The sequence below is a fragment of the Ylistrum balloti genome, unplaced genomic scaffold (assembly GCF_031769215.1).
Source record: "Ylistrum balloti isolate Yb309-2 unplaced genomic scaffold, AGI_CSIRO_Ybal_v1 Utg370466, whole genome shotgun sequence".
Lineage (NCBI taxonomy): Eukaryota > Metazoa > Mollusca > Bivalvia > Pectinida > Pectinidae > Ylistrum > Ylistrum balloti.
The window spans coordinates 284,230-356,318 of record NW_026782307.1 but is presented as its reverse complement, the minus strand read 5'-3'; the positions used below and the strand labels follow the sequence as shown (position 1 = coordinate 356,318).

Genomic DNA, 72,089 nt, shown 5'->3' with positions numbered 1-72,089 from the left:
ACTTTATTGTCTCTATCTGTAACTGTTGATTAAGTATTAGTTAACAACCCGGAAGCGATAAGACTACTGTGTATATGTTTAATGATTCGCATATCCATGGAACCGCCACCTCATTGGTGAAAATGGAATTGCATTACTTCCCGAAGTCATTTATTTGACCATTTCATTCTCTCTCAATTTTTTTCCGAAGTACATTTTTCCTGGTTTTAATCATGCGTGACAAAAATAGGCAAAACGACTTACAGAACAATCTTTACAATATAATATATCTATTAGTTGATCCATTGATAATTTCAAATGTTTTTATCCGTTCTTTCTGGTTCGATCCCCTGGAAACATCCAATAAACACAGACGACAAATAGCTGAATATCACAACTTGATGCAATCTTGATTTAGATGCAATGTAATTGTACCCTCATGATAAATAAACAGCATCATACAGCACGTTCAAAGAAAAATAATATATTGTAGATACTATAATGAAAACATATATAAATGACATTCAAAGAAAAATAATCTATTGTAGATACTATAATGAAAACATATATAAATGAATGAGAACCATTGTGTAAAAATAAATATTTACATAAAAGTCAGAATAAATCATTCGGAGTTAAGTCTAGCAGACAATATCAAGTTTGTAGACTACCATACAATTAGGTAACCAAATACAACAATCAGTTCAATAACGACAGATCAGTTAATTTGTCTGTACAAATATTTTGATAGTGAATATAAAATGATGTTATCAATCATTTTCTGTTATATAACAACGAAGCATTTTCAGTAAGTTAAAGTCTCTGTTGATACAAGTACGAGAACCGATAATATACGTCAAACATTACTTCCATTCACAAAAATCCTTGGCACCAAAATCTTCAGATACAATAAAACTACTTACAGCATGTTATTTCACGCTCATTCCTGAGTGACTAAAACGTGTGATATAGAGAGGCACGGAGAACTCAGTTAGACGTCCACTGATCAAATTTGCCGAAGAGATTGAAAGCAATCAGTTGTAATATACTACAGACTAAGGCAGGGATCTTTAAGTCTATTATGTTGTGGTTTTCTACAAACTCCGTGTTTAAGGGATGAAAGAAATGTGAATTGTTTATATAATCCATATCATTAAGGGATAATAGATGTAATTGTCTTAATATCGTAAAATCAGTGCTTTCTTGTGTCTCTTTTCCTCTGTGCAACTTGAAGAAGAATGTTATGTTTCTGTATATACTGCTTGAGATTTCAACACGTGCAATAAATTATAATATTATGTATTAACGCAAATTATAAAGATAAAAACCTTGTAAATAGCATCATAGTTAAGGTCAGTACACTCTGCATTATGTCTTGTTATCAAGAATTAATTGTCTGATTTTAGGATAACGAACGACACATTAGAATGTAGTTATTCAATTTGTGAAAATATTTTTTCTAGTTCTCCATCAATTATGTCAATCTACTTCATCATAATGCTTTACAAGTATACAGAATTAACTGGCGCTGTTCAAGACTGCACGCCATGTGTCAATTAACGCCGTACGTTGAAGCGTTTTCACTGGGGAAACATCTTTGGCTCGTTTGTAGAATAATTTTACAGATAATGGTGGGAACGTGAAATCAATGATTAAAAAGGCCGTGATGTAATGATATGAAATCCAAACGTTATAGATATATTTCTTCCTTAATAAAAACATCTCTTGATACATGCAAAGCATGACTTTGTACGTTATAGTATAGGATTGTCTCTACAACATCTAGTCTTATTATCCTTATACGTTTCCATTTAATTATTTCTTTTATTCATATTTTGCATAGTTTTATCAGATTTGAGTTCCACTTCTGACTTTGTTGATATTTTCTTTTCTGTTTCTGTTTTGAAAGGTTTTTTATTCAATCTTAAACAAAATATTTCTGGGTTGATTCTGCAGGGAGTAGACTATATCCAGGAATCGTTTGACACAAAGTCGACACATTAACATCGACTCATCTCTTGGCATAATTATGACCAATTACGTCATGTGACTTAGTTTTAGACAATTCCTGTCATTTTGACTCATTATTTTTTCACAGAACATAAGCACCAAATACTCAGCTGAAATGAGGGGTAAATGTTAAGCTGCGTTAAATGACCCCAATGAAAATGAAAATGTCAAGTTCGGATAGTGTTACAGTGCTAAGTGGCAAACCCAATGTATAGCATTTGTAATTCCCAAATCGATGCTATTAAGAAGATTCATGATATGTAACATTTCCAAATTTCTGTCTTCCAATCACCTATCTTTTAATGCGGACAACAATAGATTTAACATCACATGATAGGTCGGCTTACCTTCTGTAATACTGTATAAAAAGAAATATTGTCCTAGATTGTAAAACCACAAGTTCTAATCCTCGATTTTTATGTAATATCATCGAGATACCATCAAATATAAGAAATATCTATATAAATATATATATGATTAGCAGATTTTGGGATCGAAACAACCCATGATAGTCAAACACCGCGATTTAAAACAGTAATAGTGCGATAACAGTCTGTTTTGCAAACATGTATTACTACAATTTTTTTTGATGCGAAAAAGAAGCAAAACAAATGCATATTGTTGCGAATATTGGTTAATAAAGCTAGCATTGCCTTAAATGGTAGGTTTTATTTTCCTGACAACACGGTGGTTGTCGCGACAGAGATGACAGTGGTTGATCGAATATATCCGCTTTACTGTATGCAAAAGCGTTAATATTGGAAACTTTTGAAATGCGTCTGTTTTTGCTTATGTACATGATTATATTACTTATAGGCAGATAATGTCCCTGACATTTCCGTGTCTGTAAATATACTATATATAATATAATGTATCTATTCAGGAAAAATGTCTGTGTACTTTATGATAACAGATTATTGTAGACCTGCTATATTAGCTCTAAGACTTCTTGGTGAAATTGCTTTCAACGCCCATTAATTGAAAAATACCGAGTAATATATTAAACGGCGTCATTACTAATATTGTCAAAACTTCAGCGCAGCTAACGTAAACAATAATTTATCTAAGCCATCTTCTTCTTTCAAGAACAAAGCGAGATGTTGTCAAGGTCATGCTGATAAAAGAATGAATGAGGGGATATGTTATTTAACTTAAAGGCATTTCTAAAAGGACATATCTAAGACAATAGATTTATAAGATATATTTAAACTAACCTTATACTTCCATCTAATAAGATATACAGCACATGTAAACATGAACGTCTGTTTATAGTCCTTCATTAATTACCTCCACTCAGATTAACCAGGGGATGGTCGAGTGGGTATCTTGATAAGGATTTGAATTCCCTATTCGATCATGTATTGGTCATCTTTTCCGACTGGACGGTTTTTCAACTGATTTCTAAAGAACATCGGGTACATGTGTACTGCACAAGGCATTGTTTCTATTGATTAAATTGTTACAATATTGTCTTAATGATATTGCACTGAAGGAATCTCTCTATTTCAATTGATCCCTTGTTACAACGTGAATCATGTTGATATGGGCTCAGATTCTCTCGGTGACAATATGCCTATTATGTAGCTTCACAAAGATGCACAGATAAAGGGAAAAGGCCACACATGTATAGTACTGATACAGCTAATGGCACGCACAACAGACATATATTGTATAGATTAATGTCACGCTATATACTTTTGGTATCCGTCAATATGTATTAACAGGGTACCTGGAAGTTGAGAAACCTACAATTGCGTTGTGCCCATGAGCAAAACACTTGAAACCTTATTGCTTAGGATGGCAAGCGAAGGGTCTCCTGTATGTTGTTCAATGACGTAATCACCAGTCACGGCAAGGATATCCTGCCTCTAAATGACTGGTAGTTAAAACCAGTAAACATGTTATCGAGGGGACGGGAAATGAATGGCAACTACTTAATGCATGTGACATTCGAAAGGCAGAGTATAAGGAGAAGTCATGATTGGCAGGATGCTTAATATCTTCTTTAACTTGATTGGTTGAAAAAAAGTCATTCCTAAAATTTGCAGATGGCATTCCGCAATAATTGGCTTAGTGCACATAAACATAAAACATCTGACAATTAGTTCAGACATTGAAGTTTTCAGTCGCCTGCCATGTTACAGATTTAGGTCCTTAGCATTACTGACGAGTCTTAAAATGTCCAAACAGCCGAACGATGCAATCTATTTCAATATTTGACTCTGTTGTTTCTTATTTTGAATTTGTATGAAATGTCATTTACCCGAGTGTCTTGTATATGTATATACACCTATATCAAACCTGTTGTTATTGCTGTCGTTGTTTTAATGCGTTGCTGTAATAAAATACAAAGATATTGTTCAAAAGACACACAAATGAATAGTATATATTTTATACAAATTTAGAGTTAGATACATTTGAGCTAAACAATGATTTAAACTGCATTATACAGCTATTTCAGGTAAATTAAATATGTACAGTAACAACTGGGTTTTCCATCAGGGTTTTGATTGTCAGATGAACAATTGTTGATGTAATAGAATTAATTCAACTGATTGAATTAGGAAAAAGGGAACACAAACTACATTATAACCCTGTATACTGTTCTAATTAATTTTAAAGTTTTAATTCATTTTCTTTCTTTTTCCCTAAATGTAAGTAAATTCGTTTTTCAGTCTCAAACGAAATAGTACACTGCGAAGATCGGATTCGTATTGATCTGCAATCTAGAAAACCAGTCTAAATGTCCTCAAACGTCTCATCGATATATGGTTATTCGTTTTAATGGATATACGACTCCTGATATTTAAGACGAATACCGTCCCAAAATATCTTGTATATTTGTTAAAGTACGGTGATGTTTAAGGAACAGAAATAAGAAACCGCTCTAAATAAAATACTCCGATATTTTTTCATGTTCTAATCCACTGTTTAATTTACAAGAAATAAATTAATTCTTTATTCCTGATGTCTTTCTACTTCCTGAAGTGGAGGACTCGTTTGTCTTTTGTCTTCTCAGATTGAGAGAAGGGGAGAAGAGATATTAGGGCAAAGAAGCAGGTTATAAGAAGAGAATGAATCAATTTGACACACGACATAGAATGAAAGACAGACAGACAGCAGAGAATGAGAGATAGACAGTCGATAGAGACTGAAAGACAGACAGACGACATTGAATGAAAGACAGACAGACAATAGAGAATGAAAGACAAACAGGCGACAGAGAATAAAAAAGACAGACAGACAGACGATAAAGAATAAGAGAAAGGCAGACGACAGAAAATGAAAAAACAGACTGACGACAGAGAATGAAAAAAGACAAACGACATTGAATGAAAGACAAGACAGACGACAGAGAATGAGAGACAGACAGACGACAAAGAATGAGACAGACAGATGACAGAGATTGAGAGACAGACAGAGGACAGAGAATGAAACATACATACGAAAGAAGAGAATACAGGAAATGAGAAAATTCACATAAATTAGAAAAAATTATTCTGTTTCAAGAGACTACTAGATCTTATAAACAATTAAATGTTGTCTCTCGATTGATCTATTATCTAGTACCCACTTCCTGAATAATTAACGAGTTTTAACCAATGCCTTGCTATAGCTAGGATGTTGTTTTTTATACACAAGCTTGCAGTAAACAATGACATTTATTGATAGTTTTCAGTGAATTACTGACGGTTAAGTCTACTTATGCAGGGTACTATTCAAAATATGTTGGTAAATACTGATCAACGCCACTAACATCGGAGAGAGTGGGGTAAATATGACCGACCTAAGCTGTTGATAAATTACGTAACGATCGTTTCACTGAATTACTATGTAAACAGTGGCAACAGGCATCGAATATATGGATATGTAATTGGTAGCCCAGTGTGTCACGCCGGGTTTTCGACCCATAAGTACAAATTAAATAAGTTTCATTTTGTACAATCTCATTCGTCTCAATACTCAGCCAAAAACGCCACAAGGTCCGTCTGGATCCGCGCAACATTCATCACGTATCTGCAGTTCCAGTCTGACAAGGATGTGTTTGTGTCCGTTATCGTACATTAGATTCCCGAGTGGCACAGTGTTACTTTCATGCACTTGCTCCTTCACTTTAGCTACTTTGAAAAAAAGAAGAGGATCACCTAACCGACAAGATAGACTTTCCTCAGGTACTCACACTCTTATAGTGAACATGAAGCCCATTTTGTCTAGACAAAGAAGTTTTGTAGAAGACATTTATCATTATAACTGTATTGCTACACCGTTTTTATTTTTTTTTCTCTCTATGTGAAGGACCTCTATGAAACTGCGGCTCTTCGACAAACGTAGTGATGTTTTTGCGCCTGATATTACAACCAGTATTATAAGTTTAGCTGTAGATTTTCAGTCCGCCATGTTATGGCATGTTTTATGTAATCTGGGGTACAAGTGAATAGAATTACAACTTATTTGTCTTTCTGATTGCATACATATTGACAATAAATATTGTCGGATATAATTTCAAAATATTAACTTGTCTATGAATAAAATTTGAAAGTTTTAATATCCCATGTATATTTACTGGAATATATGTAGTTTCCTGACCAATCATCTGAATTATTGATAACGTGCAGAACACTGACGTACTGTATGCTAATATGGCGCAATTTTATTGTACTGTATATTGATTTTGAATGTGTCTACATTTCTGTGAATGCCAAAAAGCAAATTACTGAAATAACTAAAGACTACATTGGGAAAGAGTAAATATTTTTGAAAAATCATGAAAATAAGCATGTCCCAAAAAGTGTTGAAAGTGTATTTAAGTTAGGGGAGTTTCAATCGAAGGCCGATGACAGACCTAATCAGAAACATACATGCTGTCAATGACGAAAAGAGCTTTAGGAATTTGTATTGCTGTAAGTTTCTAATTCCTATAATGACTGCCTAAAGCAGATCCACAAAAAACATTAGACGGATATATATGCTATGGGTAACGGAGGGATACACTGAATGTATGTAGGTTAATACAACCTTCGCGCACTCTCTAACAAACTTTCTTTCAATGTTTTAACCATCGTATAATAATATCATAATAATAATACCGTCTGGTTGCTTCAAGGCATCAATATATATAGATGTATGTGAAGATAAATAGAAAGATTGAAAGATATACTGTTATCATAGGTATAAGCAACATTTTCTGTTAGTGCTATCATGATGTAGTCAGTTGCGGTCACAGACCTAAGTTTGTATAATGCCTAAGATGTCTACAGAGAAAGGTCAATGACAAGGAAGAATTCATCCCAATATTGTTGTACCAGAGACGTATATTTTATTCTTACATTTATAAAGAGATGTTTTTCATTTGTGTTTGACCAAGATATTTGTGACCGGTGTCGTCGATGAAGTAAAAGACGCTTACTCTTCCTGACCACCCGGGCTTGTTCTCCTTGTATTGTTTCATTAGTCTCCGAATAAATCTTTCTTTTGTTCATATTTTGCCCTAGTTTTATTAACTTTGAGTTAAGATTATGTTGACTTGGCACTATTTTCTGTTCTTTTTTTTTATTAATCATCCCCCAGTTGGAAAGTTTTGCATATGATGTGCACTACAAAATTCACCACAGGGTTTAAGATAGCAAAACGAAAGTATTCCCTGCCTGAGGAGTATGCATTTAATTGCTGTGAATGTTTCATAAAAACTGCCATAAACTACCACCCACCGATATCATTTGATACACAGGAGATGTAACAATAAACCTAAGCAATTTACAATTAAAAAGTTGATCAGATAGTTGTGATTTACTTGATAACGATGTACACAGCGCAAAAAAATGCAATAAATAATAGATAAAAGTAAACACTCCCTTGACCTAAATTAAATATTGTTATTAGCAAATGTCAAATGCGTTATTTATAACCTTTTTTGTTATGAATACTACTGTCTTGAATTTCTATTCCCAAAACGAATCATGTATCTGTCAGGATATTGGTCATAACATTAGTGCTTGTGTTGAAGTAAAGTTCCGTAGCCAAATCTTCTTTTTCCAGGCATCACTAACCATATTTCTCGCGAGAACGAAAAGATTTGTTGAGATCAAAGGGTAGAGACGAGAGGTTTGAGTCGATGGTGTTTTTTTTTAAATCTTTGATCTGACGTTTAAAAACATTACTTGATAACCATGTCAAAGATCAGAGACGATAATAAAACAAGTAAGGTCACGTTATCCGGTCGATTCCTTACCAATGGACAAACACCCTACTTCACTTCACGAAACATTGTTAAGAAAAAAGCTGGAATTACGAAGCGATAACTGAGTATATAAACGTTCATTGGTGTAAAAGATTTTCACAAGATGTCGTCGACGGTCAATATCATGACGTGTTGGAGCTTTGTCAATTATGACATATTTATTAGTTTTAATAAACATTTATTAGATACGTAGAAGAAAACAAAAAAGTTAAATTCTGTTGAATTCACGCCACAATTAAGAACCAATTATGATGCCAAACCGCCTTTTCAAAAAACGGACTCTACGGCAGTATCATGTTTTTAATTGACAATGATTTCAATGATTGGAAACCGCAATTAAGGACGCGTTTCTAAATAAAATAGCATTAAAAATCATAAAAAGGAAACGTTCAATCTAGACATTTAAAGAAATAAATTTTGTTCATGAACATTTAACTGTGACGTATGCAATGTCCTCCCGCACGAGCAACCTGAAAGTTTTTTTTTCTTTTTTTGTTTTTGTCTTTTTTTATTACTTAGGAGTTTTTTAAGCCAATGGTATTATTTTGCTGCGTAGAATGACATGTGCCGATTTATTGATCTGAAATTACTTTTGCTCTACCCTGGTGAAATTCCCTAATCCCCACCCTGGACCTCTTACCCTTGTCTCCGATATACGATTGTCGTAGTTCTTGCACCCGATTTTCTATACGCAGTCTGCGACGTTATCTTTAAGTGGTTTGTACTTATGTTGGTCTATTATGTTTTCGAGAGTCATGTGAGGTTTCATAACTCTTTCCTTATCATGACCACAGTGAATCATTAAATGGTCTCAGAATGGCCTTTAATGCAAGGGCTGGCTGCATGTTCTTTCATTTTGTTTTTCATTGTTGTTTCGTCTCTGGGTATTTTCCTTGTTTCGTACACGCCCAACTTTTCAAGGAAGGGGAAGTGTGATCTGAAGACGATGTAGAGGTTCGTGTGTGTCTTTTTCATATATACCATAACTTAGATAGAACCGTCATCTTTACTGAAAGGGTGTCAAGGAACGACATAGTGCCCCGATTTCTTCCTGATTGGCGGAATTGATGATATTTGTGTTTTCTGAAGTAATGATAAGCGCAGTCAAATCCTTCTGCGACTATTTCCCATATGGCATCAGCGTATCGTATCCACAGACAAGACTGATATAAACCGGGGAAAGTGGTTGTGGCTTTCGCTAATCTTTTGCCAATTTCGTCACACTATTTTCGACCTTAATGTAAATAGGATTATAGTACGCTTTACCCTTTACAACCGTGTTCAGTGATAAACAGTTGAAGAGATTGTATATAACAGCTTAAACACAAAATTCTAAGAAAAATGCACCATAGTCGGTATATCGTCTCTCATTTGTGTTTATTGTCATCAGATTATTGTCTGTTCCGCTCAGTTGAGAAACTGAAAGGTCTCTACACTACAGACGGACTCCTCGCCAGCATACGTGCTTCTGTCACTAAATTATCGTTTTAGACATTTTTGAATCAATGAAAATACCAATAATGATGTTTTTAAAGCATAAATAGATCGTATTTTGTTGAATGTAAATATCCATGAGTCTAAATCTGCTGGCGAGACAGCTATAAATACATTAGATGTAATGTTTGATGAAGTTCGGCATTCAATATTGTTTGCATATATTTTAGTCGTTGAAAACGTGTATATTGTGTGACGGATATGACGTGTATACAGTATTCAGGTCATCGGAATCTCGGAAAGGAACGTTGTCAGTGTCATTTCGATGCTCAATACGGCCCACAGGGAATGCGCTACATTAAAAACGATCAATCAACCGAGACAAGCAACACTCTGAGGTGCTGATAGTTATATATACAAAGACGCTATGTTTTGTTGACAAGATAACTCAAACCCGTAGAGACTTCTCCGACTAACAGAGCCACAATGCTAAATCCCTGTCAACAGATAAGTTCAACTTTTCTATCTCTTGGTATTCTGGCTGGCTTGAAATCTTATCTCTGCATTGGCTACGTTTTCGGAATGCTGACGTTCGCAGGAGAAATATACATGTATACCCTTCTACCATCAATTATCATTCCCTTGTCACATGAAACCATAACAGATTCCCTTTATTCTGTTGGCTGTAATCAATGATGGTAGCGATATTAACATTGATATCTTCTGAGATCAACGTTACTTTCAATGATCTCATTTTCTCTTATTTGTGTCTCACTTAATCTCTAGTGTTTTATATTGTTATCCAGGTGTTTACAGAACATCGTTATTTCTATGTAATTCTGTGACATCCCTTTATATATTTTGATCTTCTTTATTTCCCCCATACACCGTAAGAAACCCTTATTTCAATCCCCCTTCTCCCTGTAATTCTAGCAAACAGTATATACCCTCTGACACTGCTTGTAGACATATATATTTCTTCGCCTGATTGTTAGCCTACCGGTCTAAACAGGACGTATTCATGAAACACTATTCTCCCGATTGTATCAGAATTCTGAATTGGGACATTTAAACTGTATCACGTAAGGTATCTGTTAATTGCATGCACATTTAGTGGAACACTTGTGTCTTAATTGTGATTATGATTTTTTTACTTCCAAATGTACTCCAAAAGTCACGGTGGTCAAGGTCACATGATGACACCACAGGAATAGTCTTGCCACAAGGAACACATATGACAAATATAAAAGTCCTTCCTCTTAATGTGCAATAAGTATGGGCAATTTTAAAGTTGACAACAGACGCACAAAAACAATTTGCCGCCTACCTTTCGAAAAACACCAGGTGAACATTATCACCCATTCTCAGTATTGAAGTTCGCTTTTATTTAGCTATCTTGTAATTTGTAAGTCACTATAAATCGACAGACAATGTATGCTTCCACAACATCGGAAATAGTCGAAAACGTTATTTGAGTTGATTTCTGAATCAATAACCATTGCTCCATTATCTAAAAATGTCTTTCCTGAATAAATATCCCCCTCCTCTCGATAACTTAATGGCTGTCTTGACGAGTCTGTCTCGATTGTATTTCAGCGAACCGGAAATCATGTCCCATTGCGTTTGCAATGCACCAGACATACGCTAACTTGACCGGAATCTTTTCATCAGCCCGATTTGTTTTCTCGTTAGGACATCCGGGTCACTTATTCATTAAATTATTAGCGACCCTGGTTGTCTATCAGAAGATTTCCATGATATTGATAAAACAATTACATTAGCTTTACATTTAATCACTATGGAATTAGAAGGTCAAAGAAGGCTTTGCACCTTGATACAGACATTTAAAAAATTTTTTTACACAAGTGGAAGGACCTGCTCCCGTGCCCATCACAATCACATCATCATAAGAGGCTCTCTCTCTCTCTCTCTCTCTCTCTCTCTCTCTCTCTCTCTCTCTCTCTCTCTCTCTCTCTCTCTCTCTCTCTCTCTCAATACAAATGCAATTTACAGCAGTTAATAAAAAAAAAAAAAGACAAACGTATTTGAAGACGGGCACTGTTGGAATCGCTCATCTCATATAGTTTAACCTGATGCGTAGAATATTACGGAAATTCCTTAACAAAAACCAAAATATAAGGACACGGCCATCCCGCGTGCACAAGGATCTCCAATTGTGTATAAAAACTCCGTAACGCACACAGCGCAGTCACTTACATAAAAGAGATTAAGAAAAAGGGATTAACAGAACACTACTTCAGGTAGCTTTGTTCGTGTGACAGCCCATGCGTGTCAGGAAAATCACACTTGTCTTCTATTGATCTCGCTTTTGTTTTCTATATATATAACAGGAAAAATCTTATTCGCGGTGTTTCAAATTTGTTCATTTCAAAATACACCAATTTCAGAATATATAACGAAATCAGACAGCGGCCTAATGTTGGATATTACATTACGTAAATTGTGAAATTAAATATCGCTCTTTACCTCCGTTTAACTAATTGTGATTAATTGTTTTTACATGATATCATTGTGTATCACGGGATAGATAACGTATATTGAACGTATGTAAAACAGATCTGCAACACCAGTACCCAATATCTTCAAAATATCACCATATTTAACTTTTTTTCGCGAAACTATTGCTACGTAATTTGTTGTTTTAAGCATGAATACCTCTCGATAGGTTGGTTTCATTCGTTGCATTGCATTTTAAGTGAAACTGTGTACTATGTATGCTAATGAGCGTACACCCATACAGACGACTCTGTGAGTCCTATATTAGAAGTACACCAAAGGGAGGATGGTGGGCGTGTCTTTCCCTCAAAAGGAGGCATTCAAGCGCCACTCAGTTCGAAAGAATGGTAAGGCGATGATGCCTTTTAGTCTCAGTGACTCTGCCTTTTGCCGGGCATTGTCCAATCGACTAAAGTCGATTCTCTGGCGACGTGAGGGGAGTTCTCCCCTGATCTAGTGTTGCACTTCCGGAGGGGGGGTCCTTGTCTTCTATGTCCAGCCCAATCCCCAGACTGTCCTTCTATGATTTCTAACTTTCAGATAAGGAGAAATTTTGAAGTCCTTTCCTAATAGTATATGTAATTATATTTATGTTGGGCTCCTGGGCAGCGCTAAGGCTTACTATTATTATCGATAATAACAGGAGGTCACTGAATAGCTATTAAAAATACTAAAGGTTCAATAGCATGTTATGATTTTTTTTAAGCAAAGAGAGAACCGTCAAAATTTAAGAGCAAAAAAAAAAAGAATGGAGAACTTTCTTATTTTAAAGATGAGAACTGGTTAAACCTTTGCAAATCCCTTAGAATGATACACATTACTTTAAGTACAATTTTTTTTATTAAAGCGAAACGAAAAGATTGTCCTCTCTGCAAGCTCTGTAACACTGGAAAGGAAACAACTGTATGTTGTTTTTAATGTGATCAATTCCAAAATCTTATTCAAAGTCAAGAAACCGTGTCGAAGTATTCATATTTTTTTTTTATCAAGTTGATGGTAAATAACCACGACTTAACGAGTCGGAAAGTGGATTTGACGGCGTAATATTGCTGCAGGTTTAATTATATTTGTGTCATTGTATTTATGATTTATTAGACTGTCTAAGTAATCATTAGCTGGTAGTAATGAAGTTTATTTATAGGAGATCATGAACAACATCAGAAAACGTCACGAAATTTGGCCTATCTTCCATGAAAATCACGTTACTTGACAAGGACGATAACTCTCTATACCTTTCAAAGGACAAGTATTCTCCGCTCTGATTGATACATTTTTCTTTAAATAAAGTTGACTTTATTTATTCGTCAATGGCCTTTCAGCACACGAGATTAAGTTGACAATCAGGTCATTCCGTATATAAAAACATATTTATACACAACTTACTTAAACTAAATGCTCAATCCTTGTTCAGCATAAAGCCCAAACTTGTAATAAAGGGGAAATGCTTTCTGTTAAATATGTGATCGAATGGAAATTATTGAAAAAGGTCAATAAAGATAACAGAATAATGTCTCTTATTTATGTAAATTGTAACATATATCGCCTGCAGTATACAATGATAAAATACAACATAATTCATGAATTGGTATTTATCATTACATCAGTTTCCAGTCTCTTACATGATCGTCGTGCATAAGTTTCCAGTATCACAGCTACCAGCCAATACAACCTTCCATCCATCCTGTTCTTAGATATTTACCTCCCTATTACCACACCCCCACCCCTCAAAATCCCTTTTTAATTTTGTAGCCCATTGTTTTTGTATACTAGCTCCACACCTCTCTCTCTCTCTCTCTCTCTCTCTCTCTCTCTCTCTCTCTCTCTCTCTCTCTCTCTCTCTCTCTCTCTCTCTCTCTCTCTCTCTCTCTCTCTCTCTCTCCCTCTCCCCCTCTCTCCCTCTCTCTCTCTCTCTCTCTCTCTCTCTCTCTCTCTCTCTCTCTCTCTCTCTCTCTCTCTCTCTCTCTCTCTCTCTCTCTCTCTCTCTCTTTTTCTGCCTCTCTTTTTTTCGCTCTCCCTCTCTCTGTCTGTCTCTCTCCCTCCCCCTAATTCTTATTCAGTTCTGTTTTCATTCGTACAAGTGAAAGATACTCTGTGAACTCTCTCTAACGTATGCATTTTATCACATTTCAGTGTGACTGCGCTATAGTACGTACGATTCCGTCAGTAATCTCGTTATACATGGACATTGTCTTCTTAAGGACCTTAATGTTGTGAGGACGCACAACACTAAAGTAACTATACATATATTACCCCAATTACATTTACAAAGTCACTAATGAGTGCATAAGATGTCAGTTGGCACCGCTTAATTTGTATGTCCTCTTGGGCTCCTGAGTTCAGAAGGTACATATTGCATTCTCAATTACATTAAATATTTATTACATCCAGACGGACTCGTACATGTTTACTAGTTTAGAAAGTAAAGTCCTTCATTAGTATAAAAAAATTGGCCTCGTAGTAGATCTACAACTACATGACGTTATAAAGAAATGGTGGCAATATTCAATTCTGGATCAAGGTCATCAGGTACGTAAGAAAGCTAAAAAGGAGAAAAGGTTTTTTTCTCTCTCTCGTAGGAGCGAGCATTCCACAGTTTAATTTCTCATCTTTCAGAATGATTACCATACAGTATAAGTCCTTCTCTTGGAAAAAAAACTAGTCTAATTTATCAACATTTAGATCACTGCTGGAAAATGGTGTAAATCCTTATCTAATATTCTGCTTTTTAAATCTTAATCACAGGTCACAACGGCCTCAACTTAAATATCACTTAATCCGCATTTGAACCTCTGACATTTTCCATTTTTAAATGGGCCGTTTGATGATTGTATCGCCCGGCTAAAAAAGCCACTACTTTTTTTCCTTACACGTTGCTTTCAGATTTTCTTTTCTGTGTTTACTCAAGCTAAGGCTTAGATCTGTTGTTACTGGGAAGAAAGCATAACGATACATATGCTTACAATTCATTCGAGTAGAGAGAAAGACAGTTTGAATTTTGAAAAGTCTATTAAATTAAAAAAACATCACAGATAATAATTGTAGTTAAACAAGCTCCATGTTACTCATATCAGCGTAGAAAAAAATTCATGAAAGCTCCCATCCCCCCCCCCCCCCCCAAAAAAAAAAAAAAAAAAAAAAAAAAAAAAAAACAAAACAAAAAAAAAGCGATTTGACTGTTAATGACTTTGAATAATAATCCTGTCCATGAACAAGCAATGCGACGTCCACTGTGGCGGGAAAACGGGATTTAGTTCAGAATGGTCAAGTATCTGACAATAATGACAAATCTGCGTGATCAGGGTAGAATTCTATCATTCTGATAATTTGTGATATTTTTCATAGTTTAGTCTGACAATTCTGTCGTGCGCTTCAATTTATCAATATTATCCCGAGGGTCGGGAATACCGTTCATAATACACACAGGTAAATGCTGATTTATCTCCACAATTTTTTATCGCAAAATACCAAAAGTAAAGCTTTCTTGCATATTTTTTTTTCAAGAGAAAGACACACTCATCTCATCCGTGCAACACCGGGAATAAAGATGACTTGTGAAGTGTTCCTATTTTGAAGTTAATCTACTGGAGCTAAGAAAGCATACTGAATACAGTTGCTAAAAGCCTAATATAACATTCAGCGTCGAGTGGAAATGTTCAAATACAAGTTAAACAAAGCTGGGAATATATATTTCTTCAAAAATTTCATACTGTAGTTTACAAGTTGGACTGGTCATTTTCAAAGTTTAATTTTGCTTTAAAAGACATTGTTTTCCAATGAAAATAATTTAAACCTTTTGATAAGCACTGGAAAACTTCACGGAAATGTTACAAGTATAGAGTTTGTCTTGGCAGACTCGCTGATAGCATTATTTGTATGACATAGAGCATAAGACATGCAAATTACCGAGAAATCAAAGCCTTTATCAACTTTGGGGATTCAAGGAAATATACAGATTCCCTTATGTCATCAAATACGATAACTAACAGATCGTGTATCCTACATTCCTTACACAGTCAGATTTCAACACTGTAGGCCGACGAGTCCTCCAAGGACGAAACAGACATATTCATTCATTTATCTTTACTCCATTATATCTAATTTTTCATTCTTATTGAGAGGTGTTGTTTACCTGTGTGGTCTCTTGTGCAATATTTTGTTTATTAAAGATGTCAATTACCTGTGTGTCTCTTGTACAATATGTTGTTTATTAAAGGTGTCAATTACCTATGGTCTCTTGTACATTATGTTGTTTAATAAAGGTGTCATTTACCTGTATGCCTCTTGTACAATATGTTGTTTATTAAAGGTGTCATTTACCTGTGTGTATCTTGTACAATATGTTGTTAATCAAAGGTGTCAATTACCTGTGGTCTCTTGTACAATATGTTGTTTATTAAAGGTGTGAATTACCTGAGTGTATCTTGTACAATATGTTGTTTATTAAAGGTGTCATTTACCTGTGTGTATCTTGTACAATATGTTGTTTAATAAAGGTGTCATTTACCTGTGTGCCTCTTGTACAATATGTTGTTTATTAAAGGTGTCAATTACCTGAGTGTCTCTTGTACAATATGTTGTTTATTAAAGGTGTCATTTACCTGTGTGTCTCTTGTACAATATGTTGTTTATTAAAGGTGTGATTTACCTGTGTGTGTCTTGTACAATATGTTGTTTATTAAAGGTGTCATTTACCTGTGTGTCTCTTGTACAATATGTTGTTTATTAAAGGTATCATTTACCTGTGGTCTCTTGTACAATATGTTTTTTATTAAAGGTGTCACTTACCTGTGTGTATCTTGTACAATATGTTGTTTATCAAAGGTGTCATTTACCTGTGTGTGTCTTGTACAATATGTTGTTTATTAAAGGCATCATTTACCTGTGAACCTCTTGTACAATATGTTGTTTATTAAATGTATCATTTATCTTGTATCATCCTTCGTATTTGAAAGTGTCATTTACCTATGTGTCCTTTGTACCATCTTGGTATTTGAAGGTGTTATTTACCTATGTGTCCTTTGTACCATCTGTGTATTTGAAGGTGTTATTTACCTATGTGTCCTTTGTACCATCTGTGTATTTGAAGGTGTTATTTACCTATGTGTCCTTTGTATCATCTTTGTATTTGAAGGTGTTTTTTTACCTATGTGTTCTTTGTACCATCTTTGTATTTGAAGGTGTTATTTACCTGTGTGTCCTTTGTACCATCTTTGTATTTGAAGGTGTTCTTTACCTATGTGTCCTTTGCACCATCTTTGTATTTGAATGTGTTATTTACCTATGTGTCCTTTGTACCATCTTTGTATTTGAAGGTGTTATTTACCTATGTGTCCTTTGTACCATCTTTGTATTTGAAGGTGTTATTTACCTATGTGTCCTTTGTACCATCTTGGTATTTAAAGGTGTTATTTACCTGTGTGTCCTTTGTACCATCTTTGTATTTGAAGGTGTTATTTACCTATGTGTCCTTTGTACCATCTATGTATTTGAAGGTGTTATTTACCTATGTGTCCTTTGTACCATCTTTGTATTTGAAGGTGTTATTTACCTATGTGTCCTTTGTACCATCTATGTATTTGAAGGTGTTATTTACCTATGTGTCCTTTGTACCATCTTTGTATTTGAAGGTGTTATTTACCTATGTGTCCTTTGTACCATCTATGTATTTGAAGGTGTTATTTACCTATGTGTCCTTTGTACCTTCTTGGTATTTGAAGGTGTTATTTACCTGTGTGTCTCTCGTGCTATTAATTGTATTTAAAAGTGCTATTTTCCTACGTGTCTATTGTTCAGTTTTTCGGATTGAAACTGATTTGTCATGTGTGTTTTGGTTTGACTGGGGCGGGTGGCGAGAAGGGGTAATCATATATGTATTTTGTTTTGTTTTGTTTGTTCGTTTGTGATTTCTATCGTTTGCTAATTACCTTGACATAACAAAATGAGGTCATGATCATATTATAAAGAAACTATGGAGTGATCATATCGCAAATTAAGATTTTGATGTTTGTCTTATAACTCAATATTAGCAAGAACGCTGTAAAAGTATATTAGTTGTGTGATAAACCAAATCTCGTCACGAAATTCTCACTCTAACCAATATATGATAGAATTAACAATGATAAAACTCGTTTCATTTATCTCATAGGAATATCCTCCTTATCAAATACTGGTGAACCTTCCTAGCGAGAGTATGATACTTCTTTCGATCTGCATTATTTTCCTATACCCGCAGCCAAGATTTCTAGAATTAGACACTTTCCATCACTGACGAGTCCTAGGAGGACACAACACTTATATGACGTAGTGTAATCCATTATATAACACTATGTAAACTCATTCTAAATTTGTATTAAAACATTTAATTCACATTAGTGTCTTTTGTACAATGGCAATTTATCAGAAAATAACTTGATGTTCTCGATATATACGCTTCCGTCTACAGTTTACCAGACAATAAACTGAACAAATACATTGTTCGAGTTAATACAATAATTGTGATTTGTTTCAGTTCCATCTCAGCACTCTTCGTGACTTAAGGAAACATTAACCTAGCATACTGGAGTGAAATAATGCACCATATCTATCTAAACCCCGTTTTACATTCATGGACAGGTCCTAATTTTCCGCGTGAGACAGGAGCTATTCCAGAAATAAATTGGCAGGCTGTTTTCTGTGTATGCAGGAACTGTTTTCGGCGATGGGGTAGTTATTTGTCGAATGAATGAATATGTTTTTGTTATCGGTTTTGAGTTTTTAATTTACACAACGATTTCTTAAGTCTTTATCAGGTTTCCTATCGTTTTCACATCTTTAAATGAAATCCAAATATTTTTTGATCGATCCATTACTAGGTGTGATTTTGAACGTTTTCAAAATCATTATTCATAAGTCATAATAAGAGTATACACGAGAGATTGTGTATGTATATATATTATAGAAATTATAGAGACACCTACGTTAACATTAGCGCTTTCGATTTAGATTTATAACTTTGTATTTGTTTCTATGGATGTAATGTAATATCTGTGTCTTGATAAAGGGGCAGGTTGCCTCGAAAATTCGACAATTCGCTTGTCCGTACTGTCGCTATCACTTCATTGATCATATATCTATCCCAGTAATACGCATCCAACGATCATTTGTTTGTAAGGATCCAGTACCAATATTGGACCACGCCGTCGATATTACTTACTAGATTCTATACTATTTCTGTATCGGTAAACGAGAGCTAAATTGTAAACGTTAAGTGCAGATTATATAGCAACCATTACTGCAGAAACTTCGATGGAGTTCGAATAGCGATGATTAAGGTCTGGAAATTTCAAGGATTTTTAGTGTTGCACTCTGGAACGGTTTCCGAAGAGCTATAAATATGACTTCGGTAAATGTCAATTATGAAGTTTTATTAACATAGCTTTGTTTGTCTTTTAGCACGTAAAACTATCAACGGAGCTGCTCGAATAGAGAAATGAGAAAATAACAGTAGTTTGATGGCATTGCTTCGTTTCCATTACCTCTGTAATACCAATGCAACAACGAGGGATCTTTAGAATTTTTGATAGTCTACATTTACACGCAATTTTAACGCCAGTTAGCAGGTTCTGTGCCTATGTTTATTTTCGAAACATGCACAATAAGCATCTTATGAAACTGCGACGATTGGCCAGTGTTAAGCAGTTTATGGTCAAATTCACCATTCCTTACTTCCATTCGTCCGTTCGTCAATATTTCGTCTCTATAATCTGACAGTTTTTACTTTGTTACGTGGGAGTTAAAATACCTTTACTGTCGTCATAGAGATGTCATTGTGCAATTTGAAGTTGAACATGTTTGATGCTCATTAGTTTGCCTGTTGGTTCTGTTGTTGTAACTTTGCTCTCTTTGATTTACCAAAATTTACAAGGAGGGTTTCGTCGAATAAGTAGCAGACGCTTACTCTTCCGAAACGCCTAGTTTTATTTCCCTTGTATCTTCTCAAGTGTCTACGAATAAATCTTTATTATATATATTGCCTTGGTTTTATTGATATTGAATTTGGAGAACGGACATGTTAAAAAAACGGTTATATTAAAATATCAACAATCAATCATTCATGTATCTATTTGATGATTTTTCCATGAAACGTCATCAAATTTGCATCCTGTTCAGTTATTGTAAAATTTTCGTGGCAGATTTAGCGACTTTATTTAACGACGAAATCAAAAATGCGCAATTGTTTGTAAAAATACGAAATGTGAACCCCAACATGTGTTTTACAGTAAACCGAACACAACATACATTGATGAGACGTCAGATAACGCTTCATTTGAAATACAATTAAAACAAGAAAATATTGCATTCGACGGATTTCTACGTAACGTACTTCCTGTAGCGAGCTTGCAAGACCAATCGTTTTTTTCCTTACATTCCAATTATACTAAACTAATTAAGACTCCAGGTGTCATTACACTCATAAGAGGATAATAGAAACAATTAATGTTACGTATTTAGCAAGACCACGCCTTTCAATGAGTCTTTCGCTATGCAGACAATTACATAGATTGACTGACATACCCTCTATACGATAGATCACTCCCCTAGACATGTTATAACCTTAATATTGCGTGCGAAATGTCTACTGGACACCCAACTTAGAAGGAAACATCCAATTCCAGACGCATTCTGTTTGGTTCCGTATCAAAAACGTCAATTCACTTCAGATATAACAGGCATCTGTCAGTATACAAATCTATGCTGATTGACGTCGATTCTTGTCTGTGGAATTTCATCCATCCCTTTTAGACAAGTTCATCTTAATTTTCGATACCGAATGTATTGGCATCGCGAAGAAAAATAGAAACTTAAATGAACATCGTGACTGATTGCAAGCACAAGTGTTTACCGTACTGTAAACAGCTGATATGTACAAGCAGTTTGTTCCACTATTAATAAGAATTGGTGTTAGCCTATGGAATTCGAAGATAACGGTTATGTAATGCGTTTTTTCAATTGAAAGACTTTCGTGATTTAATTCCCGATATACTCATGAATTCTGTCCCCAGCCCAAAGATGGCGGTCATCTTTACGGTTAAGGCAGACGGTCGACATCAACGTTGGAGAAATTTATCATAACGACTTGCTAAGATGTGTCATCGTAATAAGAATGAAAAATACGATTATAATAATCTTTGTGACACATTCGGATTCCCATTTTTCTCCGCGTCAACCGAGTTTGTCCGTAATTTCATAATGTCGATGGAGACATTTAATAATTCACAGCTAAATGAAATCATATCACATGGTGTCGTCTCCAACCTTTACTGGATAATACAACACAGAATGATTCATTGATCCCAGGTTCGATATGAAAGAAACTGACAACATGTCTTCCGCCACGATGTCTCGTCGATATCTCTCCACGAAACCTGTTGTTTTATCGACAAACTTTAGTGAATTTTGTATATGAATGTATGTAAAACATTTTTTTTTTTAAAGTCAATGTTCATTTTGTTCATATGATACAAGACGGACTGATAAAATAGCCTATTCTCAAAGGACCGTTTAAATCGCAAAAATTAACTATTAAAAAAACTGCAATTCCATATCCGTTGACAATAACTGACTGCATGTTTTATGTCATATCCCATAATGGCGGTTTGACACAATTGTAAATGATTAAAAAAGTTATAACCGGGAAATTAGAAACGGAAATGGATAAAGATAAAATGGTTCCGGGTAGCGCCGACTACAGTGACATTCATGTGTGAAATTTCCTGTGGTTTAGAAATATTGATGGTGTCTTTTTACATCACATATCATTACATCATTCATTTTTTTATATATGATAATCGAGTACGGTTGTAAAGATTTGTAAAGTTGTCATAACTTGTTTCTTTTTCTTTTTCTTTTTTTTTTCGAATAAGATACGTTTAAGCTTAACTTAAATTTATAAAATCCTCTGTTGTCTACAACTTTATCTACATAGGTATATACAAGTATCTTACTAGCACTTAAATCAATGTGATATGAAATTTTACAAAGCTCATTTTCAGATGTCTTTCATCACTTGAAGACCACTCCTATTTCACCAATGCGCTTCGGGTGGAGTGTAAGAACTGTACCTGCTGTCTCCATTGCATTAGGCGACTAAATTTGGGATCTTCATATTTTCTCTCTTATCTTAGTACGTTTCGTCTTCCATTTGGACTTTAGTTTAGCGTTCGTCCTTGTGAGGAAGGTTTTGGGTTCTGTCCACTCGCCGAGACATTAGCAGAGTCTATAAAATGGTTGCAACTACTTCCTTTAGAGATTTTCCCTTCATGTTAATAAATTGTGAGATGCATTTTTAACTAATAACTGTCCTGCTATAGAACTAAAAACCATTAACTTATTTTTATTAATGCATGCAGATGATATTATATTAATGGCTGAATCAGTAGATGAATTGCAGAAAATGTTAGATTCTTTGTTACAATTTACCAATAAATGGGATTTAACTGTAAATGTTCACAAAACAAAAGTAATGGTTCTTAGAAATGGTTGTAAGTCAAAAGAGTCAGACAAAGGATTTTGTAATGGTTATAGGTTACAAAGTGTTGATATCTTTAGTTGGCTTGGCATTATGATGAAATTCAATGGTAAATTCAGTTTCACACAACACAAAACAGCTAAACAAGGAAGAAATCGTTATTTGTCATATCAAACATTTGTAAAGGAAAATATTTCAGCGTTTTGGACACTTTTGAAGTATTCTAAACTATTGGTCGGAGGTTTGGAGATTTCACAAAACGCTTGATATAGAAAATTTACACGTTAAGAAAAAATTAAGTTAAAAGTTAAAATAATACATTATGATTTACCAAGAACTTGCCAGATTACTTTTATTTATATTTTGCAGATTAAGAATTTCTAAATATTGGTTAAAACATAAAAACGTAGACAGTTGTATCCTAGGGATTTGTTACAAAGATTTACAGGGGGAACGAATGAATAGATTATATAAAGAATGAACTATTCAGATTAGGTTAAGGGTATATATGGCAAAATGAAATTAATAAAAAAAAAAAGTCTTTTATACTTAATTTCATAAAATGTAGGATAAGTAATGTTTTGCATCAATAATGTAAGTGTTGTCATCCAAGTGGTCACTTTATAATTATATAAGTGGTACATTTTGTCTTTAGCAGTATTTAACAAAACCGATTTGTTTGCAAAATGTCAAACAAATTGCAAAAATTAGATTGTCATCACCTAAATTGTGTATTGAAACACGTAGATTTATTAATGTTGAAAGAATTAAACGAGTTTTCACATATCATACTAGTTATGATATTGAGGATGAGGATCATCATTATTTTTATCTTTATTATTTTGAAATGAGAGCATTATAAAGATATTACAAAATGTGTCATCAAAACTTTATCCAACACCTAGATACATAAAATAATAAAGATTTGTCGAATTTAGGAAACTATATTAGTATCAGAAACAAAAGGCGAATGAAAATTACTCTGTGTGTGTTGAGCTATGTATCTCATGTGTTTGTTGTCGCGTTGCGTACTTGCATTGTCAATACATGCACTGTACTGATAAACCGTAATATTTAAAGTAATAAATATTTTGAATTGAATTGAAGTTTCTGCACTATCACAAGGCGACTTAGATTAACACCTAACAGCCTCACAAATACACACGCACACACCAAATACACTCAAATAACATACATTATGAGACCGTCCTCAAATGACCCCGGCTGTTGATAGGACGATAAAAAACCAAACCAAATTTTGAAAAAAAAAGTTCCAGATTTTGGCTTCTGATATCTGCATGATATCAATTTTAACCATTATATTTAGGTATACCAAAGGTTTCCGGAACACTTGTAGCGTATGCGCAGAAGACACTCCCTGAAGCCATGCAATCTGTTTAAATTTGATAGAGAGCTTCTCGAAACTTAATATTGTTAAAAATCATAAAACTCAGCAGTTTTACAGTCAAAAATGAATTTTTTAAATTTTATTTATAAAAGTTCTTGATGGATCGAGGTGATAAAATAACAGGCTTTTATGTCTAACAAAAACCTGAATTTGCAAGACATTAAATTGTAAAGATGGTGGTCATTATTGATTAAATCCGACTTAATGCTTTTAAATCATTGTTTTAGCTAAAGACAGTATTCTCATAGCCGTTATTACCAATCGCTCCGTACATAATTCAACTTTGATATGATTTTCGACAAGTTGCTAAAAGGACGATAAACTTAAAATGATCTTACCAATGCAATTTTGAAATCGATCTTTTAAAATGTTTCAGAACAAAAAACACGTTGTTTTAGACAGCATGCGTTTGATCACTTCAATATTTGTATATGAAAATCTGCACTGTTCTTTTCAAGGAATTGTCATTTATATTTGTATATTTGTGATAATGAACACAATGATTAAGTCACGGGTAACATGAAAAAAATCCAAGACGTTCTGCACAGTACTTGTAGTGCAGACATTGGTATAGTAAGAGTTAATAAGCAAGAAATTGCTGCATTCAGGATACACATCCATCATTACTTATAAATACATTAAGAAGGAGTCGAGAAACATTATCAGATACGTTTTAAAAATCTATCATTTCTTCCAATTACGTTTAAAATCCGATCTTGAACTTCAGTGACAAGGTTTCCGGAAAGCCAAAGGCATCTCATGCTTCCAGGAATATGTATTTCTTGTGAAAGTGTTCTACGATCAAGTGAAGTCCTAAGTATTGCGTATCGGAAACCGATTGCTGAAATGTGGCTTGTGTACTAAACAATCAATGTCTTCGTTTCTGTTTTCAGTTTAAGATAGTTATTGTAACCCATTAACATTGTCCCCTTTTGAGTTTGACTTGTATTCTTTAACAATTCCGTCTCCAAATTTTGCAGTATTTACCAATGTTTTAAGCTGCATATATTTGTCCTGTACTACTGCTATTGGACACTGGATAACAACAGCTTCCTAAAAGTAGAGCATTCTCTTCTTTTAAAACTCACGATGCAGCTGTTAATTGCCATTAAATTGGTAATATGTGCATTGCAAAGGTTTCGGATATATTGAAGTCCCCAAACAGATTAATGTATTTTGAGAATCTTGAATAGTTTTCTCACTGTTTGTCTCAATCAATATCATATTTTGATGAAATCAAGTCTCGTTAAATAACCGAATATATCATTTCATTTGGCCAATTAGATTGAAGTTTTCACACAAAAAGTAATTCCCATTGTGTTGAAGGAAGCATAAAGGTTTCTCGATATTTTAATTATTCGTTAGGTAATGATATTGTATTGTGTTTTGCCCTCCTATATCCATACAATTATATATTCAGGAGACTGCGTCTAGAAAGAATGATTTCATTTAAATTTCAGCCTGTTTCTGCGCGAAGAGTCTCCTCTTTTTAGTGAGAACCAGACAATTTAAAATCATCTCAAGAAGTTGCTTTCTTATATCTAAGAGGTTATAGCTACGAAACAGCATTTGAAAATTCAAAAATATTTTTTGTAATCTAGGCTTTTGAAAGTGTTATAATAAAATACCATTGGTTTTTGCTACGAACTCTTTGAATAAATATTCTCTACAATACATTATTTACTGCATACAAATGCTTAATTATTTGTTGTTTGTCAAATTGCAAAGTTGATTCATACTGGGAGCCGTCATGTTTTTGTACACATCCCTTGAACCTGTGTAATGTATTTGACTGTCTTGTATGCTCTAAATATTTACATAACACATGTAGAGAATCAATCTTACAATTGCAATCATCTAAGCTTGCTGGTAACTAATACAGAAAAAAAACAAGAAAATATTTGATTCAATAAAAATAAATAATAGTTCATCACATGTAACAGCTTTTTCACGATGAACCGTCGACATATCTATACGAAACTGACGTCACGGTGTTCACTCGTGCTGTGTCATTTATCATACAATAAACTACGATTTGTAAATACAAATTTAAGGTTTTATTTGTTTTCTTTCAATGTGTGGTATAGAATAGTTGAATAATTTGCAGGTAGATTGTGCCCCACATTTGTTGGATATGAAATATTGTTGATGTCACCGGTTAGCTGTATTAGATAGTAATGGTAATTTTTTATGATTACACTTGTTTCAGATTCAAATTCCTGATCTCATGATGTTTTTATAACAAATGGAATGGTGCTGATTTGTTTATTGTATTTATCGCCCTTTGAACAATCAGTCACTTTGAGGCGGGGTTTCCTCGCAGAAACTTATTCCTAACTCATTGCACAAAATACGGGAGGCCCATTGCATCCAGTGCGATAAGGATCAAGTGTCAAGTCAAAGGACCCAACAACATGGGCACAGTCCGGTCCGTTTCCAAGCTTCTTGAGAAACACGTACCGCAACAGGTTGGAAGAATCGAACCTCGCACCTCGAAACTTCAATTGGGGTTACGCAGCTACCTCTTAGCCTGAACTATCGCGGCCACAAAGATATCTGTACTTTTATAATGCCGGCATAACGAATGAGGCATAAGGTATGTGGCATACAGTTTGTGGCATAATGTATTTTAAAGTATGCTTTGTTATAATGTACCTGCTAATGGCGACGTAATCCCGATGAAAATCCGATGTTTTCCGATCTGTAACTACATTATCACTTTGCCTATAATCAGACAGATGTAACTCTTCAGTAATCTAGATCATTCAGTTGAATAGTTTAAGACAAATAAGCAATAAAGATGAATATTTTACACCCAGGGTGATTTAGATCACTGCGTGTTAGATCGTATTGTATTTGATGCCCTAGAAGTGATTCCATCAGCAAAATCGATTGAAATATAATGGGATGTGGATATCAATTATCCCGAAGGAGATTATGAACATCGGATCCTTCAATAATTGAATTGTCCACACATTAACCATATTCCGTTCTAATTTTAAGGAAAGCTGTTTTGTTTTTTTTCCTTTTAAGAGATTTCTTTTCAAAAACCACGATACAAGAAAACGATTTGAAAACATGTTAGTTCTGTGTTGTCATGAACTCTCCTATGGTGTCACGTGATAACTGGTAATTCATCTGCGGCTTTATCTGTGATCACCTGTCACGAAGAATCACTAGGGGCCTTAAATCATACTGAACATAATTTCATATTTGAAATGATAGAATCAAGCATCTGCATTTATATCACGTCACACGTTTTGAAATCTAAATCTATATCTAACACTGCACATGGATAAAAACCTGAGGTAAAACTACTGTGTTAAAAAACCGTGGACAGTAAACATGTTCGATGAGATTTTTTTAACTGAATGTTTACGTGTACAAACTTTAACATTTACCGATGGACCTATTTAATGATTTATACATAAACAAGACAATCATCGGGATTTAGAAGAAATCCGACCGTTTGGCCAGAAATTACTGGTTATCACGGCGACCCTACAATGTGTCCCTTCTCATTCTGTTATCTTTACGTGTCAAAGCACTTCGTCTCGTTCATACAGTTGTGATAACACGCAACGCACCAAAATCGTCGTGCGCACACACCCACGATTAATATCTAGCGCAGGACTGTGCAAAAGAATCGCACATTTAGTACGGTTTGGTAGAAATGGTTGGTTAATATTACGGATTGAAATTTAAACTGAAAACTCGTGTAATTATGAAGAAATAGCTATCACAGGCGTATTAAAATTAAACGATGATTTGTCTTTTTTCATATGGTTTTACAAGTTGGCAAGTGGTGTGCCTAGGGCAACAAAAATTACCTGTATACGGGTTGATATTTTTTCCAATCAGATGAAAAGTACGATTAGTTTAATATTTGAAGGCGATGCCAACAGATGCTCAAACATCGTACAAAATGTACCAATCAATGCATTACACAACACAACAATTCAAAGTACGAGTAATAATAGATTAAATAACAGACTGACTCACCAGAAAGGAAGGTAAGAAGATACAACATAAATTACCACTGACCGAACCCAGACACAATCAAAGTACTGAAAGTACTGAGAGGCTAAACGTATTGAAAAATATCAAAAAATAACCGCAAAGCTATATCACTTTCCTCATACTCCTACACTTTGGAATGCAAAAATTACTAAAATAAGAGAACCAGAGGCTATTTTTCTTAATTTTAAGCGATTTTATATCTTCCATAATTCTTATTTTTTGAAATTTGACGACAATAATGTGAACAAATCAAAATATGTAAAGAAATAAAAAACAAAACAAAATACACACAACCATATATTTATCGCCAACAAGCCAAATGATAAATAGCTCTATGATGAAGTTGACTAAATAAAATCTTTGAAATCCCCAAGATGTTGCAATTACTATCCTATCAATATGAGGATTTAGACAAATCGAAAGGACTTTATACCTACTTCTCTGTTTCAAATGTATTGCAAAGTAATGGTCCTTACTTATTATAATTATATTCTTAGTTGAGGAAAGTAGACAAGGTGTACACAGCATTTCAGATAGATGAAAGTGTAAATAATTACATTAAATGTATTTACATGCCTATCTTCCTTGAAGTATCATGATTAGATTTTTCTTCTAGTAATTATATCTATAAAGACATAGTTCTATGAGATGAAACTAGACTTCCATATACAAAATTTACAATATTTTCACTATAGCTACTACTATTTCAGATCTCGAATGCATTAGAAAATGTCACAATGTAGGAATAATAACGGACTGAATCCCGAGAAAGGAAGACAAGAGGACAGTGTAGGAATAATAACGGACTGAATCCCGAGAAAGGAAGACAAGAGGACAGTGTTGGAATAATAAGGGACGGAATCACGAGAAAGGAAGACAAGTGGACAGTGTTGGAATAATAACGGACGGAATCCCGAGAAAGGAAGACAAGAGGACAGTGTAGGAATAATAACGGACGGAATCCCGAGAAAGGAAGACAAGAGGACAGTGTAGGAATAATAACGGACGGAATCCCGAGAAAGGAAGACAAGAGGACAGTGTAGGAATACTAACGGATGGAAGGGACACCAGGATCCTGAACATGCAAAATAATAACGAATATAAAAGCGCAATGAGGGAATCAACAAGACTGAATCAGATTATTTTCAACTTAGAGTTTAAAGTGAAAAAGGTCATGGAGTGTAAAAAAAAAGTCTGGAAACTACTATTGCGAAGATTGTTAAATCTAATTTTCTGCTACGTGGCGACAAATCTCGGTGAAACCATTACGAAATATTCAATGCATTTAATCTTTATTACTTCTTTTCTCTATTCTATTTTACTTTCAGTTATTTATTAATGATATTTTGAATGAACACTTCATTACCTTACCGAGGGAATTGTTTAGTATAGAGTCTTTGTAAGCAGGTATGAAACTGAAAAAAGAGGACTAACCACCATTGTTTAATTATCAACTTTTTAATATCTACAAATCTCAGTATATGCTAATGTCACAAACGCATAAACAAATGTATAGAGATTGGCAATAATAAAACGTAAATTCTATATATTAGTATGAAGTTCATTCGTTTACAATTGACATGATTAAAACATTAGAATATGCATACATCATCCATTGCCAACTAGTTTGAAACATTAATACATTTCATTCATGATAACAAAATTGACAAAATTAGAAAATAATGTAAAAAAACAGTTCAAGAAATACAGTTTTATGATCATTCATCTTTGCGTCTGTACAGTTCAGCAAACTCTGAAATATATGAAAATGTAACAAGTTAGGTTAAGCTTTTTTGTATAGGTATAATATATAGATGTGAGGCTGGATGACCCCAGTAATAACACCAACGTCTATCAATTAACCCCCAGGGGTTCGATTCCCCAACTGAGCCGAAATTCCACTAGTACTCTGGTTTCCTCCAACAGCAAATTTTACCACATAATTTAATCTGGAACAACAATTACTATTGGTCTAAGGTGATAAAGTTTATGGTTTATATCAAACTGGTAACAAAAAGCTGTATCAATGTGCATTATTCTTATCTTTAAATAAGTTCCAAAAAGCAATAAAAATTGCTGTAGCAATATTAGATAGCCTAATCTAAAAATACACACGATATTCGTTGTAGAAAAAAGTGAATAAAGCATCATTATTTGAGTTCTATTTTTAATTTTTCTTGAATATGATAAAATGAAACTATATCCAGACACAAGTTTCAAATCTGTTCTTTACTACGATCGATTGGTCAGCTACATTCTATGCTTATGTAAAATTTGACACTTAAGGTGATTGCACCATTTTTAACAAATCTAGAATTGGACACTTTAGCTCCAATCAATGAATCAGTAGAATCAGTATCATACAGCTGTTTTATCTTTCTTAACCTTGGCAGTGGTACTATGGGCCTATATCACTGAAACCTGGAAGCCGACTGATGAATACCCAAACTAAAATCACACTATGTTCAATTTTGATTTAAAATGCTTCGATAAAAAAACAGTTCTTGTTTTCTCAAAGCCACCGAATTCGTGGAAACGAAAAGCTACTGATTTTTCTAACGCTATATTATAACACCACAGTACCTTTCTATTACTGTTATGCCGATAAATTCGCAGAATATAAAAACGGCTTCACACTATACATGTACCATATCAAAGAATGAGCACGAGTACAAATATTGTGTTAATACCAAACTCAAAGCCTTTTTGTGATATTCGGTTCGGACCACCTCGCATCCTCGCGATCTGGCTCTGTTGCCGTTTCGTTGTCACGAGATTGGAGGTTGCGCGTTTGGCCTAACCACCTATCACACATTCCAACTACTCTGTTATTGTTAAATCACGCAGTAAGAGCTTACGAAATTTATTCAATTGGTTAAGAAAAGTCTTCAAATGGCAATAGTGGGTACATCAGAACAATGCCAGAAAACAAAAAAGTGTCTATTAGCATTTCAAACCAGAGGTCATTCCTGGCAATGGTCTCCATAAACAGGAACGAATGGTCTATTTGACAATGGTGATCACCGTCATTTCCCTCCAAACAGCTCTATCTATCGCCACAGAAAACCTATGTATGTGATTCTTACTGATAAATCATTCTCTATCACTTTCTTTCAAGATTTTTCAATACCTTAGAAATCCGTTACAGATACTGCGACTGAGAAAGAATCGATTGTTTAAGTACGGGGTAGTAGATGTAATGATGTCGGTAATAGTTGCTACAATTGGTTTGTGTGTGTTATTTCCATGTAAAGTGTGTTACGGGGATATATCTTATTCTCTCGCAGACAAGATCCAATTTAGCAGTAACAAATAAAATACAATCCCTAAATGTCTAATTGCATTTTCCTTCCGTACATTTTCTAACTATACATGATGTATCAGCTAAAACAATTCCAGTTAACATGTGATATTTGCACAGCAGGCAAAGCATAATTTTACGTTACACTTATATGATATTATAAAACCTGTTATTTTTCATGCGCTGTTTTGCGTTATTAAAATCAACGATAGTACATTCAATGACTCCCGCGAAAATATACAGCTTTAAAACATCACGATTTTGGTAAAACCAGGAAAATTTCAACCATCAAAAACATGTACATACAATGTATATATATTCGTTTCTTGGAGGGTAAATATATTCCCCTCATATATCACAGTAGCAAACCGTTATGTAAATATCTACACATTTCTCGATTTTATCTGTAGTCTGATCAATACCATAAATAAATGAGATAAAATATTTGTAATATTTGAAATCGACATTATGCAGGATGCATTTCAAACACTTAAGCAGATAAATAGCATCTAAGAAAAATGTATTTTTATATTTCTTTCAGTTTTTGATAAATCTGTTGCTGTTATACGGACGCCAATTTGTTATAATGTCAAATGTTTTACGACAACTGGAAAATTGACAATAGTGAGAGGAATCTACAGACGTAAGAATGACAGAATAATTAATATGAGAGAATTGTAGAATAATGATTGGAACACGAGGGACTCTTTGTAAGACCTTATAATACATAAATATCGCATTTTTACAAAAGTAAGATATACTGTATTGTTACCCTCCCTACCGAATGGAAATATATATCGGCATTTTTTTCATAAAGTGCAATAAATTTCATAAAAGTACAAAAGAAGTACAGTGTTTAATGCCTTTTCGCGGAAAAATTGTATGGTTGACATTAAGATTACATTCGAAATATTTTTATTGACAAGTGCAGCACAGAGCTTGCAACTCGACAATTACGTCTACACTGTGTGAATTTATAATAGGTATTTCGAATTTGCTAGCATGACATTAATTTGAATTCTTGATTGATATGAGTCAAAACACCTTATCATGTTACCTTATACACATTTTCTAATATTTCAAAAGATATGTCTTTTGTTCATATTTTTTCGAAAACAATTCTTTATGTTAACTGGTGTTGAACTTACTAACTTATATTCTGTACATTATAAAATTTCTGATTAGGAAGCTAAACCCTTATCCAAATAAAATAGCACCACATACTAACACAGTAACCTAAATACCATTATGCAATATCAAAATTGGTGAGTTTAAGCTACATTTTATACATTTTTGTTTAGGATGCTAAATGTGCCTACGGAAACATAAACAGATGACGTCATGAATCACGCTGTTTTCATCACTTTTTAGACTTACATAGATTACTGAAAATACCCATTCCGGATAAGAATTGGAATCAGTCATCTTCTTCGTTTTCTCTCGCGTTGCAAATTATGTTTGGAAATAGAATTCCGTTAGATTTGTAAATGTACCTCTTTAGTTACCGACGAGTGTATATTGGTATCAGTAATCACCCAAAGGTCTTTATGACATATTTATTTAATCTGCCAGTCAGCCAACCCTCAAACAAATCCGAACTCAAAAGATATATAGGATATTTTTTGTAATACTCTGCTGAACATTTATAATTGGGTTTTCATTTTTTTAGATTTATAACTGTAAGACATTTCATTACATAGCATATCAAGATCTGTTTATTTCCTCATATTATGTTATTTAGTGAGGAAGTCACTAACTACTACAAACGGACTCATAATGACTACAGCTCTACAGAAGGGGGAACTAAGCCAACACGAATACTCTCCTTTTTGACAATTTTTATCTCATTACATTGTAATTTGACTTGTACTACGTATCTCCAAATAATTGTTTTGCATTGTGATATGATTTCCAAAACACTTTATTTAACAATATGTGAATAAAAACGCTGACGGTACAACCTGGTCTAAGTTAGTGCACCGAAGTCTGGATTCGTAGCCAATAGCAACACGTTTGTCTCTTGGGAATAAAGTTGGGGAATCGCGGCTTTGTCAGCCTGATATCAGATGTTCCGGATGTTATTTTGCTTAATTTGTTTGAAAAAAAACTTTCTTATGAAATTGTATTTTACTTTTTTCGAGTCAGCTTTCTAAGATTTAACAGAGGATCAACATACCATTTCACCTCAAGCAGGCCTAGATTTAGTAATAAGAAAAAATAATGATTCATCGGTGAATTTTCAAAACCTGAAACCTATCCTAATCCATTTTTAAATACTTGGGTGGTATTTATAATGGATCAAACAAAATGCAGACGGATTCTCACGGTATTTTTCAATTGCTTGAACATGGAGAATGTGAATCATTCAGAGAAGAGAACAAAAATAGCGCTATTTTGTTCACAGCTTTGCGTGTTTACACCAATAAAAACAAAGAACACAGACCATCTTATGGCAACAACTAATTAAACACAATTATACAGACGAAAGCAAATGTGAGAAACAGAATATTTAACAGTGTTTTTAAGTCTTAACAAATACATTACGCTTGTGTGACTGATACTTTGTTATCTTCACTGATTGTGTACCGTTCGAAAATACCAAAATATTCCCCACTATCAGGAATTCTATCTATAACGGAAGACAGTGTTAACATCCTCTGTATGATTCTTTATAATACAATGAGAAAAGGAAAAACAAGTCGTCAATTAATCGATCTCTTCTACGGTACCCATGTGTACAGGGAGAATACAGCCGGTTGTTTCGGAAGAGTAAGCGTTTTCTGCTCCGTCGATAATATCTGTTATGAAATCAGGCAAATTCCATAACACCATGTGGTAGAACGAGGTCAAAGGTCACGTCAACAAAATCATTCTAACGATTTAAGTTCGTGTCGTACAAGAAAGTAGAACATTTAACAACTATGAGAACTATTAAATTTCGCTCTACATCAGTGATTTGAAGGATATAACAGACAAGTTGCAAAAGTCGGGAGGTTCGGTACCTTTCGAGAGTATTGTCTTGTCACTTTTTGAAGTATTCTCAGAGTCATTGTATCTACCCTTTGATGTTTCAGACAAAGAAAAATAGTCAGAAAATAAGACTCATTTATCAGCTGTTGATCCTGAAAACGAAACTAGATAAACGACCGTCATATGAAATAGTATTATCAGAAAATTTATGTTTTACATAAGTGTGTTAACTATTGGGGGAAAACCGAATAGATATATTGTTTTACTTTTTTTGTTTGATTGGGATAAAAGATTCTGCGGGAATTCGACTGACGTAATCTTTAGAATAAATGAAACTCGCTCCTTATAGTGTGTAAAAAAACTATCACAAAGACATCTTTATTGTAGCGGACTCTGAATGTGTATTGATAGACAGCTATCTATTAGACGTCGTTGGCAAACTTGATACTGTTTTACAATAAAATTGTTTTGTATTTTAGTTTGTTTCTTTTATGTTAGTTTTCTTATATAATACACAAAAATGTATCTACCGAAACCGTACCGCGTTCGATATATATTCCTTTAATATGAATATTATTCATCATTTTTTGTATTACGTGGCTCCGGGATATTGCAACCGGTATGTAAGGAAAGTATTCCAACCGGATTTGGTAAAAGTGTGTGAACGGATGGATCCTATTACATTCATTACTTATACAATCTGTACTTACTACCCTCTGAACTGAGGAGGGGTATAGATAAAGACTCCTGTCATACTTGCCTTTGTAATTCACTCTTCCGTCGCCATTTTTATCTGCGTCATTCACCATTTCTAACGCGGTATCTCGAGATATTCCGAGGGCTTTCGCTATTTCATCACATGTAGCATATCCGTCGCCATTTTCATCCATTGAAGCGAAAACATTTTTCAAATATTGTTCCTCTACGGCATGTGCCTCTAACAGGTCACGCATGAATGCATCGAATTCCTGAAAGTTTAAATAGTCCTTCCCTGTAACAAAGAAATGACATACATTTGTACGTGTAGATCAGATATGACGAATGAAATAAATGAACAACTTTGGTTTAATATTACTTTACGTCCTGTTAACAACCAGGTTCATTTAAGGACATAACTAGGTTTGAGTAGTGGAAGAAACCGGAGATTCCGGAGAAAAACCACCGACATACGGTCAACACCTGCATGTGACTGCCCTACATAGGACTCGAACCCGCGACCCAGAGATGGAGAGCTAGTAATGTTAACTCCTTAACAACTAGAATTAAAAATATCTTATTTCAAATGTTAGGAAAATATCAGAAAAAAAAAAAAAACAAAAACAAAACAAAAATGTTTCAAAACAAGATTTGTCTCCCCTTAAATGATATTAATTGAGATCAGTGGCAAGATTACGGCGTTCAAACATCTTCATAGAATATTGCCGAAGCAACATCAATCTACACACCATTTGATATCGTTAAGGGGTTATCGGTTAAGTGATGTACTATTGCATTCCTGACTAATTCATTTGGGTTTTTTTCACAATTTTTATCCGATATCTATTGACAGTTTTGAATAATTGTGTTTTGATAATGTCACTGTTTGACATAAAGATAATCTGACTTCTAAAAGACTTTTTCTGATTACATGTAACACCTACTCATCTTTATTTAAATAACACATCTCTGATAACGTGCAACATCTTCACATCTTTATTCAAATTAAACATCTCTGTTTACATGTAACACCTACACATAAACACAAACACATCTCCTACCACAACAAAACACACATAACCTACTATATATCGCACATGCGCACACACTCAAATACCAGTGAGAGAGAGAGAGAGAGAGAGAGAGAGAGAGAGAGAGATCTCACAAACATTACTTAATTGTATGCAATATAAATTGTATATAGAAGAATTTTCTGGATATATAACATAGGTATATGTTCACATAATGTCTAAATCAGTTGTAACAAATGACATATTGCTCAAGACAGATAGAGTGATTTTGCTACTGAGAGATAAATACTTATCTGTTTGAATTTGTATGATTTTGCATAGTACGACATATTTTTACATTATCTTCATATGGTAGATAATACTACCATGTAGAGATCTGCAGGTCTAATAAAATTATTTAGTTCTGACTGTTCTCTGAGTCCGATTAAATATTACAAATAAAAAAATAGTGGTAAGTACTTCAACAGGGTGTCCACATTGACAGAAATCTTCATTTTTTTTAAAAGATTATTATTTAAGGCAGCATTTATTTCTAACCTAGAAGCATATTAGCACGGCAAATAATAATATGGAACTAGTGTAGTGGGTCGAAGCTGTTTAAAGAATATTTGTCTAAGTTCAAGTTCAAGTTGGTTTACATAGTGGACTAAATTTTGTTACGTGTGCCTCTGAAATTTAAAGAATAATTTTGTGCATTACGGAGGTTATATTGTGAATTTTCAGATACTGTTTACATCTAACACCTACACATAAACACAAACACATCTCCTTCCACACCCTAACACACACACCCTATCGTATATCGCACATGAGCACACGCTTAGATACCGGTGGGTTGCAGCTTAGAATAGTTTAGCGTGATATCTCACAAACATTACTTAATTGTATGCAATATAAATTGTATGTAGAAGAATTTTCTGGATATATATCATAGGTATATGTTCACATAATGTCTAAATCAGTTGTAACAAATGACATATTGCTCAAGACAGATAAAGTGGTTTTGCTACTGCACAAATAATTATGTTGTTGGCCGTTTGTATGATGGTAAGCATAGTACGACGTATTCAGTTAAGGTATTCTACAAAGAGATCCCACTCAATATTATTCTGACTGTTTAGAGACGATTAAATTCATTGAACAAGCCTACCATAGAATACATAGCAACTTTGAGATCACGAAGAAATCTTCATTTTTTTTAAAGTGGCAGCATTTTCTAAGAAGCAGTCACGGCATCAGTTACCGAAGCTGTTACGCAATATTTGTCACGTGATTTCTTAAGGTGGCTTACATAACTAAATTACGTGTGCCTCTGCAGGCATTTAACCAAAATTGGCCGTCGGATGTTCCAGAAATCCTTGACAACCCGGAAATGACAGCGGGATCATATACTTCATTAGAAAGGACTGCCTGCTTCAGACGATCGTCTCGCAGCGTGTGAATCCGTCAAACCGTCTCTTACCAGCACGCGCTAATCATATTTGTTTCAATTAAGCGCCATTTAATCATTTTTTAAACAAACTGTAACTTCCACCGTGAAAGGTATCACTCCAAAAGATCTTTTTTTTTTTTTTTTTTTGGTTAAAATTGGGGACCTAGATATGGTTCACTTTTACAAATTACTTAATGTCATATCAACAGCTAGGGTCATTTGAGAACGGTCTCTCGGTACAAGTGCATTGGATACCATATCTATAATATAAACTTGTACAATGTACAATGTATCAGTACGTGAAGATCGCCACTTAGCACTCTACATAAAGTATAATGTTGATTTGGTTTACTGTTACTTTACGCCCTATTAACAGGAAAGCAGGAGTTAGCGGAGAAAACAAAAACGACCTGTGACCAATAATAGATGAAGCCCTCGAACCCGCAACCGAGAGGTTGAGGGCTAGTTATGAGAACGCCCTTAGGCCTTTTTTTCAATAGTACCTGATGGAGACCTCGAACCCGCAACCCCCAAAGTACACTGTTATTACTTCCACATATGAAAAGGATAGAAAATACAAACATGCACAAAACATGGATCTTACTTCTATTTATCACAATACCCTCTCTGTCATCATTTTTTTTCTCTTATAAAGGCTTATGCTGACTTAGCAAATAAATTGAGCGTTGTTGGCTTTTTAACGCACATCTTTGGACTGCTATGAAACTAGTCGATGTATATGTACGATAGAAATATACCGTTATTTATCCTCAGAATCTGAAAGACTTAAATTTTGAGATTGAGGGAACTTACCACATTCGTCCATGGTTTTCATCATGGTTGTCATATGTTCTGTGTTGACACGCACACCCATGGTCTTACAAGCTCTCTTTAGCTCGTGTTTGGACAGTCGACCATCCCCGTTACCATCGATGTCCCGAAATATCGTCTTAATTTCTGGCAACATCAGCGTAATGTATTACATTAAATCTAAACACCACAGATGCATCGTCAATATATCTGTCTATGTATATAAGTTTTTAAGAAAATCCGGCAAATATCAGGCAAATTATCACAATATCTGGATGTTATGAAAGATAATAATATTCTTGAAGACAATTACAAATATTGCTGGTATATCTAACATTGTCCTATGTCTCTCTGTTGGCTCTTTAAAATTGATTGTGTATTCGTGTTGAGGTCAGGTTTATTTTCAAATAATATTTGCATGTCTATGTGACAGTATATTGCAATGATAAATTCATGTGATTTTTTCCATCTTGCCTTCTTAAATTCCAGATCATAGTATATTTGACTTTGGCCTGTTTCGAGAATGACGTTGTACCAGCGATCGGAAATCATCGGCACCTTCCGTATACGCCGATGATTTCCGAATGAGAGTTACATACAGACGAAAAAGTACCTTTCGATGGTATATTTTGAAATCACCGATAACTACATATTTTAAATGCAAATATACGCATTGAACGGGTTATTTGCAAATCGCGTACATCAATATTTAAAATGTTTTTGCCAAAGGGATATTATTGAATAGAGTTTTTCTTATACACAAAGATTACAAGACAACTTCGTGGAATCTCCGTCTGAATGTTGGACAGAACAGAAGCCGTGCCGTGGAGGAACACTCCCAGTAGTCTTAATAAAACACGAATAAAAGATCACCAAACACAGGCAAGTTCCAATTTCATCAAATAACATTTAAGTAAAATGTATTGAAAACACATTCAGATCGAAATCTTGATACAACAAAATTAGAATCCAAAATGCATTAACTGATTTGTCAACTCTGCGCTGGCGCCCAAACGGAGTCGTTTACAATCCGTTATCCTCACATCAGAAAAATAAATTGAAGATGCATTTTTTTTTTTTTTTTTTTTTTAATTTTGTGTCGTTACAAAACATTCTAGAATTCCCTTCGCTGTGTATTTTATTTCTTTTTTAAAGAAGAAGTGTCGATTTTGTTTGACTATTCGGAGTATTTTGTTGAAATTGCTTAATAATATTGTTAATATACTCATAAAAACAGCTCTCCGACATTATCAACACTATCTAACATCCCTGAGCAATTGGTATTGAATCCATTAGTAAAATTAGAAAGACGACAAATGTCGAAGTGACCTTGACGGTTGTGTTGTAAAGATATATGTATTATACTCACTTTTCAAATCTTCTGCTGTTAAAAACTCTGTATCTGCCTACAATTATATGTATATATGAAAAGGTAAGTACTTGTTTTTATCTCTATGTTTCGTTCAGGAAACAAGCCTGGAAATGAAAATGTTAAAAAAACCAGATATGTAATAACGTCGAAAAGAAATATGTTTAGATTAAAATATTCCAAACATAGATGTGAAGATTTTAATGTTTCACTGGACAGTTGTAACAACGATCTTTACAGGTACACATGTTAACCATGTTCTCGACATCACATGTATCGGCAACTTTCTCAGGATAGTTGTAAACATTGACAGAATATGTGTACATTGTAACCTATTTTTATAATATTCTATTAAACATAATTAGAACCCAATGATTTTGATCTCGGCATTAATATATTAACGAGGTATCAATCCGTTATCATTGCATGCTACAAGCTTAATATCTCTGCTCTAGAACTCTTAATATCTCTGCTCTAGAACTCTTAATATCTCTGCTCTAGAACGCTTAATATCTCCGCTCTAGAACTCTTAATATCTCTGCTCTAGAACTCTTAATATCTCTGCTCTAGAACTCTCTGTTGTTTAAAAACTTCACTGAAAAGAATGAAAAAAGCGGACGGATCTCAGACGGTCACTTTAAAAGTATAATAATGTGAGATTTGTATACAATGATCTGCTAACAAATCGGACAACGAATCTAATATGGATGTTTAAACGCACATAAAGCGAACAACGTCAGAATGATGAACAGCCATGAAAATCAATACTGCGGAAATCAAATAGAAAGAATTCACAGAAATAGTAAAGATTCTTTTAAACTTTTTCCTTTTAAAATTTGGAAGGAAAACTACATCTTCTAGCGAAATAACGAACACAGCAGCTGAGGACAACATTGATTTTGAAAATAAAAACGAAAATATATGTATATTTACCATTTTTCTGGCTTATGTCCGTGCTAATTAAAATCCCGACTTTCCACTTCTCACTAGTACATCTGAGGAAGTTCCTTTGCGTTCTTATCTAAAGAATCTGAATTAAATACAGCATACAATGGACTGATACAATAACACGCATGCTAGGTGTTTAAATATGTATTCAGTCACGCCTTTTTGAACATGTCATTAACACAAGGCTATGAAAAGTATTAATCCATACTTAAGTAGTGTAGTATGTGATTAAACGATTAATATGGATAGATCTTAAGTAATCGAAAAAAGTCCGAAAAGTTCCGAGATTTAACACCTGACAAGAAAACAAGAACAATAGTTTACAAAGTCATATTTGTTTACTGTAAATATCTTAGATTTCGCGAATAAGTTATTTCGAGAAAGCTGATCTAGAAATCACTTTGAATTCGAGAATGATGATCTGTTGGAGATATGGACACTGCGAGACTCCGATCTCGGTAACCGCGTCAAAATGGATGCCATCCAGAATTATTATCCTACAGTGTAGCAATTATTGAAAGGAATTTGAATTCGCGATTGAGTAGCATCGCGTATTAACGCGAACAAAAATCCCACGCGAATTATAAATGATTTACGGCACTTTATTTCTATCGTGATAAACATTCCTTAGCACATATAACAATAATAAAATTGAAATATTGAAAATATTAAAAAATTTGAACAATTGATATCAACTTGGGTGTTCAGTAATGTTGGGGGAGTATTGCCAGATAATCCTAATTTTTAGCCGGACGAGGAGAATTTCAAAAGTTTTCATTTTTTAAGTTTATGGGTGTTTGGTGAACTTGTTTGTCATGTGTTAAGTTACACATGTGAACAATTCGCCGAAGGTAACAAAAATACTACATTTGAAATTGTAATAAGTGAATATGTAGATTTAAATTGTCAACTAAAATAAGTGTATTCATGTGAAAAAAAGTAGTTTTTTAAACAATTATTTAAATCTAGAGTGAGGCTTATAATATACAGGATAGCTGTAGTGTGTTTGCTGACTTGGTGTACTGTATTTGCTGACTTTGTGTACTGTGTTTGCTGACTTGGTGTGGTGTGATTGCTGACTTGGTGTGGTGTATTTGCTGACTTGGTGTGGTGTGTTTGCTGACATGTACTGTGTTTGCTGACTTGGTGTAGTGTGTTTACTGACATGGTGTAGTGTGTTTGCTGACGTAGTGTAGTGTATTTGCTGACTTGGTGTAGTGTGTTTGCTGGCTTGGTGTCATGTGTTTGCTGACTTGGTAAAGTGTGCTTGTTAACTTAACAAGGACAGATGTAATTTACTTTAAAATAGATTTGATCCGATATAGATGATTCTAAATTCTTTTAAATGCGTTCCTGGTCTCTTGACAGTGGTTTCAATGGCAAATAATGACAAAGAGATGAGTCAGCATGTTTTTCCAACTTAGCAGTAACCTCTTCCAAAATAATACAAGACAAATCAAAAAATGAAAAGTTCGAAATTTGTAATATACACATTGCCACATCGATACAATTAATATAGATTTTAACAACCGGTAGAGATAGATGGGGGTGGCTTTTTTAATTTCAGCTAACATATTTTCAAATATGTCAGATATCGAGGAAAACGTCTTTATGGATTTTGATAGTTTTTCCCTCCGATACAGACACCACATATCAAAACTGACTACTACACCAAACATCCTATGCCATAGGTAGCTTGCTCCAAGTACAACACATTCCTTTTGAATATATCGTTACAGATGTACCGTCTATATCGGAAAAGACCTTAAACTCGACCTTAAACATTCAAAATACATTCAATTAAGGTATAACTAAAATTAAGATTACTAGTGAAAATACAACAATATTTCTAGGAAGCCGTTAACAGAGATAATTGAAGGAAAGTAGAGTGTGGGGAGGGGGAGAGGAGGGGGGTCATGAGAATCAATGAAATATGGAAGCAGGGTAATAACTCAAAGCTAATACTGCTACAACGCGTTATTGTATCGTCTGTACTAAAAGGGAAGATGCATGTCACATCTATTCCATACACACGTAAATCATACCTGGAAGTTACATACGTAAATTACACATATAAATTTCACTCATGTAAATTACACAAATTATACACATGTAAATTCCACATGAAAATTATACAAGTGTAAATTACACAAATTATTGATTATTGTTGATCCCACAATATGCTTTCCGTATTTTTATTTATTTTTTTTTTTTTTTTTCGTTTATAAAATTCATATACATTCTTTTATTATTTTTTAACCAACAAAGCTGTTAGCATGTTGCTTTGGTTTGTTATTTGTGTTTGTTTGCTTGTTTGTTTATTTCATTTCTTTTCTTTTTTGTGTGTTTTTGGTTGTTTAGGTTTTTTCAGCATGAATGTGAATAATTCATAGGTATGTTTCTTGTGTATATGTGTAACTGTCATGCTGCAACATTCATGATACCTTCACCATCTGAGGCGAGCAACTACGAATATCATATACATAAACATAGTGTATAGAATATAAAGGTATTATTAACCATTGTAACTATTATGTATTCTTGGATAAATAGAATAAAACACTTCCAGAGTAGTCCGAATTATCCTGACGTTGTATCGACTTTTTATATCGTTCTGGAGTCGATAAACATTAAAAACCTCTATCTAAAGTGAGCGAAAGAAACGACCAGAGCCTGGGTCGCCATTGAAACGATATCTGTAAAAAGAAATCATCATTTTCACGTGCATATCGCACGTGGATCGAATGGTCTCAAGAACGATATAAAAAAAAGTCGATAGACTATCAGAATTATTCAGACATTATCCAGACGTATTTAAAAAAATCACAGACTATATGAGTATACTCGTGGACTCGACAACTGGGTCGTTATTCAACACTATTACCGTTAATTATAAGTATACGCCTTTTTGAAGGACGGCGAGACGGATTACTGATATGACCGCATCAATAATTACTTTTTTTTATTTCGATATAAATTGGACAAATCGGATTAAGGCTTAAGAAAGGTGTGAAGAAGTTGGTTAACAGTCTTAAATGTTGTTAACTCGATTTCCAGAAATAAAGAACTGTTAGCGCAGTAGTTGTTCCACAAAAAGTAGAAATACATTTATATACACTGATCATAAAATGCTTCCGGAAATATTTCTTTGAATATCGTCAAAAACGTGCTTAAACGAAAAATAGTTTTTGCTTTCAAGTTGAAAAAAACGACAAAAATAAAGTAGTAATCTTCCATTAAGTTGATGAAGTAATGCATCGGTGGGTCTCTGCATTATTTACATATTTGACAAGAGGTTTATCAAAGGTCAACAAATTAAATCTCTCGAGGTACTTTGGCGTATATAAGAAATTAATACAGATTAAAGCGTTCAGACTACACAACATCGGATATTTCACCTTTAAAGGGAAATCTGTATGTGTGGTTTTGACAGAAAACAAAATGAAGTTAGATAAAGGATATTTGATTCGGTTTTATATATACAATCTTAACAACATTACAGTACCTTATCTAGCTTAGCATATCAACGACAAAGCAAAGTTTATAAAGGGGAAATTGGAAGGCGATCTCTGAAATCCGAATATTCCATTATCGTATATCGGATATCGTATTTCTATAAGTATTGATCGTGTAATGTGTATCAAGTTTTGTTGCATTAAAGTAAACAGCTGATCAGGTTATATATATAAATCGGGGGTACATCATCGGGCATAACTCAGCGTAATTTCAATGTCAGATAAACAGAGAACGGAATATTGTTGACGTTTCGACAAATTTTTTTTAAATGTTGCGTGATAAATAAAATGTGTTATCAACGTCTTAAAAATCAGCTTCATTGTTAGCTTGGGAAGAAAAAGTTACTCTCCAAACGATCACCACTTTTGTTTTCTCTTCACTTCGCAAAAATACAGCTTATATTTCAAGATATTCTATACATATGCACACACACACACCACACACCACACACACACACACACCCACACACATAGTATACATTACACAAGTGTGATCTCTTACTCGGGAAACGAAGTTTGTATTCATTGTGTTTTTTCTTTAAGATAACCTGTATTACAGTGTAAACTGACGCTTTCAGTGTGCGTTTACATTTTCCATGAATTATGTATAATCGTTACAAAAGCTCATCCTGGATTTAATTATCTGTTAGTAGCTGGTCACGTGTAATTAAATGAAATATAATAAAGTTCATTTTAACATTTTACTACGATTGAATCAGAATTTCTAAAAAAAAAAAGGGGGTTAATAGGAAAAAAATGTAATACATACATCTACTGCTCTTTTCACTCTCAAATTTAAAAAACTGACTTTTCTAGTCCTTGTGTATAACTTTTTTTTATAATATGTAGTTTTTGATCAAGCTAAGACCAGAAATATAGAGTAAAATCTAATTTAGACATAGTGAGGTTTTAAATGTCCCCTTTTAATACAGACTCTCCCCCACCATCCTCCCTTAAGTATTTTTCTTATATTGGTCTCATGAAATCGTCTGTGTGGGTGTAGCGTCATTAGCATACACGGTGCTGAATCACTTAAAATTCAATGCAATCTATAAAAGCAACCTATCGAAAGGTATTCACATTTAAAATAACCTACTACGAAGCAATATTTTCGCAAAGATTAAAAGGAAAAATAAAGCTGAAATATGGGGAGATTTTGAAGCTAATGGGTTCTGGTGTAGTGAATCTGTTTTACATATTTACATACGTTCAGTATACGTTACCTTTCTCATGATACACAATGATATCATCTAAACATAGTTAAACACAATAAGTCGAACAAGTGTGGAAACCGAATTTGATTATCACAATTTACAAAATTTAATGCCCGACATTACTTTGCTGTCTGATTCCGTTAGTATTCTTAAAGTGGCGTATTTTGAAATGAATGGTTTGAAACACCGCGTCGAAGATTTTTCCTGTTGTATATATAGATTACAAAAGCAGGATTTCAACACGTCTTCAAAACCAAGCCAAGTGTGATTTTCCTGGAAAGCCTGGATTGTCACATGAACAAAGCTCCCAAAGATAGTGTTCTCTTTGTCCCTATATTCTATATCGCCGTTCAAAAGTCGAACGTTCTACGTCCGTTACGGTCTGCTGAATTTCGATACACCCTTGAGATTTATGTTTAGTTTGTGAAGTTTTGTTTTAGTCTGTGGTATTTATCAATTTATTCTTTTCTGTGCATGATGTTAATCTATATGCGTGGTTCCAACAGGCTTTTTTAATCCGTTTATTGAATTTCCAATTAGTTAGCGTCAATTGCATCCGGTCGATATGTGGTATGATCTAGAGACACTAAGTATGGGTGTCATTCACATTAGTTTATGAAGACATATTTAATATAACTTCGAAAAATTAATGACATCACGACAGTATTTGTTCTCCTAATACTGAGAACATTATGTTTTTGTATTTGTGTACATCGGAAAAAATCGAATATTTCCATAATACCAAACACTGTAACCCACGCCCCTTCCCCCACACACACATGAACATAGCACCATCACTCATTAACACCCACCCAGCGCGCGCGCGCCGCGCGCGCGCGCGCGCGCGCGCCGCACACACACACACGCCTGCGCGCGCGCGCGCGCGCGCGCGCGCGCGCGCGCGCGCGCGCGCGCGCGCGCGCGCGCGCGCACACACCACACGCGCGCGCGCGCGCGCGCGCGCGCGCGCGCGCGCGCGCGCGCGCGCGCGCGCGCGCGCGCGCGCGCGCCGCGCGCGCGCGCGCGCGCGCGCGCGCGCGCGCGCGTGGCCTCCTCTGGCACGCCTCGTCTCACACGTCTAGCATCCTCTCCTGGCGCGCGCGCGCGCGCGCGCGCGCGCGCGCGCGCGCCATTCATCCACACACGCACACACACACCGCGCGCGCACATCACACACACGCACACACACACCACCACACTCACACACACACACACACACACACACACACACACACACACACACACACACACACAAACACTCTCTCACACACATACATATATATTGGTACGTAATAGTGCTACACTTAACACTGTGTCATCCACCACAGCTTATCAATAAATTTTGCAGCACCAAACACTTAATATAGATACACAATTCATTTTAAAACATTTCATTCAACGCAATAAGTGTCTTTTCCCAAAAAACAAATCATTACAATCTTATTCGAACTCAAATTCTGTAATAATAGGACAAAATATGAACAAATGAAATATTCACACGGAATCCAATGAGACAAGACAAGGAGAATATGACCACTTGTTCCAAAAGGATAAGCGTCTTCTGCTTCATTTACAGAACCCGTCATGTAAGTCTTTGTCAATGAGACCATGGTAATAGCGACGGAACCACTAGACAGATAGATAATCATATCCTTCAGGCTTAATGTATGTTTTTGTTGGAAAATAAGACCAGGACCCCTATTCGCAAAGCAGTGCTCATACACTGTAAACTTCTGGGATAAAGGTTACACCAAAAAAGGTGGCAGCTGTTGCGGTGCAACTTTACACCATCTCATGAGATTACACCACAGGTGTAAACTCGCGATATTGGTGTATAGTTACACCAAGAAAGATTTAGCTGTGGTGCCACCTTTTTTGGTGTAACCTTCTTCTAAGTACAAGTGTTTATTTTGTGCTTTATCGGTGTTACCGTCACCCTTTACCGGTGTTACCTTCATCCTTTATCGGTGTTACCTTCATCCTTTATCAGTGTTACTTAAACTCCAACTAGGGTAACCTTAATTTATAATCAGTGTAAGCTTCATGCTATATCAATTATTTTTATTTCGGGTCGTCTCTATTAGGGGTATACATGTTTGCGGTGGTAAATGTTTGCGCTTGTGTATGAATGAGTACCACAGTATTCAGGCAAATGATAAATATGAAAAAAGTTTTACAGGTATTTAATTTCGTGCTACCTTTAACAGCCACAAATAGAGCGAAATCAAATCCTCTGTGAATATTGCCAACTTCACAATATATTAAAACCTCTTCCATCTAAACACAACAAAATTGTAATAAGTCATCTGTCTCAAATCCCTCTGGTCTTTATTTCTATGGTGCAAAACATTATATTACCAATATATTTACAATGTTCAGTAACTACATAAGGTATCAGTAATATTTTCCGTGTAAAGGTAAAGCAATGAGACACAGAAAAAAACAGAAATTACAAAGATCTTGCATCACTAGATTCTGGACATACCAATATCGTCTATGGACTTGGGGAAGTCAAAACATCTTATGGCTAGCGTAATGTGCTCGGTTTTTCAGCTTCTTACTCGCACAAACGCATTAATATCATCTGAGTGACCCGTTTGTTTTTGCAGCAAAAGCCCTGTTCCTTAAGAGGTCAGAGCTATTCGTTCAAACATGCGTCTATGTACTGAAAGCATATGGCTTAACTGATGATGGTGACTATTGCAAATACAGATTTTGCATTTTATTTTAATTGTCCATTATATTCGACAACAAACTTTTAGGTATGTCCACATTTCATAAATCCGGGTTTAACAGGCAAAATCAAATGGCATTCAACGTGAGGCTAAGTATACTGTACCCAAAATGGAACGCTACCCAATATCTTATCTTGCAATACGGAGAGTCACAACGTTGTCCGATCGAAAAGTAGGCCTGCATCAAAAGTTAACTGCAGTTTGCTCTTGGTGTGGTAATAACTAACATGTTTATGTGAGGATTTGATTTTGTGTCCGAGTGTCCCTCACGGTGTAAAGTTACACCAAAGACATCTCTACTTACGCTTTCATTGAATATGGTGTTAAGTAATCACTCCATACGGTGTTCGGTAACACATCTAAATGTGATTTGTTGTAAAGGCTTAACATGTAAAGTAACCTTTATCAGAGACGATTTCGTGTAAAGACAGTCCCGCGCGGCCGTAAAGTAACACATCTCGGTGACGATTTGGTATAGCGTAGCCCTGTTCGGTGTAACATAAGACTTTTCGGTGACGATTTGGTGTAACGTCGCTCCACACTGTGTAAAGTGACAGGTTTCAGTACTGATTTGGTGTAAAAGTCTTTCCCTTACTGTGTAAAATAGCACTTTTAAGTGAATATTTGGTGTAATGCCGCATCCATGCGATGCAAGGAAACATTAAAAGTATCGATTAGGTGTAAAATCACCCCTTACGGTGTAAAGTAACACTTTTAGGCGAGATTCTGGTGTAAAGTCACTCTCTTATGGTGTAAAGTAACACTTTTAGGTGAGAATCTGGTGTAAAGTCACTCTCTTATGGTGTAAAGTAACACTTTTAGGTGAGAATCTGGTGTAAAGTCATTCTCTTACGGTGTAAAGTAACACTTTTAGGTGAGATTCTGGTGTAAAGTCACCCCCTTACGATGTAAGATAACGCATTTACACCCGATTTATGATCGAAGTAACACCAAATGTCTGTATACTATACACGTTTCTTTGTTGTGATTAACTTTACATCAGAAATGGTGTAACCATAAATTTTACACCAAAATAGGAGTGAATTTACACGTTAAAAACACCATATATGGACAAACGTAACACTAAAAGTTTACAGTGTACTGAAACTCCGAGGTGTTATACTCAAGTTTGCTCGAGTACTTACCATAATCAAGATGTTTCCCATCATGGCGACGGGACGACTAATTTATAGAGGATGCCATAAAAATTTAAGTTACGGCAAGGGTTTTTTTTTTTGGGGGGGGGGGGGAGTGTTGTCAAAATTCTTCTTGAAACATCGCTTTTGATTACAACCTTCCACCATTCTGTTTATTGTTTATTTGTTTCACAATAAAATCGTGGTTATAACTATTTCTATCCCGCTGATTTTTGCAACTGGCTAATTCCAAAATTCTCAATTTTTGGGTGTTTCGAAAGAGCAAGCGTCTTCTGCTTCACTGACGCTAATACCAGACTATGTTTTATAACTTTAACATTTGATCTAGACAAGCTAGGAAAAGACTGAATATCTTTAATCATTCTTGTCACAAAATGTTTTTATTATCAATATTCTTTCTCCTCTGCTAAATGCAATATCGATGTAATGTTGTCAGGTACATGGTAACAATTTTTTCTGTACATTTCCTGGAATAGTGTAGCTGACATGGCACTCTCTGGTTTAATGTTAAAGGGCAAAAGAAGAGTACAAATTGAATGTCCATAGTTTTTTTTTTATGTAATTTATTTTTCTGCTGTTGCATGACCGAGGGTAGCGCTGCAAAGATACAAAAGCCTAACGCGGTTAATCAATACATAGCTAACATCGTGTATTTATGTGCACTTTAGACTCGAAAATTCTGTTTCCCCTCAGGTAAAATGTATACATTGTATGCTGGGAAACATGTTAAAGTCTCCAATTCTTAAAAAAGATAGACGCAACATCTTTAAGTAATACAAAAACTTCAATAATAAACAACATGTCTGATTGATGAAATAAACATGTCTGTACTGTTGCTATATAAGACCCATGAGAGTTAAAGGTGTATACGACACGTAATGATGGTTGCTGTTGGGGAGAGAAATGGGTTTTCACCACCATTATTTCATCCGTCTGAACTGTAAATCCTTTATATTTTATCATTCTTCTGTTCAAATAAATGTTGTTTTTGGGTAATGCCGTAAAACTGCTATTTGAAAATGATAAATAATTTAACATTATTGTCACGTGACAACTATGTATTTATATACATAGCATTGGACGCCGTAGAGGGCGCTGTTCATTGTACTATGTTTAACATTATAACACATTAAAACTGTCACCATTATTAGTTCCAACAATAGCCACGGCTTATATTAGTTTCGCAGTCACTATACCGAAAATTACAGTACAGATGGTATATATGTCTCTTTCAATAACAGTATATTGGCATTTATCGAAACTGTCGTGTTTTATTTCACTGCAAACATAAAATTTCAGTGGTATCATACTTTGTTAACCCCCAGACAGTGAGAGAGAAGACTGTTCGTTCGATATCGTGATAACAGATAGAGACGTACGAACGCAATCGTCACATTGTAGTCATCTTAACTCCAGAATTTTCAGACATTTTAAGATTTATGGATACTGACAAATCCTGGAAATATCTTGGATTTATTTATTATTGAGTAAAATGCAGAGCACATTAAGTTTCTCGCGAAGCACAGTTTGTGAAAAACTCCCAAATGTAAAACAAACAAAGTGAAAATAAAATAACTATGCTTGGTACGGACATACCCACGGTAGATAAGTGTGGGGTTTCGTCTAATCATGCTCTTAAGAGATAATAGATATCGTATCATGTATGTATTTGTACCCTGTCACATTCAAAGTTTGGTTAGTCCAGCAGTGACAAATATCTTAATTCTGACAGCACATTATGGAAGGGCTTGCATATTTTTATTTCACAAGTGAAATTCTTAAAACGGGAAATCACGATTTTGAAAACATACTTAATACGATGGGTTGAAATGTAAAGCGAATATCCACGAAATAAAATTTTGAAGTCAGTGTACTTGGCTGAAAGAACAAAACAGTCTGAAAGGTAAAATCAAAATGACCTTGATTATTGAAACGTCACTTCCGGTTGGGATTGTTTAGTGACAGAGGCGTCTGCCAAGTTTTATAAGATATTCATGATGGCGAATTATAAAACTTTGTTCGTTTCCGTGATCTTAATGGCGTGTGTGACATCCTCATTTCAGAGAGTAACAGTCGAGATTTTAACACCGACAAAAACTGGACCGGAAGTAGGATTGATAATTGTTCCTGGCGCTTACATAGATGGCAGTGCCTATAAACCACTCGGTAAGATTTCTAGTTTGTAGTAAAATGGTATCCTTATTGTATATTATTAATCTCTGGGTATCGAAATAAACTCATGTTGATGTCTCAACCACGATCTCTAAAGCAATATGATTCCTCCATGTAATACTATCTCCGGGTTATAAAGACTCAAATGTGTTTTATGAGGCTATCGGGAAACATCAGTTCCTAATATCTTGGAAACGTCCTCTATATTCTCGTATGTCTCTTCAGAGTACAGTTTATCAGTGAGTGAGAACGCCGTTGATAGTGTTGGTAAAGTGCACCGAAGACAAACTGATTTGAATATGAAGATATATAGTGTACATTATTTGAGTGTAAAACCTGTCCGAAAACTTAATGCGCTAGATAATATTTTTTGCAGATATTTTACAAGCACATTCTTGTATTTACAAGGACAAGAGAAAAATGATCTTTCTACCTCGGGAAAATGGCGGTTTGATCTTGTTCGTACATGTTTCTTGTCGAAAGCGATGTAAAAAGTTTATCTTTCTTACATAAATATACATTAATATAGTTTAAATAGGAAGCGATATTTAGATGTGATTCTAAAAACATCTATCTTATCATTTGCTGTTATAATGAAGTGTTATATAGGATCTAGCTTGCTGTCTAATCCTATTTATTGTTTATATCAATAATATGTTCTGAAATGAAAAATGAAAATGGCGTCAAATACTGCTTCTGTCGCAAAATGATTATTTGATTGAACTCGCGGCTGTTGTATTTGGCAATTTTTTCATTCCTTAAATATTGACAATTGCTTATGTATCTAAAACGTCACCAATCACAATGATAACAAAACAAACAAAAAGCAGAAAACGACGTCATCACTATACATACCGTACTCGTGCCACAGTCGTATAATTCATAAGAGAATGTAATGACTTATTGGTATATTTTTATGTCTATCACCGTTTGCTGTCCGCAACGTTTCCTATAAAACGCTAGTTCTCAAAAAACACCTTAGCTGGTTTCAGTAAATTCAATCTGAAACACCGCCGGGAAAGGCAAGCATTTCAAAACCTCTGGGGGAAAGGAGACGAAACCCCAAGTAGGAGAACGAGAATAGATCATTCTAAATAAAATTATAAAAGGTTGTTCGGTGTAAATACATACATGTAAGTAGTTTAACCAAATTTAGTCTGTCATAGCATAGATAAAGTTTGTTGGCTACTTGGACGAGACAAAAAGAGGCGATGATATCTATCTATTTATCTATATATTTATTTGTTTGTTTGTTTATTTATCTATTTGTTTATTTATCTATTTCCGTGATTTCATATTACAAGTTGCTCCAGTTAAGGTGTCATGTACATATGCAGTATACTTTGACAGGAATGTGTAACGTTCTTCATACACAGTATTTGACGCCTTCAGTGAACAAAGTTTCCCACAGAGAGAGCGGAGATATTTGTAATTTATATTGTTGAGAAAATATCAAAGTTGTGTAATGAAAGAGACGGAACATATTTTTGAGAATTTCCAAATCTGTTTATTATTCTAACATGCTTCTCATCGAATGCCCTGAGCTGATTAAAACCAAATTTGGACTGTAACATCACTAGATAAAGACAGTTATTTCTTAAATGAATGAGGTAGGTACTTACCCGGTGGATGGAGGAATAGGGCACAATAGAGGAAATTTGACTTTTTTTCTTTAAAATTACTTTTTATTTTCTCATTTATAGTTAAGGTAAAGCATTTGACTAAGTTGAGCCCGAGTGATGACAATGCTCACGCTTGAGAAATCGTGTGCATTTTTTTTGGAAACACATCAATGGTTTTGAATTTCGACAAAGCAAAAGTGAAAATGACACAGGCTATAAACGAAAACGAAATTAGAACCAATGGTTTCATCAAAAGGTTATATAAATGTAGAGACCATCTGACGTGACAAGACAGCCAAGTGCGATTTCACACATTGTGTAAGTTGTGATGACAATATGAAAACATGTTTGGGTGCCAGCAGCATCAAGCGCTTCGAAGTGACAAAAAGCTCCAGCTCTTAAGCCTCAAGCAGCAATTAGTTTCGAAGTACAGGCATAAAAATGGTAAATCTTTCCCCAAAACGTGTCGTTTGAATATCTTAGTAAAAATGAACTTTTCCCGCGTTCAGGTCATTGGTACGCTTCCTTTATGATGTCTATACCTTTTGCCGCAGGTCTACTAACGAGATAGGATAACGCGCCCTGTGTACGAGCTGCACCTGCCAAGACTTTGTATAATGTTACACACGTAAAGCATCTGATGCCAGTATTCAAAATAAAACATGATAGATCGGTTACAAATTTATTATACGAAGTCCTCTACACCCTATGAAGAATATGTTCTTGCTTTTCTTACCTTTGAAAAAGTAATGAAAGAATAACGATATTATTGGGAACTTGAATGTGTGTTCGTGGACATTACCAAAACAATTACATATAGGTTTTACGATGATCATCTGGCATTGAATTATCAAAATTCAGCGATATTTGTATTCATTTAATTTATAGGATTGTCTTCTGTTTGTATGTACATGCATCAAACCTTCAAACACTAATTAGACCATCAGAATCGTGCCTTGTAGTATGACGGTCAATGCTCGTCAAAGCCATCTGCTCTCTAGAAAAAGGACAGGTTTCATATACAACGACATACTACCACAAGGCGCAATGTTTGTCAATCATATGATACAAGGATAATTTCCTTTTATTTCAAACGTTGAATTTCATCGCAACAAACAGTTCCATAATTGTAACAAAAGTAAGGTCACGTTTGGAAATGGTGAAAGTAATACAAATCATGACGTAAGCAGAAAACAACAATGATAAAAACAAAACAAAAAACAAAAAAAAACCGCAATACACCCATTATAAAATGCTAATGTTTCAATATAGATTCGAAACTGTTTCTCCTGTCATATGAAAGATTTTTAGGGTATATTTAATCATGAATGATTAATCAAGCTTTATAATGTCTCCTGTTCAAACTTTGATTATCATGAACATGATGTTCATCGTACATTTAACATCTATGTATTGTTATATACACCGACATTGAGGTTGGTTACGGAAATTTTGCTGTATCCCAATTTGCCCAATATTAGAAATAATACTGACAGAGGAGTGTTGATAGAAGGTCATAGATATTTTTAGAGTAATTTACCTATATAAATCTGTGCTTTCACCTGTGGTTACCAGTGGTGTTAGCCTATGTCGCAAGCACATAAAGGTATAGGAATTTGTGTAGTGTAAGATTTAACATAATTTTGTTTATATTAGAAAGGCTTGGCACAAAATCTGTTTCACACTCTTTATGATACAGGTAGATTGAAACAGTTCCCGAATCACTCTTTACATTCAGTTTTATAGTATCTACTGTTCGAGAGCATCTTATATTAAATGAAAATATTCGTCGTTGTAAAATGAGTTTTACCGTCGGTTTGTATGTAGGGTATAGTCAAAAACTGACTTCGAGTTTGACAGTTTAAGTCTGGACAGCGTCCTGACAAATGACCAAGGCAGAAATAAAAATGCTATCTCGATCTGGAGAAGTAACCAGCATGCTGCATTATCATTCATTCGAAAATAGGCGCGGTTCAGAATGTACACGTGTATTTCACGTTCATTAAGAAATCATCAGACATATGAAAAATACTTAATTTATTAAATTAAGGGGTTAGTGTACTCTCACATTTCTTTCGATCCTGATTTCCCTTCGTCGACTCCCAGGTTTCATAGTTTAAGCCCTCACTGGCGAGGCTGCATGGTGCAGATTAATTTTCTTATTTGTGCTTGCTCTATCTAATTCTATACTTTGTATTGGAAGGTGCTACTGTAAAATCCTTCGACATAATTTGGAATGTTGTGTGAGAGGACTGGCCTGGAATATGGTACAGTATTAATATTTACGGTAAGAAACGATGTCAACCAAAACTGTAAAGAAGCAGTTTTGATTGGCTGTTTTGTAACACCTTTCATGACGCTACCACTTGTGTTTTAAAACCATGTCTTCGTGCAAAAACAGTCCGAGGATTTCCAAAACAAATGAAACCCTGAAATCATTGATTTCTTTAATATATGACTTGATGTACGGTTTCCACACCCGAACCTACTGTCTTAATGTTTTCCTTTACCTTGGGCTACATCTGGATCAGGCAAACTCCTTCCGATATCATCTTATTACCATCAATCAAGCAACGCATAGACGATCAGGCTAAACAAAATCTATTTAATTCTCTTAATATGTCTAGTAAATGTGATCTCTATCGGTTCTTGGTAGATGATTTGTCACTTCAGTTTTATTTAACCAACTATTTACCAAAACAGCGCAGAATTGTTATCTCTAAACTTCGTTTATCAGCTCATAACCTAGCTATAGAAACTGGTAGATATAGAAATACTGATGGGAATAATAGACTTTGTAATAAGTGTGACCTATTAGAAGTAGAAGATGAATTCCATTTTCTTTTTACCTGTCCCATATATTCCGATCTTAGGAGAAAATACATTAAAATATTACTGGTATCAGCCACCTGTTTTCAAAGTTATAGAATTATTGAACACACATAATTTCAAAGATTTGAATTTACTGGGCAAATACATTATTGAAGCGAACAAACGTAGAAGTATCTGATCATTACCGGGGGTTACATTGTACATTTCTTTTTTCTTATGTTTTTTTGTTGTTGATGATGATGATGATGATGATGATGATGATGATGATGATGTAGTTGGGTTGTCAGTATGTCTCATCATCAGGTATTAATCTAAATTATTGTAACAATGAAAACTGAGTGTTTGTGTCTAAATAGTGTGTATGATGATGTTGTTCCCGTGTGTGTACTATGTATTATATATATTATGTGTGTTATTATATGTTACCGATAAGTTGTATAACTTAAGGAAATAAACTTGATTGATTGAACCTTTCGATTCAATGGTTCTGGATTATCCATTAACTGGCTAGTTATAGCTTGCACGATGTTTACCTAATGTTATGTCTTTTTCTGACATCGCGTGCATTTGATCGTTTCAGGTGAAGCCATTCAAGCCGATAGCGATCTAAAGGTATGGGTGGCCTTGCTGGGAGGCTTTTTCGGAAACCTTGCCAACCCACTACAGCTTGGAGGCGCTGTAAACAAAGCAAAATCAGAACTGACGAAAAGGGGAGCGAAACACATTTTCCTGGCTGGACACAGTCTTGGGGGTAAGCGAGGAATTCGGAAATTGAGTTCACAGTAACCAAACACTTTTGACATTTTAATCAAAATACGTAAAAACAGTATTTTCCTTTTTCCTGACTTCTTTGTCCAAATTGCGCATTAGTGATTTTTCTGTTTCATCATTTTATTCGAATTAATCAAGCCTATGTTATTATTAAACTGATCACAATACATACATACATTGTATGTATTACGTCATGTCCTTTGTAATACCAGTTAATGTGTCTCTTTACGTTGACGTCATGTCAGTCATTTTTAATACAAGGTTAGCGGAGTATTATTTCCTTAGATTCACGTTCATTTCTTTTTTGATGTTAATAGGACAGCTAACTGCAAACTATGTCTTGAACCACTATAGAGGACTTTCGGGAGCTCTCTTGTTTGCTTCGTACTTGCCTCGCAACGTCGAACCCACGTCATATCCGGTTCCGGTGCTTACTATCGCCGGAGACCTGGATGGTTTAGTCAGATTGACAAGGATACAAGAATCTTACGAGTGAGTTTGATTTTAATCCAAGTATTTTTCAGTTTTTACTTTTTTGTCCCTAACGACTTACTAGCATTTTGTCGCAATAATCCTTTACTTTTTAACAGAGAGTGTTCCTTCTAGCTGTGTGAAGTTAGCTCAACATACGACATTCGACATTAGACATTCAGAATTTGAATGTTGTGCCAGCTCGACATTAGACATTCAGAATTTGAATGTTGTGCCAGCTAGACATTAGACATTCAACATTCAGAATCTGAATGTTTTGCCAGCTCGACATTAGACATTAGACATTCAGAATTTGAATGTTGTGCCAGCTCGACATTAGACATTAGACATTCAGAATTTGAATGTTGTGCCAGCTCGACATTTGACATTAGACATTCAGAATTTGAATGTTGTGCCAGCTCGACATTAGACATTAGACATTCAGAATTTGAATGTTGTGCCAGCTCGACATTAGACATTAGACATTTAGAATTTGAATGTTGTGCCAGCTCGACATTAGACATTAGACATTCAGAATTTGAATGTTGTGCCAGCTCGACATTAGACATTCAGAATTTGAATGTTGTGCCAGCTCGACATTAGACATTAGACATTCAGAATTTGAATGTTGTGCCAGCTCGACATTAGACATTAGACATTCAGAATTTGAATGTTGTGCCAGCTCGACATTTGACATTAGACATTCAGAATTTGAATGTTGTGCCAGCTCGACATTTGACATTAGACATTCAGAATTTGAATGTTGTGCCAGCTCGACATTAGACATTAGACATTCAGAATTTGAATGTTGTGCCAGCTCGACAGTAGACATTAGACATTCAGAATTTGATTTTTGTGGGTTGTTGTCACTAGAGATTAGACATTCAGAATTTGAATTTTGTGCCAGCTCGACATTCAACATGACATTAGACAATCAGAAAGAATTTGAATGTTGTGCCAGCTCGACATTAGACATTAAACATTCAGAATTTGAATGTTGTGCCAGCTCGACATTAGACATTAGACATTCAGAATTTGAATGTTGTGCCAGCTTTGAATTTGAATGTTGTGCCAGCTCGACATTTGACATTAGACATTCAGAATTTGAATGTTGTGCCAGCTCGACATTAGACATTAACATTCAGAATTTGAATGTTGTGCCAGCTCGACATTTGACATTAGAATTTGAATGTTGTGCAGAATTTGAATTTGTTGTGCCAGCTCGACATTAGACATTAGACATTCAGAATTTGAATGTTGTGCCAGCTCGACATTAGACATTAGACATTCAGAATTTGAATGTTGTGCCAGCTCGACATTCAACATTCAGAATTCGAATGTTGTGCAGACATTCATTAGAATTCAGAATTTGAATGTTGTGCCAGCTCGACATTAGACATTCAACATTCAGAATTTGAATGTTGTGCCAGCTCGACATTTGACATTAGACATTCAGAATTTGAATGTTGTGCCAGCTCGACATTAGACATTAACATTCAGAATTTGAATGTTGTGCCAGCTCGACATTAGACATTAGACATTCAGAATTTGAATGTTGTGCCAGCTCGACATTCAACATTCATTGTTGTGCCATTAGATATTAGACATTCAGAATTTGAATGTTGTGCCAGCTCGACATTAGACATTCAACATTCAGAATTTGAATGTTGTGCCAGCTCGACATTAGACATTCAACATTCAGAATTTGAATGTTGTGCCAGCTCGACATTAGACATTATACATTCAGAATTTGAATGTTGTGCCAGCTCGACATTTGACATTAGAGAATTTGAATGTTGTGTCTAATGTCGACATTGGCACATTATTCAAATTTGAATGTTGTGTCCAGCTGGCACAACATTCAAATTCTTTGAATGTTGAATGTCTAATTCAGTTCGAGCTGGCACAATTATTCAAATTCTGAATTTGAATGTTGTGCCAGCTCGACATTAGACATTCAACATTCAGAATTTGAATGTTGAATGTCTAATGTCGAGCTGGCACAACATTCAAATTCTGAATGTCTAATGTCTAATGTCGAGCTGGCACAACATTCAAATTCTGAATGTCTAATGTCTAATGTCGAGCTGGCACAACATTCAAATTCTGAATGTCTGAATGTCTAATGTCTAGCTGTTGCACAACATTCACATTCTGAATGTCGAATGTCTAATGTCGAGCTGGCACAACATTCAACTTCTGAATGTCTAATGTCTAATGTCGAGCTGGCACAACATTCAAATTCTGAATGTCGAATGTCTAATGTCGAGCTGGCACAACATTCAAATTCTGAATGTTGAATGTCTAATGTCGAGCTGGCACAACATTCAAATTCTGAATGTTGAATGTCTAATGTGGCACAATATTCAAATTCTGAATGTTGAATGTCGAATGTCTAGCTGGCACAACATTCAAATTCTGAATGTTGAATGTCTAATGTCGAGCTGGCACAACATTCAAATTCTGAATGTTGAATGTCTAATGTCTAGCTGGCACAACATTCAAATTCTGAATGTGTCTAATGTCTAATGTCGAGCTGGCACAACATTCAAATTCTGAATGTTGAATGTCTAATGTCGAGCTGGCACAACATTCAAATTCTGAATGTTGAATGTCTAAAGTCGAGCTGGCACAACATTCAAATTCTCAATGTCTAATGTCTAATGTCGAGCTGGCACAACATTCAAATTCTGAATGTTGAATGTCTAATGTCGAGCTGGCACAACATTCAAATTCTGAATGTGTCTAATGTCTAATGTCGAGCTGGCACAACATTCAAATTCTGAATGTTGAATGTCTAATGTCGAGCTGGCACAACATTCAAATTCTGAATGTCTAATGTCGAGCTGGCACAACATTCAAATTCTGAATGTTGAATGTCTAATGTCGAGCTGGCACAATATTCAAATTCTGAATGTTGAATGTCTAATGTCTAGCTGGCACAACATTCAAATTCTGAATGTTGAATGTCTAATGTCGAGCTGGCACAACATTCAAATTCTGAATGTCTAATGTCTAATGTCGAGCTGGCACAACATTCAAATTCTGAATGTTGAATGTCTAATGTCGAGCTGGCAAAACATTCAAATTCTGAATGTTGAATGTCTAATGTCGAGCTGGCAAAACATTCAAATTCTGAATGTTGAATGTCTAATGTCTAGCTGGCACAACATTCAAATTCTGAATGTCTAATGTCTAATGTCGAGCTGGCACAACATTCAAATTCTGAATGTCTAATGTCGAATGTCGTATGTTGAGCTAACTTCACACAGCTGTTCCTTCTTACCATTCGCCAATCTTTTACTGTCCATCGAACATCTTTCTTGACAAAGTAACAGTTTAATGTGATATACTTGGAGTAATGATCATTAAAAATGACACGAAAAATACTTAATGAGCACCGATATTCCTTCACCTTACCGATTTAGTTTATAAATAATTTGGGGTCCATACCACGCATGCGTGTATAGCTCAAAAACTACTCGAATGAAGATAATGCTAAGATATGTCAAGTCACTCAACAATATATACTTAACTCTTACAGATTTTAATCTCTCTCTCTCTCTTTCTCTCTCTCTCTCTCTCTCTCTCTCTCTCTCTCTCTCTCTCTCTCTCTCTCTCTCTCTCACGGTGTATATTTCTCACCGAATTTAGGGGGTTGGTCCCAGACGTACAAAGGAACAAAAGCGCCATGTACCGAACGCCAGTTATAACTGTCGAGGGAGTCAATCATGGACAGTTTGCTTCCGGTCCTATGCCTAGTGAGGTTTTGGCTTACGACCTGGAACCGGAAGTGACCAATGTGACGGCCTATTCCCTAATTGCGAAATATACCAACGCTTTCATGGCAGCAAATATTCCAGCCGAAAGTACTGTAGTAGCAGACGCACGAAAAGTTCTGCTAGAGGGATACACGGCGACAGGATATATCATGGCTGTAAGATCACGTAGATGGGTTACAAGGTTATATTTGTATCTGTAGCCATTTCGTAAAATCCGATTTTTATGTATCTTCACATTAGGTTTTTTCATTTTTCAATATTTGTTTATTAAAAACATGTATCTTAGGGGGAAAATCGCGTACAAACAGCTACAAAAGTTTTCAATTCTAAGCAAGATACTCGTAAAATTGGGAAGTACATATAGGAATAGCGGGGTGGTCGTAATACTGAAACGACCAATACAAAGATATATAGTGAAAAAAAAACGAGACTAAAAAAAATGCCCGTAATAGCGTGGTGGTTGTAATTTTGAGGTGGTCGTTAGGTGAGGTTTCACTGTATTTGCGTTTTTGTTTCATGTACATCCTTGTTGTAGAAATACTGTATAAAGCATATACCAATATTGTATACGAAATAATGTTCATTTAGCAGAAAACTGAAACATGAAATCATTTAAATTGGTTAGATGTGTGTGATGGATATTTAATTAATGTGTTTGCATATACATGTTATATTCTGTTTACCAGCCGCTAACGAACATGAAGAGCGTTTCAACAAACCCTCTACACGTGTCCAAATGGACAAGCGAGGCCCAGACGGTTCTGATGGGACTCCGAGACACATCAAAAGTCAGGGTATGTGTATATATAAGGTTTTATGAATGATATAGAATAATCACTGGAAGAAACGTTTACATCGCTGTTAAATAATCAAAACACGAATACTGTAATAAGATGTGAAAAAGGAGGGTAATTAATTTATACCAGTCAAATAAGTACGAAATTTAATACGAAGTAGGATAAAGAAAATGAGGGAGATTTCATTTATAGTGTGTCAGTCTGTCTGTCTAGCTGCCTGTCCGTCCGCCCGTCTTCATTGTATTCATCTCTTATATTGTTTTATTTTATCAGATTATAAACAAAGTGGTATCCGAGAATCAACTGCTCAACTCCATACCGGAAATGACGTTTAAAGATGGCATGTTGACGATAACAACGTACACACAAGTGTCGTTCCAGCTGAACCCGCTAGACGTATCAACCTTCTACATGTCTCCAGTGCAACTACAGGCGGAGATGAAATCACGTGACGCTATCAAGGCGTTCCTTCCAAATGAGACCTACATGGCAAACAATGAGAGTTGTAATTTAATCAACGAGGTATTATCCTATATCGGTTACCTCCCCTGATATGCATGCCCTCACCATTATCATAATATGGAAAATTGTATGAGGTTTTCCTTAACACCTCTGACCATTTCTGGGCTAAACAAAATTATCAAATATCTCAAACTAGGTTGTAAATTACATTTATTTACATAGTCTAATCCCGGGAAACTTAATTATCGGTTGTATTTTAGCGCGTACATTAATTCATTGAAATTACTTTCTGTTTTATTTAAATATTAGATTTGAAATATCAGTAATTATTTAAATAAGTGACTTTGTTCGTTGTAATGAACAGGTGTTATTATATACATTGACAATCGGAACTATATTCCTACGCGGAGCAATTATTTGGGCGATAAGCCATCTGGCCTGCACGTAACGGTGATGTCAGGAACACTAGGTTGTAAAGATTCAATAGTCTGTATTTTCAATCAAGGTTGTAGAATAGAAAATATAATCAGTGTCTCAAAATCTAAGTTGTATTTTTTGTCTCAGGACAGAAAGACATTGACAGCTCGACATTTTTTTTAATTTCTTCTATTTCACCAAAACAGTGCATGCTTACATTTAAGTCACTTGTCCATGTGTTCTCTGTAAACATGCACGGCACTATTTTTGTTTTTCTGTAACGAAGTATTTCTGTAGTAAATCAAGATAGGACTACAAAAAATCGTTCTAATTTATTTTGATAACTCGTACATTAATATCATTTCACTATAGGCTGCACTACAGTATGCACTGGGCCAGGCGTCTCCCCTCGCCGTCAGTCGTTTCGGAAAGAGAGGTCGCCCCGTGGTATCTGAACAAGACGTTGTCCTCCCCAGTGTCCAAACATGGCTGCTTCAGGTAAACCCACATTTTTATTTTTTTTTAATTCGGATACAGTAATTTAACAGTTAAGTTGAACAAATTGCCAATAATATCACACAGCCAACAAGTATATTTACAAACCAATGACGCAGACTCAACATATGATACCAGTTATTGCTACTCAAAGTAAATCTTTTCTTTGTAATTTCACAATCTGATAGAAAAAATCGAAAGCAAAAAAATGAAACCAAAAAAACTGTACTGATATAACGGATTTCGTTCTCTATATAATGTCCAACCGCCTGTGTCATTGTGATTCTATAGATGTTTTTTATACTAGGGAAAGGATTTGGACAAGTTTAACAACTTGTGCCTAATATCGCTCCTTTCAAAAGGCAATAAATAAGTCTCCGGCATAGAATATCGACGATGTTTGTGACTAGACTAGGGGAAATAACTCGGCTTTACCTGTCGCTAGTAATCATAATTCAGAGACCAGTAAATCTTCTAGTCTTAACAAGATATGTTTCATTCCAGGAATTGTTGTATGAGGACGACCAAGATGGCGTTCATGTGACATCAGAATCATACCAGGTGAAATACGACCCCTCCAAGGCGAGCACGACAGGTCTGTACTTCTGTAAGCTACTAGCTCCGTACCGGGCGATGGAATGGATATATGTGGATGGCCTCAGGAAGTTAGACGGATTTAAACATCTAGAATCTATTCTGGAAGACAAGTTGTAAATTTGAACTAGACGTACACCATGTTTCACACAGTATTCGAATTTAAATAAATATCTGAATGTTTTGTTGGTTTTTATTCCGTTTGTTGTATCGGTTCTATAAATCGGGATTGTTTAACAAACCTTTTTTTTTTTTTAATTTACAAAGATTTTGAAAAGGTGTAAGGATGCTGCGATCGATCACGCCTACGCGACCTGCGTCGAAGTTTGGAGGTGTATGATGCTTTGCTCCCTACCATTGGCAGATTGTGTTTCTGAGAAACGGACTGGTCTGTGCTGTCGGAGATTTGTCAATGGTTGAGACACTTGACCCTTATTGCCATGAACGGCATGCGATGTGTTTCCCGTATATTGTTCATTGAAGTAGTCACCAATTACTACAAGGATACCAGGCCTCAAAGTGACAGTGGCTTCTTCACAAGGCGATAAATCAAGCAGGAATACTAGATGAGATTTTCAAAAACACGGTACAAGATAGAGAGGGTGGGGAGATCTCTATTCGATACACGTAATCGGATAAAATCAGTATAAAGACTAACCTCTGTTTTCAGTACTTTAATGCTGATCACGTCCTGTAACTCGATTCTGACACGTTCGACCAATCGTAAAAAGTAATCTCTCTTGAACTGTTTAAAACATTAAAGTATTATGATTGATAACAACTTTTACATAAACATTCACAGGATTGCGTATAAATGAAAAAGAAAAAACAGAAAATCCTGGTCTTGGTGTACTTTTTATTTTTATAAATTTACTTGAAATTTAATCAACAGTTTACATAAATAACGAGTTATACATTAAAAAAGTGTACCTTGATATCACACTTCCTGTAACAGGTATAAATAAGTTTATATTATAAAAACGTAGTTCACCGATGTTGTTGCAACATGATGTAAAATGTTCTGGCAGAGTGTACACATCAGGTGATTTATTCACACAGCGGTCACAGCGACGATGCAAGACATTGTAGAATAAGGTCTGTTTTTCTTCTTATGATATATATAAAGAATATTACTTACTGTAAATATCTTATTTTTCGGTGATCAAGTGATTTTATGTCATCCTCGGTACAGGATAAAATATCTTCTCTACATTTTTCTCATTATCTACAACACCAGTCTGGGGCAGTAAGGATTGAATACCTAGGAATAGTATAGATGACGACTGGGAACTGGAAGATTTCGCAATCAACATGTACGGAATCTATCTGTACACACATTTGTTGTTCCTTACCCAAACAAATGTCCATGGAAATGAGAGTTAAGAACGATAATTCTGGAATAGAAATTCATTATCTTCCCAGAGATGTAGTTCCTTACAATCTCAGCGAGTGCCGATTTCTCCCAGAGTGCATTGCGGTATCCCATATGACACACAGAAGTGAGAATAAGGAACGATAACTCTGGGAAGCAATTGGTATAAGGATAAATATTATTATATAAAATAAATAACAAATTATACACGTGTTTTAATATGATGATTTAAGTAGTATCACGTGTCAAAGTGAAAACGTATTGCGCGAAAATAAAAGTGAACGTGGTCCTAGGAAAGGACATTGCGTTCAGTAATACTGATTGTGAACATTACCATGTTATTATACAAAATGATTCATTGGTCTACGTATACGTTCATCATAACAAATATAAATGAAATATTTACATCGTACAGATATTTAGGTATATATCTAAATTTTGCATACACACGCGTGATTTTTATTTAATCTTAAGTTAGATATAGCGAAAATTGAACAAGCACAATAAAAAATGCGCTGGAATATTTTGCGGCGTTTAAAAGTTTTCATCTTTAAATATTTTGAAAAAAAAATCTTTATATACTTTACTTATAACATTTAAATAGAAAAACCACTAATAAAAATGTAGAGTGCATCTATAGATTTAGTCAAACATGTGGTTCAACACACCATCATTGATACGGCATATGGTGATGCTTTCTACTTTGCAATATTCTAACTGCAAATCCGATTTATTATCATGTTTCCCAATCGCAACATTTCGGGGATGTTTCCGACGATCTTCGTAAACTTTCCAAAGGTTGCCGGAAATTTCACCTAGATTAGGTCGGGTCAAACGTCTGAAGGACGTCGTTTCGACATGGTATTTAGCTAGTGCAACTACATGTACTTATATATGCATGACGTTTCTTTTATATATAATTTAACAAAGAAATTGAAATCTATCGGTCATTAAAAACTGTATCGATGTACACATGACCCCATGACGTCATAATTGTTACTGTAAAGATCACAACGCTTCATAATTAAAATGACTGTTCTTTCCAAATAAACACACAATCGTTGATAAACAGCTAGCTTTAAGTTTTAATTAAACAGAAATTGGCACCTAACACCAAAATAAGTAAGGAAAGCCAATATAAGCATTGAACTGTCTTGTGACATTCAAAATCGTTATAAATGATATACCTTTGAAGGCAAAGGTGAAATATGACGACTCTGAATACACTATCAGGACAGCTCAATGTTTATGATATTTTTGTAGAAAAATACAGAGTTATCTCCCTTCCATTGTTTTCTGATATCGACATTCACGGAATACCTTACAATAATGAAGTATGTTGTGGTCACCTCTGGAAACTTAGAAACTATGACATTACTGATGTTAGTAAATATACAATGTATGAAACACCGATCCCTTCCGAGCCTTCACAAACCGCCTACAATTATCCCTGTCATTACAACAGACATTTGTATGAGAACTAACGACCCCCACCCCCACACCCTGCCCTCTACCCCAAAAACCAAAGGGAGGATTCCTTCATATTAAGTTTCCAAATTCATGTAAATTAACACAGATAACACACGCTTCCTTTTTAATTCTGATCGACAGTTACCGCCGTAGCTTTCGGCGTCGCCCCCATGTGACTTCCTCTCCTACCCGACTCATCTTGTCTATTGACGTCAGTCGATGGTGCTGTGACGTCACCGTCAATAGTCAGAAGAGGTGTTTTCGGACGAAGCATTGGCGTTGTAACAGAGTTGGCCTCTAATTCTAGTTTTGCTTCTTTTGCCTTTCGTTCTTCCGCTTCCGCAAGTATTTCAATAAAACTCAACCGAGAAGGAGCTTGTCGACTTTTAAAGTCGGAGATAACACTTGCTCGTCCTCCTCGGAGGTCCATTGATGAGAAATCACTTTCGTTATCTTGATAAGAACTTGCATTTTTTCCAGATTTGACTGTTTTTCTAGATTTTGAAGAGGCCAGCTTGCCAGAGGTAGTATTCAATGCACTTAACTGAACTCCGCTATTCCGGGAATTATTCATATTTGCGCGGGAATTTACCAGTCCACTCCGTGGTTCTACCATTCCACTTCTAGCGCTCACCGACCCATCAATGAAATCATTTCGAGAATTTAGTGCGCTATTCCGCGAATCTAGTAAACTATTTCTTGAGTTTACTTTCTCTTGTCTTGAGTCCACTAAACCGTTTCTTGAGCTTGAACTCACCACCACATGACTCCGCGAAGGAACAAAACTTGTACGAGATGTAAAACTTGTTCGAGGGGTAGGGGTTGAATCTCCCACAGACGGATATATTGGCTTCAGTGTAACTTTCCGCACGGGTTCTTTTTTGCTTTTGGGATTAGCTGACATACCATATATGGTAAAGGGCTCAATGTCTGTTGTTGTGTTCTTTGCAAATGCAAGGCGTGGAGACGCTATCGTTGACATACTTAATTTTGTGCGCAGCAGTTGTGTTTCTTTACCTAGATCTTTCAGAACGACCTTTTGTGCTTTCTCGTACATTAACATCTCGCGAGATAATCTATTATTAGCCCGATTGTTGTTTCTAAGGACGCCATCGTTGTATTCTGACCTTTGGATCTGGTCACCATACACGATTTTCTTTGGACGCTTGGCCATCATGCACGCAATGTTCAATAGCGTCTCTGATGACGCGACAGACTTGTTGACTTACGTCATGAAATGTTCAACCGTGTCTCTGATGACGTGAAAGGCTTGTTGTCTTACGTCATGCAATGTTTAACTGTGTCTCTGATGACGCGACAGGCTTGTTGACTTACGTCATGCAATGTTTAACTGTGTCTCTGATGACCCGACAGGCTTGTTTACCTATGATACATCATAACTTCATCTGTGAATGAAAAGAAACAAAATTTAAAATACATAGAAATAACATTGAAATAGCAACAATACTCAAGTAAAGGATTTGTGGAAAATACAAATTTATTTTAGTATGTCTAAACCTACAGGAATACATCTACATGTACAGATGCCTTCTTCTCTAACATGAGGTCAACATATAAGACCACTGTACCATGGTGACAGAAAAGTAAATAGAGCCACATTTTAAAAACATTTTGAAATGTGAATTAAACAACAATGTAAATAAAATGTTTCGGTTCATATGCGATATAATTAGCTGAAAAAAAAAGTTTATATCAACGAAAATTAGTTTTCGTGATTTCAAGGTCGGTGATTAAACTGGCTGTATATTCCTGCAGAATCAATTAACATTGCAGCTACCAGGACAATTCAAATGTAAAAATATCTATTTAGTCTACATGATGTTTGATGTTTAAAGAAAATTAATCGATATTGATACGCTATAGTCTTCACGGTAGACTACTTCACGACTACAATAATATAACAATTATATGATACAAAACAGCTTTAAGTCGCTGTGATCAGACACTACAGTATAATTAGTATCATAGAACTACAAAAACAATTTCCCATTGCTGGAAAAAATTCACATGATTTCATGCAAAACATACTGAAGACCATTTTTTTTTCAAAAACAGTCGATTAAAGAAATGCTTTAAAACCACTGCGATGCAAACACCTCAATAACATTGAAGGTGTACAAGAAAAATACACTTTATAGACAACAGAATGACAAGAATACAGCATTTGTGTAACTCCTGAACGAAGCATCGTAACCACTGTTAAATGTAACTCTCAGATACCTTATGTCAAAACAGAAAGTTATCGAAGAAAGGTTCAAAAAGTACGGAAGACCAGTTGCCATTTTAATTTTCACATGGGAATGACATCAAAATAAAATTAAAGGATAAGAATATCATTGCCCTTTAATATCGGTTGATACATGAGACACGTATCATCAACTTATCACAAGAAAATATCGACCACGGGCTGTGCTAATCAAAAACACGTATTTGTATTGTCTATGGAATAACGATTTTTAGTTTAATTCAATTTAGTTTAAAAAGTATTATCAGTTTTAACAGACTGGTTTAAAACGTGGCATTTCTATACTGCATTTAATAGATTGTTCACGATTTGTTCTTTTTTCCACTTTTTTTCTGTTGTTTTAGTTTCATATTACACACACCGCTCAATTATAAACTGAAGGAGAAGACGTAGCACGCTGTGCCCAACCCTAGTGTCGCTATTTTTGGCAAAGATGTTGAAGCTAACCTTAACAAAACAAAACTTATGATCACTAACGATTCTTGGAATATGCCCAGAAATTTTTTATGACCTCTAGGATGTTGAACCTACGGCTTACAAGTGTGAATTGAAAATTGTTTATGCAATGTATTGTATTATAACACAGCACTGATGCAACTTATTAACAAATCGTGCCAATTGAAGACTTATTTATATCTATTTAGTAAACACGAAAATTTTACTACTATGTAAATCAATTCTTACCGCATGATACAGACTTTTTACATCTAAGTGTACGGCATTAAAACCACAGATACCTTTAAACTGATGGAACAAAATACCAGAGTCCATTGCAAAACTTAACATTGTGATCCGAGCATGTAACACCGCCTAACTCCTACTAGATAGTACGACGTAATGGTACGGTGATACTATTGTCGACACTCGCTGGGCACTCGCCAAGTGTATAGTTAGCCTGAGTATTATACGTAGCGCTAAGTAGAAATACACTAAAAAAGGTCATTATTGACTTTACTAAAGCATCAAATTTCTATCAAAATAGCTGTGATCATAACTAACTTGAGATATAAGCATAGCTCGTTATCTCGAACTCTCATAACTCGAAGACTCTCTATAATTCGAAATATTTTGTCGGTCCCGGCCAAATTTAACACTAAACATTCGATCTTACTTAAATCGAATAATCAGATAACCCGAAGTTTTCCCACGGTCACGCTGACTTCGAGACAACGAGGTTCGACAGGATTTAAGTATATAACATATAATATATTTTAATTTTCATGTATTTCGAACTTAATTTGCCACTCTTAATTTGAGATATACATTTTCTTTATATATATAATTCCACTTACAGGAACCAGCAATTCGAAGAGAATGACAACAAAAAACGTCGTGAATTAAAAACAAAGTCCAAAAGTAATATAGCTAGAGACAGCTGGTCGTGGAAAACATAATTTCATTCGTAAATACAGAGTTTACAAAGGTACATATAGCTATAAACAGGCATTTTCTACAACAGGTTTAACAGAACTAAGTCTTCAAGTAAGTCCCAATTTGGACAGCTAGCACATGTAGAAATAAGAACAGATGTTAAAGGTTAACAGTAGGTACCAATAGTGAACAGAACGAAAACAAATGTCAAACCAAACATTAAGGGATTTTTTTTCAGAGTTTTATTTTCCACAGCTTAAGTCAATACATCTGCATGGATTATCATAGAGAGTATTGCAATACCGTTAAAAATACGTTTTAATATGTTGAAACAGGCATTTCTCTCTGAAAACTGATATAAATTATCTCTATAAGAACATGCATGTATATCTCTCAGGAATTCGGAACAGAAGCCTGCCCTACGTCTCATAACTTTCCATCTAAGAGCATTGCAAGAGTGTATGTTTGGGCTTGTTTGACACATAGAAGATATGCTAGTTCCTCCCCAACTACATATGATTAGGAAACTGAACATAAAATAACAAATGGCCGACACACTTAAACATCTTCAGGCTACGATATATAAGTACGTGTATAAGCCACAGGTGGTCCAAGTTTGATTTTAAATATTGATAAAACTCTTTTTAGATGTTTTATACCCATTAAATATGTATCACAAATAGACTGTTCAAACAATAGATATACACATTTGAATGAGTATGTGCAATGCTCGAGAGTTCTCCACAGGATGCCAGACATTAAAAACAAAAACATTCTGGTTCTATCTTTTTAAGAGTTGGCAATGTTTCGAAGTCTTGGCACAGATGTTGACAAACTCGCCAGCGAATCAAGGGATCAAAGTATCGGGTTGATGAGGGAAAGCGAGACACAACATTATAAACCGTTGTCAACACCACCTGCAAAAAACCTCTTGTTTCGTCCGATTGTCACCAAAGGATCTACCGAAGTCACGGGGCCAATACGTAAATACAAGCAGTGAGGAAAATGACAGATTTTGAGTTTTATCATGTAATATTTTGAAGAGTTAGTCCTTTAAGCAGCGAACGGTCACCAGATAATAATATACATAAAATCTGAATACTATGCAGGTGACAAATAAACAGAATGTCGCCCGTAAAGTGTTGACTGTCAGATCGAGGTCCAGAAGACGACGACATCAACAAATTTGAATAATCTCGTTCATGACGGTACTAATAAGGATTTTGTGGTAAGTGACATGTTTCACAATAAATTTGTGTCATAATTTCAAAGCTTCGTAAAATATCGTTTGATACTTGCGGAGATCTCTAACAATTTCGAACATGTCCGCATTTTGATACCGAAAACGACAGTGGACCGATTTTTGCTTACCTGGGAGACATCGGACTGTATTCCTACTCAGACCAAATCACTATGAATTGTAGTATATACAGTCCTGTTTGATTTGAAACTGCAACATCACGTTTTACTCACTTTTGAAAAGATGTGTGACTAACTGGATGGATAGGTTAGAATGCATGATGGCAACTCCACTGAGTAGTTCAAGAGACGGATGCACAACAGCATGATGGGAAGAACATCCCTGTTCAAAAAATGACAGACTGACGGAATACGTAGTATGAAGGGCCCGTGACCTTGTAGGACACACGAGGGAATTAAAAGTGTAAAGCCCAAGAGGGAAAAATCCCCAGTTGTAAATTTTTTCTTGCCTCGCCGATTGTATTTTTCTCACTCTCTGTAAATTCTTGGTTTCATTGCAAAATAATGGAACAATATAGCTGAATGAGATATTTGTACAATGTGTCTTTATCACACGACCTCAAGCTATTCTTATTTCACAATGTATATATAGCTGCCTATCGGTCGTTCTTTTTCCTTTCTATAACGACAGCCGATGTAGTTTA

The 72,089-nt window shown here is 35.1% G+C and overlaps 3 protein-coding genes across 3 annotated transcripts; 1 reads left to right on the top strand and 2 right to left on the bottom strand.

Moving 5' to 3' along the window:
- Positions 1-29,831: 29,831 nt before the first annotated feature.
- LOC132555249 (uncharacterized) lies at positions 29,832-49,303 on the bottom strand. The gene is made up of 5 exons (XM_060219598.1): positions 49,280-49,303; positions 39,723-39,759; positions 38,357-38,500; positions 35,145-35,375; positions 29,832-29,866 (listed from the first exon to the last, which is right to left on the bottom strand). Exons 1-5 carry the CDS (start codon positions 49,301-49,303, stop codon positions 29,832-29,834), a joined length of 471 nt encoding a protein of 156 aa, XP_060075581.1.
- Positions 49,304-51,288: 1,985 nt separating this feature from the next.
- Positions 51,289-63,826, top strand: LOC132555248 (uncharacterized). Its single transcript, XM_060219597.1, has 8 exons — positions 51,289-51,457; positions 56,498-56,668; positions 57,006-57,180; positions 60,814-61,096; positions 61,628-61,735; positions 62,012-62,260; positions 62,990-63,115; positions 63,617-63,826. Exons 1-8 carry the CDS (start codon positions 51,289-51,291, stop codon positions 63,824-63,826), a joined length of 1,491 nt encoding a protein of 496 aa, XP_060075580.1.
- A 2,846-nt stretch (positions 63,827-66,672) lies between these two features.
- Positions 66,673-67,725, bottom strand: LOC132555259 (uncharacterized). Its single transcript, XM_060219609.1, has one exon. It carries the CDS (start codon positions 67,723-67,725, stop codon positions 66,673-66,675), a length of 1,053 nt encoding a protein of 350 aa, XP_060075592.1.
- Positions 67,726-72,089: the final 4,364 nt, after the last annotated feature.

Bases quoted from the DNA above. Each gene is read 5' to 3' on its own strand.
- LOC132555249 (XM_060219598.1), bottom strand. From the start codon at position 49,303: ATGATGGGAAACATCTTGATTATG. The intron at 39,760-49,279 runs GTAAGTACTCGA...ATATAATTGTAG, and splicing joins TGGGAAACATCTTGATTATG to GCAGATACAGAGTTTTTAAC. The intron at 35,376-38,356 runs GTAAGTTCCCTC...TCTTTGTTACAG, and splicing joins GAAAACCATGGACGAATGTG to GGAAGGACTATTTAAACTTT.
- LOC132555248 (XM_060219597.1), top strand. From the start codon at position 51,289: ATGGCGAATTATAAAACTTTGTTCGTTTCCGTGATCTTAATGGCGTGT. The intron at 56,669-57,005 runs GTAAGCGAGGAA...TGATGTTAATAG, and splicing joins GGCTGGACACAGTCTTGGGG to GACAGCTAACTGCAAACTAT. The intron at 61,736-62,011 runs GTATGTGTATAT...TTATTTTATCAG, and splicing joins GAGACACATCAAAAGTCAGG to ATTATAAACAAAGTGGTATC.
- LOC132555259 (XM_060219609.1), bottom strand. From the start codon at position 67,725: ATGATGGCCAAGCGTCCAAAGAAAATCGTGTATGGTGACCAGATCCAA.